Below are 72,089 nucleotides of genomic sequence, written 5' to 3'. Positions count from 1 at the left end.
CCTACGGACAACTGAGTTAATCATAACATGAGTTGGGTTGAATGTCTGAAGTTACGGGAAACTATTTCATGACGAAAAGACTCTGAAAATCCCCCATAAATTATACAATATGCAGGTTTAACAGCCACTATTACCATAAAACACAATAAAGAATATGATCATATTTTTAAAGTCATCATAAAGGCATCACCCAGTGTTATTATAATATCCATCATTTCCAAAGGGACTCGTGGGTCAAAGGCAGTGGAAGCCTAGACAAAGACTTTATCCTTACTTCACTTCACTTTACAAGGCTATTTAATCGCTTGTGAGTCTTTTCAATAAGATTTTCTAAGAATCTGGACCAATGATAGCTGTTCTTAAAAAGCCCTACTTAAAATAAATGAAACTATGATGCATTATTTAGGAACATCTATTCAATGAAATCTTGACAGCTGATTTATGTGTCCCTCTCTCAAACATTCAACAGGTGAAGCCACCAAAACAGAGCGTCACATAGTTATAGTAGCCCCTGAGGAATTATACTTGCGTGTGGAAAAACTCCAATAAATCCACTTAAAACTTCAAAACGGGAAATTTAGAGCTGCGTATAATTGGCCTATTCAGGAATGCACTGATATTACTGCAACACCAGAAAAAAAGGATCTGTGGTCTATTGCATAATGACACGACATGTGTAATGTTAAAAACTTGAATCTTATCAATGATAGGCTATTGCTAAAAGTGAGACCTGTCATGTTTTGACAACAGAAGTTTCATGTTGTAGCCTGTCTATTGATCTTGTAGCCCATTTGTTTATTTTAGTCCCCCCCCCCCCCTGTCATTTCATACAAACTCCCCATCAGCATAGAAAATAGCGGGGGCCTATGTTAATCTCCGTAGCTGCTCCTGAACAATTACAATGGTGCAACAACGCAGCAAGTTAAAGGAAAGAGAGATTGAGTGAGAAGAAAATAGAGTAGAAATAGTTGATACTTACACGTGGGACCTGTGTGCTCTGTGCGTGTCCTGCTGTCTGCTTGCCTCTGCCCGCTGTGTGCGTAAAGGGACAGGGAGGATGTTATTGGCGTCTGTCACAGGAGAGAGAGAGAGAGAGATAGAGAGAAAGAGAGAGGAGTGCTGTAAGGTTTGGAGGCTCATTGTGGAGGTTTGGCTTATATATTGAGCTGGGTGAGTACACGCCTTTCCCCAGTCCGGGTCATGAGACCGCTGCTGCCTGTGTAAAGCTAATGTTTAGCTTGTTTGTTGGCATGGGGAGAATAATTACAGGTTTCTCTGATTACGCTGCTTTGCTGCTATGGCAAAGTTGTGAACCCGAAATCCCCAAATTGTGTTTTTTTTTTCCGTCCCACAAACCCCCCACGGAAATGCACAAACGTGTTTTTGTTTTGTCCTAAATATATAGGCCTATATTTTTTTGTTTCCCTGAGGGATAATGACAAAGATATTTCAGGCTGCAGCATGTTTATAGAAATCTAGGGTTCAAGTGTTATATTCCCATAATACTCTTGGATACTTTGTATAGTTTAACTTTGTTGTGTCATTGCAAATAAGGAAGGCAATGTAGCCTACTTGTGCAAACATGAATAATAGATCTATCAATGGGTAGAGGTAGGCTACTAGCCTACTACACTGACCACAGGTGAGGAACAGCATGTCCTACACTATGGTGCCACCTACAGGCCAAACTAAATATTAATGCACAATAAAGTTTTAGAAATAGGACAGGCTTTGGTCTCTTTCTCCTTGTACATCTCTTTGTGGATGTAGAGATATCCGACCATAAACTGAAATTTAGACATGTCTTGAGTAAAGCTTGTTCAACACGTGCAGCTAAGCAGAACACGAAGCAACAGTCACAAACCATGTTACTGATCAACCTGTTCATTTGCCACTTTACTGAGAAATTCCACCAGACTGTCCCTTTAACGTCAGCAAAAAATGACTCTGTTCTGAACTGCTACACTGCTTCCAAATCTGCTGATGAGTTCCTCTTCATTACTCATTTATTTGGTGGCCGTTGGATGGTGAGGTAGCTTTGGATCCGTGGCCATCTGAAAAGTCCACCCGTACGCACACAAATGCCACCTGTGTGGAATATTCTGACCTTTCCGAAGCAAGTGACAAGTGAAAAATGGAACTCTACCGAAAATAAATGTGGAGGCGGTGGAAACATTTAGCACACTTTGAACCTGCATCGCATCATATACAGTCATATGAAAAAGTTTGGGAACCCCTCTCAGCCGGCATTATAATTGACTCTGCTTTCACAAAAACAATATAAAAGTGGTATGTCTTTAATTTACTAGGAACAGCTAAGTACTGGGATGTTTTCCAAACAAAGATTTTTTGAAAAGCAGTATTTGGTTGTATGAAATAAAATAAAATGTGAAAAACTGGCTGTGCAAAAATATAGGAACCCTTGTGGTTTTGTTGATTTTAATGCCTGTAACAGCATGTAAAACTGATGACTTTAAACACAAAGTTGGTTGGATTATGTTGTTAAGCCTTGAACCTCATAGAAATGTCTGTTTAAGCATGAGAAAATGTATTTTAGGTGCCTAAATGCAAGTTGCACTTCTCTTTGACTCTCTGCTGAAGTGAGACAGAATGGGATCATCAAAACAGCTCCCAAAAGATCTGAAAAACAAAGATTGTTCATTGTCATGGTTTAGGGGAAGGATACAAGAAGCTTTCCCAAAGGTTTCAATTGTCAATTTCGACTGTAGGGAACGTTGTCAGGAAATGGAAGGACACAGGCATAGTGGCAGTTAAACCCAGGCATGGCAGACCAAGAAAAAAACAGAAGCGGCATAGGTGGAGGATTGTGAGAATGGTTGCACACAACCCACAGATCACCTCCAAAGACCAGCAAGAACATCTGGCTGCAGATTGTGTATCTGTACATCGTTCAACAATTCAGCGCAATTTGCACCAAAACATCTGCTTTTTATAAAGACCAAATAACTTAATTTTTGTCTCATCAGTCCAAAGCATTTTCTTCCAATATGAAGCTGGCATGTCTAAATGAGCTTTTGCATACTCCATGCAACTGTATCTGTGACGTGGGCGCAGAAAGGGCTTCCTTCTCATCACCTGGCCATACAGATGTTTTGGTGCAAATTGCACTGAATTGTAGAACCATGTACAGATACACAATCTGCAGCCAGATGTTCTTGCAGGTCTTTGGAGGTGATCTTTGGGTTGTGTGCAACCATTCTCACAATCCGCCGCATATGCCGCTCTTGTACTTTTCTTGGTCTGCTAGACCTGGGTTTAACTACAACTGTGCCTGTGTCCTTCCATTCCCTGACAACGTTCCTTACAGTAGAAATTGACAATTGAAACCTTTGGGAAAGCTTCTTGTAGCCTTCCCCTAAACCATGACAATGAATAATCTTTGTTTTTAAGATTTTTTGGGAGCTGTTTTGATGATCACATTCTGTCTCACTTCTGCAGAGAGTCAAAGAGAAGTGGAACTTGCATTTAGGCACCTAAAATACCTTTTATCATGATTAAACAGACCTTTATATGAGGTTCAAGGCTTAACAACATAATCCAACCAATTTTGTGTTTAAAGTCCTCAGTTTTACATGCTGTTACATGCATTAAAATCAGCAAGACCACAAGGGTTCCCATATTTTTGCACAGCCAGTTTTTCACATTTTATTTAATTTCATAAAACTAAATACTGCTTTTCAAAAAATCTTTGTTTGGAAAACATCCCAGTACTTAGCTGTTCCTGGTAAATTAAAGACATACCACTTTTATCTTTTTTGTGTGAAAGCAGAGTCAATTATAATGCCGGCTGAGAGGGGTTCCCAAACTTTTTCATATGACTGTATTTAAATGTGCTGCATATAAGGAAAAAAAGGGAAAGTGAACACTTCCTGTGTTGAAAACAAGTTATCTTGTTGGTGAACTCATGTTGGAAATTACTTTATATATATTTTTATTTATTTTGCAATTAGTCTATTAACACTGTTACAGGCCTAAAGAATGTCAATAGATATAATAGTTCTCTATTTACTGTTTTTTTCAGCATAAACATATATAATACCTCTCAACCTCCCATTGCCAGCGTCATATATATATGACATTCTTCATAAAAGAGGGAAATGCACAAACACATGCAAATAATGAATTGTACATTGTATACCATGTACTGTATGTGCCACATCCATACATAAGAAGTTGATCAGTCCGTACAGTCAGCATTATTACCATTTTTAAAATACCTCAACCAAGTTTCCACACTGCTGCTAACTACGGTATAATCTGCATTGAATGTATGACACAAGACTTAGCCCCACATGGAGCTCAATTTCACCCTGTTGTATTGCTGCTTTGACTAAAGTAAAAGGTCCCCTCTTCTTCCACCAATGGAGCAGAGCCATTTGCAGTGTTGTAATGTCACCTTACAGAAGGCTAATATTTGTAATGGTTTTGTAGCGTTGTTTGCAGTTGTGTTTACATGAGCTTCAACTGCATTAACAGCGATTCCACCCATGTGTAAAAGGCAGGAGTGATCATAATGCTCTATTACATCGGATTTGTTTAATATCACATGCACTTGCTCCTGTTGGTAAAAAAAGGTAGCTGCCAGTGGGGCCTAGGGGAACACCCAGCAGCCTAACACTCATTCTTTAAACAAAGATCACAGATAGCTATCTTTGATCATTTAAATACAACGTGTTCAAATGAATTGTATGCTGCTCCACAACAGTCATTCCAAGCAATCATGTTGTCATGAGATTAGAGCTGCCATTTGAATTATTCTCCAAATGCTTTATGTTTTGTTGACAGTGAACTAACTTTCGACAGGCTTGACAAAGTACGAGAATATTTCCCAGAGGCCTCGGACAATCTTGTGTACTTTGGTGCATACTTAATTACCACTGCCACATTCGAAATGCCTTAAATGTTGTTTTCTGTCAAGTTTGAGGTTTTCAACATGGCAATTATCCCCTTATTGTTGCCTCAAATAACAATGCCCATTAGCCATGCAGCGGCTTGAGAAATGTTGTCTCTTAACATTCTCATAGGCAGTAGATCTGTATCATTTGAAATACAACCTTCTTGCCAAATATCTGAATATAATTCATTAATGCACGTTTTATTGCATATGACGACAGTTCAGTTGATCAAATACAGCATATCTTCAAATGTATTAAATTATTTAGAATACATCCTGCAATTGAAGTAAAGTCCCTTCAAACCTGAAATGGATAACAAAAACTAATACAGACTCAGCCCTCACATGAATATATCATTTATTATTTTGTTAATTAGTGCCAGAGACATAAGATTGACATTATGAAGCAGAAACACAATCCATGTTGGAATCAAATCAGATGTGAGGTGGGGTCAGAGCTTCTGAATGAAGAGTGATGTGTGACAGAGTTGCCTCCTAGTGGTCAAATGAGCAAAGCAATTTTTCTCCCTTTCTTTTTCTGTTAAGTTTCTAAAGGTCACTCTGTCTCTCTCTCTCTCTCTCTCTCTCTCTCTCTCTCTCTCTCTTTCTCTCTCTTTTCGTCACAGCACGTCTACCCGCAGTGCTGTGTTCTTAGCTGTTTGTGTTGTTCATCAATGCAACACGAGACCGTTTGTCATTGTCAATGATGGCTTGTTTTGGTTTACCTAAGGGCCTCTAGGTGGCATCAATGCCCCTGTTCAGGTTACACTCGCTAATGAATGTACAGCATGTGGAAATACCAGTTCCAACACTTAATGAAGAAAAACTAATAACCCGCCGTTTGGTCACTATTTGCTCCTGTGTGTGGACTTGCTGCAACGTCTGTTGGATGTCATCTTTACGGATCTGCACATTGGATTTAAAGAAGGTTTTGTGCAAGTTTCTTAACCCAAACCACCCAAAGACATGAGCTTATGGGATTTTAATGGTTTACCTTGAAGTCAACTTTACCTTTATGTTAAAAACACATTCACTTCACAAACACATTTCCCCCTCATTATCCTCCCTGCTTTGATTTATAACTTTATTACCATGACTTTCAACTTGTCAGAACACCTACGTTATTTCCCACTTTTAAAAAAAACCAGCTCTGTCATCTCAAAGAAACAAAAGCAGTGGATTTTTTTTAGTAGGCTGTTTATCATATTTAAAGTTAGACAAGATAGGACATGCAAATAAGAAACTGAAGAGCTCGACAGGTTCTCATGCTCAGGCTTATATTAGCCCAACCCTTGCTTCCCCTCTTCCCTCCCTCCTATCCCTTGCCAAACAGGATCTGTAGGATCTTTACAGAGTCATTTTCTCAGGAGACAGGAATGTCAGAACACAAGGGCCTGCTGCCTGCTGGGACATGCACCCTACATTCCCTTAAACTTACAGGGAAAAATCCCAAACGTGTAGCTCATGCTCTTCCACTTCATTCCCCCCTCACTGTATGTGGCAACAATTTGCGAGTGTAAAAATGCAGTGTGTGTGCAGTGCACCGGACGTGCTGTAGACTAACACTGACTCACTGCTGAAATTAAGTTGTCTGGTACACCACCCTGCCCAGTCTTTACCAAGTGGATGTGAACTCAACACCTTTGAGTTTAAATTAAAATGTGTTGAGTTTACTTTTTTACTAATTTTGTGATACTTTCTGTTATCTTTCTGAAAAAGTTCCCACAAGTGATATAGTTTACATTTTAAGTCCATTGTCGTTGTTTTTCTTCCACTTCGTTTTCCCCCCTAATTTGTCAGATGGCACTATACAAAACATGCTTACAAAATGGACACACACATGACATGATTGGTCGATTTTTAAGGTTTTTATTTTTAAAAATTCTTTTTTAAAAGTCTTTGTACAGCTCATAAGCACAATATACAGCAGATAGACAAGTCACTCAGACTACAAAGGAACCCAGGTGTATCCGAAATATAAATATAATACAAATGAAATTGTGGCGTTACGACTTTGTCAACAGAACGACACAAAATCCTAGAAATGTAAAGGATTATTTGACAGAGTTGTTTTCTCTCAATCGCCCCACATCATCACCATCTCTACGGTATCTCAGGTACTCAGATGCTATCGACAAGCAGAGAAGGGAGTTGAAATGTAACAAATGAAGGGCACCCCCAATTCACGCTACATTCGTCTGTTTCAGTGCTTGCGTGCAAAATTGACGGCAATCCTGCATCTTTTAGCTCGCCCTCTCAAACACTAGCGCCGGCATTTTTTCCATTGCTTGACAAAGCAGGGGCTGCACGTAGTGAAATGTTTAAAAAAGTCTCAAAAAGTCCAGTTTTCTTTGTTTCACATCAAAGGTCATTTTTCTGCTTTTAGTTGATACACCAGGGGCCGGAAGTTGTTGGCGATATGCTGCTTGTGGACTCTTTTCGGGACTGATTGGGGCTGTGGCTGTAGGTGGGCGAGTGGGTGACGCTAGGGCTGCTGGGAGGTGTGGAAGAGCAGGAGGAAGACTTGGACTTGATCTGGAGCCATTTGTCTCCCAGAGCCTTGGCGAAGTGGTCGTCGACAGATACGCTGATGGAGAGCTGCTGGGAGCGAGCCCTCTGGTAGTTCATGCCCAAGCTCCTCTGGAAATGCTCCTCCACCACGTGGTCATAGGTGCGTTTGGAAATCACTGGAGAAAAAGGGGAAAGGAGAATGGACAAAAAAGTGAAACACACACCTCGAGTGAGTCAGTAAAAAGTGAGTGGATGTCTACACATTGTGATGAGGTGGGTGACGGTGAGGGAGTGACCGTCTGCATTACACAGGGGATCAACTCATTCACCAAGAGTGTTCAAGAGACTGACCTGATGAGTGGCTCCTGTGCACCTCAGATCTGCAGGGGGCGGTTCTCGATGAGGGGACGCGAGTGATCACAGAGGGACGCATCTGAAAAAAAAGACAAAAAAGGCTCTTTAATTACGACAAACATTACTTTTGATCATTCTTTATGTATAACACAGCCTCCCTGCTTCGTGACTTCTCTTCATCCCTCCAAATCCTTTCATATCACGTTAACCTGTCCAGTGTATTTGAAAAGGGAAATTATTTTTTTCCCCAACCGATTAAACAGGTTGGGTTTGCCAGTGGAAATAAAAGATCCCTCCCATGTGTGGCATATACAGGTCAAAAAGAGAGCAGTCTGTTTGGTCTTGTTGATGGCATTCCTTCCCTTCCATTGCTCACATTTTCTTTTCCCGAATGTGGCTGGATTGCATAGCACCCGACAAGTTTAGGCCTGCACACACGCTCCGATTGTCTGACTACAGGTGGGAGATGCTGCGGGTAGCCCGGGGCTAGGCTGAGACACTACAAAGGGGACATACAGTACTGACACCTTCCATAGGTTAAGAGAGCCCAACGTGGCGGAAAATACCATTGAACAGATTAAAGTCACATTTCTTCAGTACTAGTTCATTTGTGTGCGAATTACCTGGATTGGAGTGGTAGCAGAACTTTGAGTCTTTTCCCCTGTGCTTTCGGGGTCTTTTCTTGGTTTCTTGATGAGGGCCAGTGGTTCATCCATGATTGGTGTGTAGTAGACAGGTGTGGGCAGAGAGCTGGTGGGGCTGGGTGTTGGACTCCAGGTGGATGTAGATGTGGGGCTCTGTGGCGTGTTGAACAGGGCCGGTGCTGGGGCTGCTCTCTGGGCAGCTCTAACACTGCTTCTGCTCAATGCCTGCTCTCGCCTGAAAACAATTATTCATTTGGTAAATATCACAATTTGCATTGAATGAGTGACATTTTGGATTTTGAATCGTGATAGTGAACACGAATAGAATGGCTTCACCAACCTCTCTTCCAATGTCAGGCCTCGCTCATGGCTGCGCTTGCGTTTGACAGGATACACTGTTGGGTTTCTGGCCCGGTCATTTGTCATGTGTCTGAATCTGTCTTCACTTCTGAGGTGGGGCTGGCCTGAAAAACAAAAATTGCATAGGCTTCGATTGAGTAAAACAAATTACAATCATTTCACAAGTTTTCTGACTATGGCTCATTTTTGCTGGGAAATATTGTCCAGCAAGTCAAGTGACTGTTTACTGGCAATGATGGTTTTACTACACTGGCAATAGTGTGTGTAACCCAGTGATGAGTAAAGACTTGTTTTGATCAATGACAACCTGCATGACGACTATTCGTGGGAAAATGTTTTTTTTTCTTTGTCGTCCGTTAATTGTAAACTCCGTTAACTTGTAGAACTCGATCTACCTGATCAGTGAGCGTTACACACACATACATAGCTGATTCAATGCTAACGGTAAATGTTGTTTTTCTGTATTATGTTGGCATACGGCCCTATCAAACAGTCAAGAGGGCACAATCAACAGGCTTTGTTATTGCTGGGTGCCACTCATCCAACTGCTTTCTAACCTTTGAGGACCCTGATTTGGGCGGCACCAACTTCTGAAGAGGGCCATTAGGTAGAGCACATGTGAACACACTGTGGATGTTTGCCACCACACAAGTTGAAACACATCAACAAGGAGTGGATGATGTCACTGGTGTTGAAAAGGAGAAATCCACACAATGATTTTTGGCTGTTTTTGTAATGCCAGGTACATAACTACATATGAATGATATGTTTTTGAATACAGTTACTCTTGGAGCTCTTGTCTCACATCAGTATGCTTACATGTTCAAATAAATCATGCATACAGTAAGATCTACAAACTATTGTTTGAGAATGTAATGGCAGCACAATTAGACTGTGGCCCCTATTGTTTGACTGTATGCTTAGTTAACAATTGATGAAATTCCATATTGATGGGGCAATTGGAGTCCTTCAAAAGCTCCTTCAACTGTATTCAAATACGTCATTCAGGGCTATGAGGGAAGACACATTAACATCTATAGTGCCTCACTGAGATCAAAACACATGGTAATTGTAACTCTAATACATTGACAGTTCTTCACAAAGTGTCTTCACAAAGTGTCTTCACACGCTAATTGCTCGCCTCAATCCACAGTTCCTACTGGACAAAACACTCAAACAGCCTGTGAGCTGCTCCTTCATACACAGTGCCATTGTGGAGGGGAGGGGGGGAGCAGCTATAACCACACCTATGCTGATTTTCTAATGCCTCGGGCATGGGTATTTCTTCCTTATTCGCAGAGGGAATAGGCTGCCTGCCCTTCTGTTTTGCTGTGTTTAATCAAGTGTTATGCAAGTCCAACAGAAACACGGCGTAGTTGTGAGTGACAATACAAATTTACAGAATCTTAGTTCAGTGTCAAGGACATGGAAAGCCAATAAGTATTCAAAGCGATTTCCTCATTCTAAGTAGATTTCCTGTATTAAATCTGTGTATCTGTATGTGTATTTTAAATGAAAATTAGCTACACATATTTCACAAAGTACATTTTCAAAGTCAAACTGTCTTGTCTGTGTATATATTGTTGTATAAATACATGTGGCTGACATTTCATCTGGTTCTTTCCATTGGATAGTGTCTTTATGTAAATATCGTGCAAATAACCAATACACATGCCACTGTAATGAACTCTCTAATTGTGTAAAAATTGTGACATGACAAAAGTATACATATATCAAAGGTTATTGCAAAACAAAAGAAGACACTTAATTCCACTGTATAATATAAGCTGTTCACTTAACGTAAAAGTCATAATCAAGCTTACCTTCTAAAATGTAGACCTTGAAGCCACTGCTCATACGAGTAATGTACTGGAAATTTGCCACAGCCATGTCACCTTTTTTCTTTCTTCTGAGTGAAGCCAAATACAGTGGAACACCTTGACTGCTGGAGCTTACAGGACACAATGAGCCTCAGTTATAGATTGTATTGGAAAGGTAATGAGATGCTCCGTCTGAACTCAGCCAGGTAAAGTATCAGGTGAGTGCAGATAGGTGCAGTGGCTTCCCTGTGACTCATTCCTTGCATTCCGATTGGCTGCTGCCGGGGCCAATCAAAAGCCCTAGTTCAGTAATCGTTGTTATTGTCCTAGAGGCGGAATGAGCTCACAGGCAGGCCTGTCTCAAAGGTAGAAAGTGGAGTTGCTAAATGTCACAGTAGCACACAATCCACCATGACTGGAGAAGCATTTTTTTTCCATCCACAGCTTTATTCAACATTTGATATACCTGCACCAAAAAACCCACATTTTCTTGCTTTTTTCCACACAACTTTTTCCTTTAGATTCCTCCCTGAGCCAAGTTGTGCCCTTTGTTTTCCTCCATGTAGTCAGCACCTGTCCCACTCCCCCCTCTACCTCCCTCCCCCCGCCCACCTAATCTGCAATCTCACCAAACTGCATTTTTTCGAGCCCACCGAAGCTCCAGTCATTCCACTGACCTGCCCGTACACGCACGCAGCTGTACTGTGAGCCTGCCTTCGCCACTAATCCAAAGGCTTTGTTGATGGCCAGACAAAGACTCCTAAGTCCGGGAAATGTAGCTGCCATGAGAACAATCTTGCCTGAGAGCATACTGAGGAGTTTGGCCTCACGTTAGAAGAAGGCCTGTGGTGGCATCTTGCTCAGATATTGTGTGATGGCACTGCTAAAGAAATAATAGCCAAAAGGGTCAGCAATAGGGGATACAATATGTGCAAAGACATCAAGCATATGGATATGATTGATATGTTTGACATTAGTACATTGTGAATCAATAAAAACAATCCCCTATGGTGCCCAAGTATTGGTGTACATATTCAGTTAGATACTGCTGCTGATTATTGGTTATCGGTTATTAAGGTTAATAGCAGCTATACTGAATAAAACTGGTTCAAACACGAGAGAGAGAGAGCCGCATGAAGGTCCCTCTGAGAATACATGCATGTAAAGTGTTATGTTGAGCTCAATCTAAGCTCAACAGTGCCCCCCCAAGTCGTACACTGCAGTAGCATTCCACCAAAACCTATTGTAGCCTAATAAACATTTTAAAGAATGCAGTTCACCGTTACTAACCGTGAGAAACAAGTTTGCTCACAGACAGATACCATGCATTGTAGACATTGTATAACATAGAGTAGGGAATGTGGATTGAAAATGCACAGAATCTGCACAACCTAGTTTTTCTTGTTTTGTAGCATTCATTGTCCTTGTGTCTGAACCTCAGACAGCAAAGAATGTTACAAAATATTCATTGCTAATCGTAAAAAAAAAAAAGAAGAAAACTCAGGGCAGTGCATCAAAAAGGAACCGTAGTTTTAATATAGCCTAGCCACCATTTAATTTTATGGAATTCAATTTGATTTTTGAAAATATTTGTGTATTGTGTATTGTTGTTTCAATACACAGGACATAGCACTCCACTCTGTGTAAACCAGCAGTTAAGACAACGCCTGTGTGAGAAGTTTCAAATGCTTGAGTCTTTACAATACAACATTCGTATCCAGCTAATAATTATTGTGATAAATGGATTCCTGAAAAAAAAAATTAGTTGTTACCCTGATTTAAAAAGCCTATATTTTGTAAACAAAGTACCGAAACTACCATGCTTTTACACGAAGAACTGAAATTGATATTGCGTAACATATAGATTACAGTGGTTTACTATATGATAATATGATGATATATATATAGTGAAATGTCTCTTTCAATGAGGGTATCTGTAACAGTGAGTACAATGAATAAACCCCTGGATAAAATGTTGGTCTGAATTTGTATTTAACATTCAATCAATACATCAGTGGACAACTAATTGTATGCTTGAATATCATACACAAATGGGAAGATTTCTTCCAGAACTGTTTCATCAAACTGTATTAGCAGCAGCACAAATGTATGCATTTTATTTATTTCTCATTATTTTCTCTACATAAAACAGGCTATTTATTGGTAAATGGAGAGACAGTTGTAATTTCTACCAGGAATTGTTCTTCTGATTCACATAAGAAATTAATTCCGCAATGTGTAGCCTATCAGTGTCCATTGTGAACATGGCTCGTTCACCACCAAATATTGCACTCTCCATAGTAGAGGCCCGGGCTACTCCCTGGGGTTCTGTGTTGATGACTTACTCTAGTGTTCACCAACAGATGGCGCATCGCTGACAGAGCAGTATTCCTGAAGATCAAAAGTAGCCTTTAACACTCTATGTCAGCGGCATGAAAGCCAAAGGGTGCCACCGCTGATTTATTGAACACACCAGGATGGTACAATGTCCCATCAACACCAATATGCACCATGTTGAGTCAACAGCACGCTCGTGTCTGACGGGGAGCGACGCCCCTGTGTCAGCCTGCCTGCTCTCATCAGCACCACCATCGCATCCCAGCGCAGAGACGCGTCAAGGCAGACACAACACAGGCTGAACCACACCGGAAGTGTCATATCTATTGCATAGTCTAAAAGACTACACACGTTATTTGAGTACAATCTAAACATTTTAATTTGGGGCTGACAAATAATTATTTTCACGTGACTAAAGTATTTGTTTGTTTTAGTTTTTTCTAATCGTTTGGTCTGCCAAATCTGGTAAAACTAATGTTTTGACGACTATAACCTAAGAAGACATATTCAAATGTCTTGTTATCTCAAACCAAAATGCCCCAAACCTAAATATTAAATGTTTCCTCACATTACAGGAGCTGGATCCAGGAAATGTTTAGTATTTTGATTTTATATGACACAAACATTATCCAAAACATTTGCCAGTTCCCTGCTGACAGAATGAAGTGGTTATGGTATAAATACATACTTTGATTCCCAAAAGACAATTCAGTTTCTTTATTCAAATTAAATAAAATGTGTTAGCCTACTGCTGATTACTTGTTAAACTTCAGTTATAATGTTTTGTATCAAGCTGCTCTGTCTTCTTAGAATTCACGTTGTAAAATCCCATAAGATACATTGTTTTACATGTGTTTACTTTGTAAGAACCATCCGGAAGTTCTCTTCCGCACACCGCCTAGCTTGACTGTCGTCCATCCTTGCAGACTTTTTTTCCTCCTTTTTAAGGCTACCTCAGGACAACTGGGAGTGACGCAGGGAAGACGGGGAAAAAAGCCTGTGCTTGAGGGTAAGAACGCCGGTGATGCAGGCAGGACTGTAGCTTTAATTCCACAGGTTCAAGCCCGATGAACGGCCTGCACAGAGGACATGACAGTCACCTATAGGCTTTCAGAGAGGTAACAATAAGGCATCTTCACTTCATCCTTGGGACATATCACTTTTGGACACACTCCCAGGTAGGCTTTATCATGCCTTGTTATGACTGTTACTACGGACAGTGGTTGTTCTGGTAGATGGGGGTTTATTAGCCGTAATACAATCCATCGGGTGTAAATGTAAAAATATTTAATTTCATCAAAGTAAGTCGTGTGAACCCTTATGTATTTTCCCTGTTGTATCAGGAGGATGTGCGATGGTTTGATTTACCTATAGGCTAATCCCTCAAGCTACTCAGTCACGATTCATTACCACTGTCAGCAAATATTCCAAATCTGCACCTCATTGGTAACACAAGGCTTGTTTCTCTTTAGGTAACACTGCTTACCCCTTTTGTGCACGTGGGAAAGTAGCCTAGTCATTGCTTTTTCCTCACCGAACACCACCACCAAGTTGTGAGTCGCATCCAGTTGGGAGGAGATTTTGGACACTTCTTTGCGTCATTTTTTTTGTTGCTAAGACTCCACCATGAACTACCTTCGTCGACGTCTCTCGGACAGCAATTTCATGTCCAACCTACCCAATGGCTACATGACCGACCTCCAACGGCCCGATCAGCCACCGCCGCCGCAGCAGCAGGAGACAAGCCCCACAGTGTCGCCAGGGCCGCCGGAGAGGCGCCAGTCCACCAGCCAGCCGCAGCAGCAGCCGCAGCCTGCTGCAGGTGGTGGTGGAGGAGGATCTGGCTTCTTCTCGTCCCTATCCAACGCTGTCAAACAGACCACAGCTGCTGCAGCGGCCACTCTGTCCGAGGCAGCGGACCGGGCGGGGGTCTCCAGCAGTGCCAAGATCCTCCTGGTAATCGATGACCAGCAGACCGACTGGTAAGAAGAGCAGTTGCGCAATGCCCCCAGAACACCTCGATGCCTCGTCTAGACAGAAATGTGTGCCGTGCAGGGGTGAAGTAGTGGCTTAACATATAGAAGGTCATATGATTCATGCATACTTTGAGATATATCACGTGTAGCACATCCTCTTTGCCATCTCGCTCAAACCAGAAACACCTTGCAGATGTGTTTCTGCGCTGAAGAAGGTGCCATGGTGAAAGTGCAACAGACTGGAGTCGGAGAAGCCATTTTTAATTTTAAGATAAGCTGTTGCTTGTGTCGAAGTGTTTTGACATTCTATAAAACATGCATGATTGCCACTGCACCAGGTATTGGCACCATGATGATGCAGATATGTTCAGATGAGTGGATATAAGGTGGTGTGGAGAACAATGCGTACACCAGCTTTAGTCAAGCCTCTTCACCAGAGCACATTATGCATGCTCTAGAGCTTTGTGCACAGGGCGGAAGTGTCTCAGAATGACACCCTAGGTGATAATAAACCAAGAAGATCTGTGCATCATTATTACATCAAAACCCATCTACCCCACATTATAGGCCAAATTCTCCCACTCAGCCACAACAGGCAGGATATATGCATATTAATACTTCATAGAGTTGAGGTAGGGGGGGGGGCTTTTTTATTTATGTTGTGGGGTGCTTTCAAAATAGCTTCCTTATCATGATTCATTGCAGCAGTATTATTTAAATACAATAATATTATTTAAGTCATAACATTATGCTTCCTACTGCCACTAATAGATTTCTGTTTAAAAAAAGAAGTGGCATTTGTTTCAATTGATGTCCACTCATTTGATCTTTTTGGGATCACATTACCTTCGGTCAGGGATATTTTCATGGAGGTTTTTTGAAGTGCTCTGCAATATATGCCATAGAGAATGTCAGCCGTCAATTATAGGGGAGATATTTGCAAAATGAAATGTGTGTTTCGTGCTATGATACGAACAACAATCGGATGTCATCATGTCCCTATTTCACATGCAGGGTGAAGATCTTCAGAGGAAAAAAGGTTCACGGTGAATTTGACATCAAGGTAGAACAGGTAGGTGTGTTCACGCAGACAGAACTATTTTGCTTTTATTCTGTGCTAGTGATCATCTTTACTCCCCCCCCCCCACCAGAAGGACAGGAAGCCTCCGCAATAAAGAGCATACATGACTGGATGTTACATCAGTCTTTCATAAGACATTAGTATTTTCTGTTTTGTTTGATGCGTGACACAGTCTCCAGTGATCTAATTATGTCAAGACCTGGAAAGTGACATGGAATGATGATTTATTTCCCCCCTGTAAATTGGCATTGGCATTACTATAGGATGAGTAGATTGCATATATACCCTGTGAGCACAAGCAGCTTTACCCCTGCCTACTGTCATGCGTCTTTCCTCTTCACTTTGATCCCATTTTGATTTTGTATCTTTATTTTTGGAGGGAGTGGCCATCTGTAAGTGTTTGGTGAGAGATATTTTGTTGAGTAAATCTAACTAATGTGTCCACTATGCACTGATCAGCAACAGGCGTGATAGTAACGTAACAATGATTTGTGGGTTTTTAAATAAATGATAGATGACTCATCCAATACAGTGGGAGCTATAACTGTATTCATAGAGAGCCCTTAGAATGATACATGTTCCAGGGTCCAGTTCACTAATGAGTGAGTATTGATAGATAGAGGTGAATGCAGCACTCGTTCATTCTCCAGAAACCTATTTTGTTTTGGCAGATGCCTCCGCAAAGCCATTTAGACTGATTAAAAACGTTTGATTGTAATCTCTCACGGAGATGTATCATTTGTTTATGTAGCCAAACAACTTGACCAAGAATAATTTCGGTAAATGTGTGAAAATGTATTTGTAGCCCTTGGAAAATACTTATATTGATGCAGTACGTGTCACCAGAATCCGCCCCCAACAGCGCTTTAAAAAAGAGCCTGAAAGTTTTCACATCTTTTTCTCTGCGTGAGGCATTCTCCTCCCTTCCTATTTTTGTCCCTCATGCTGTGTTCCCATTATCCCTCCCCCCTTCAGATAAAGTCTGCCTTCTTATAAATGTACACTGTTCAACCTTGCTCATATAGTATAATTCACTGCTCTTCTTGGTCAGTGTTTTTGTTGTGGATTGACCTTGACATGTCCTTTTAGGCCGACTTCTCTGAAATCAACCTGGTGGCCAATTCCACCGGCAGTTTCAACGTGGACATTGATGCAATCAGGAACGGGCACAAGGTTACTAAGTAAGTAATGTATTCTGCATAATATCTCTCGTTAAGAAAGTTTGAAATTCAATGCTTCAAAATTTCAAATTCCACTGAACCCTGAATAGAAGCGCCTTGTAACTGCTCAGTTTGCTTTGCAATGCAGTTTAATATTTTGCTAATGTCCTATGTCCCAGGTCTTTGAAGCCAGACTTTGTGCTGATCAGACAACATGCCTTCAGCATGGACAAGAATGGAGACCACCGGAACATGGTGATCGGACTGCAGTATGCTGGCCTGCCCAGTGTTAACTCTTTGCACTCTGTCTACAATTTCTGTGACAAACCATGGGTGGTAAGTATCTATTTAATGCATTATGTTTGTTCATTTGAAATCATATTGCACATTGAATAGAACTTCATGTACTGTACATATAAAACAAGAAATCTGTGATACTAAATGTTACATCTTAAACATTTGTGTGATTTTCAGTTTGCACAGATGACTAGACTCCACAAGCAACTGGGCCCAGGGGAGTTCCCACTGATTGAACAGGTTTACTATCCAAACCACAAGGAGATGGTGAGTTAGTTGCCATCTGCTCTCCTTCTCTCTCTCTCTCCCTCCCCCTTTCCACTTGTGCTGATGGGCTGGTGTACTGATGCTAAGCAACAGTACCCTTAAATACAAACAAACAAACGAACACACACACACACACACACACACACACACACACACACACACACACACACACACACACACACACACACACACACACACACACACACACACACACACACACACACACACACACAGGTCATCCCACATTTCAGGGGGGTAATTCACTTCCATGCCAATATTTCATCTCAATATTTCATCTCATTCAGCAGCTGAGGCTTATCGGTTTACTATGTCCTGTTTTTTTGGAATGGGGCTTGAGTTTTCTATTATTTCTGTGCCAAGTCAGTGTCAGTACAGTTAAAGTGAGAGTGTGCCCGTAGAGCAGTGATCTGCACCTCTGCGGTCACAGGCTGACAGTACTGGGCTGGCTTTCAAAGGCATTAATATGAATCAGAATCTCCCACAGAAATGGAAGAGGGCTGCTTTGTGTCCCCTCTGGTTGATTGAAATTGGTGTTTTAATCATTACAGTACCTGATGATGACTTTATGAGAAATGTGAGTGTGTGATAATGTTCTTGCTGCAGATCACCGCCCCTCGGTTCCCTGTCGTGGTGAAGATGGGCCATGCTCACTCAGGAATGGGAAAGGTAGTCAGCAATGTCAACACAGTTTTTCTAGGGCAGATGTATGTAAGCCGGTGTATTAATATTTTGACCTTTGCTACCCCCAGGTAAAAGTCGACAATCAATATGATTTTCAAGATATTGCCAGTGTTGTGGCAATAACCAAGACCTATGCCACGTCGGAGCCATTCATTGATGCAAAGTATGACGTCCGCATCCAGAAGATTGGCGACAATTACAAAGCTTACATGTGAGTGGAATTAGTATTCTACTGTATTCAGTTTCAGACTACTGTAGCCCTGAGAGCTCAACGCACTGCAACTTAAAGTTGGAGTCCTGGAGGACAAAATCACTTGTCAAAATCACTTGTTGTCAAAATCACTTGTTGTCAAAAAAATGTTTTATGTAGTTTATCTGGACAATTACAGTAAATATGTTGTATTATAATTAACAGGAGAACATCTGTTTCTGGCAACTGGAAAACCAACACCGGCTCTTCTATGCTTGAGCAGGTGGCCATGTCAGACAAGTAAGAGCTCATGAAGGTAGATAAAATGTGATCGAATATCCTATAATGTCTCTCACAGTATCATAATAGCTCTGTTTAAACACACTGTCACAGGTACAGGTTGTGGGTGGACTCTTGTGCAGACATCTTTGGAGGGCTGGATATCTGCGCTGTGGAAGCTCTGCATGGTAAAGATGGCAAGGACTACATTATAGAGGTAATAACAGGCGATAGAATGATAAAAACGGAACAATTGTCTGTGATCATAAGAGAAATCCATTAGATCCATCATTTATTTTGTTAATTTTCAGGTTGACGACTGTTCAATGCCACTGATTGGGGACCAGCAGGATGAGGATCGCCTTCAGATTGCAGAGCTGGTGGTTTCTAAAATTAACCAGAATGTTCCACACACTGCAAGTCCTGTAACAGTCCGTTCCCCGTCAACTCAGCCTGTACAGGTGCTCAAACCACAGATACTTGCTCCAGTAATCTCGCACCTTTCTTAATTTTTTTCCCTCTTTTGTTAGTAATGTAGGTCAAGTCTGGTCTTTTTCTGTCTAGGGAGCACACTTACACTCCAGGTTTCTTAGAATATCTTACTTTAGAAGAGAACATGCAAACAAAGCAACACAAAGAAGTCGGTAGATAGATAGGCATAACACTTACATAATAACAATACAATGGCGACAGATATCAGATGTAAAATGCACACAGATACAGACTTTATCAGTTTAAACTTAGTGAATACATAGCAAAGACATACCAGTTATGTGTGTGATTTATCCACACAAGATCATCAACTAGATTGATACTATATGGATATTATCAATAAGAATATGTGTTTTGTGGTTGACCTAGAATTAACACTTTGGCAAAACTCAAGAAAGTCGGAGGGCGCATTGCACATGACAGCATGGTAAAGATTCTGGAATGCGGTTTTTAAATTATCATTGATACGAATGATAGAAACATGTCTAACACCATCATTTTCTTTTGTCTGAGTCGGGGCCAGAAGTAGACATACTGTACATAGAATATATTTTTTATGGATAGGTTTATTAGATGTCTAACATCTTATGGCAAAATGTAAATACATTTTTTTTAAATACAATTATCAAAACTGAATTTGTTTTTCTCATGAATTTTGTTTTTGTATTTCCATGGCTTTTATTTTTCTGTAGGTTTTCAGTTGTTTGTATTACAAGTATTTACTTTTTTTTGGGGCGGCAGTGGCGAAGTGGGTAGGGAGTTCGCCTCTGGTGTGCAGGGTCGGAGGTTCGATCCCCCGTCTCCCCGCCACATTGAACCCCTGCAAGACACTGAACCCCGAATTGCTCCCGATAGTTAGCTTAGCACCCTAGTGCTAAGCCTACCCTGCGTGGTAGCTGCTACTATCGGTGTATGAATGTGTGTGTGACTGGGTGAATGTGTACAAAAACAATGTAAAGCGCTTTGGATCTGTGATAAACGGAGATATAGCGCTATATAAGTCCATTTACTCATCACCCTTTTAACTGTGTGTTTTGCAGAAAGCAGTGTCTCCTCAGTCTGCCTCACAGCCCGGAGTACAGCGGCCCTCACCTCAGGGTAAGAACATGACATTTTACAATAACGAAAAACATTAAAGTTAGGTTAAAATCAAAACATACCATCTGTTTTCATTTAGAAATGATTTTTTATTAATTCTAGGCAAGGGTAATGGGAACATATCTGAAAATGATTACTATTTTTGTTTTTTTCCTCTTCTGTAGGTGGTCCTCAGCAAAGTCCACCATCTCAGCAGCGTCCACAGCCTCAAGGCCAACTTCCAGCACAGGGCCAGCAGCAGTCTGCTAGCGGGGATCTCAGTGCTACGGCTAAGGCTAACCAGGGCCCTGCAGCCCAGCCCCGGGCCCCGGGTCAGGGAGCCCCTCAGGGCCAGAGACCTGCCTCTGGTCAGGGCTCTTCTCCTCAGCGAAGCCAGGGAGGCTCACCTCAAGCTCAGAGGCAACAGTCTGTCACCAAGCCATCTCCAGGGGGCCCCGGCCAGAAAGCTCCAGCAGGCCAACCCCGGCCCGCGCAGCCCCCCAGGCAGCAGTCCCAGGGGGGGACACAGCAGCAGAGGGCCCCCGGACAGCAAGGTCGTCCTGGAGCTCCCACCACCCAGCAGCCCAGATCTGCTGCTCAGGGGGGGCCAGGAGGAAGACCCCCGCTGCAGCAGAAGCCTCAGCCCCCACAAAAGCCCAGCCAAGACAACTCGGCTATGGGCGGCTCCCCACAACTGAAGTAAGATAAATCATAACATCACTTGGGATCAGTTGTTCTTTAAATTTTTTAATTAAGTCAAGCATACAAACAAAATATCCTTTCTTTACGTTTTTGCCTGCATTGAGAAATGCATGCCACACGGGAAATGTTTTCAGTGAGCCACCTGGATGTGCATGATGGTGATGATCCATTCTTAAATTGTTCAGTTCTTCAGAGGCAGTTTCACAAAACATAACATTTCAGATGGTGATACATGAAAACAAACACAAGCTACAATATGAAATGTTATTGTTATCTAATGTAAAGTAAATTCAAATTATTTTCTTTCACATTCATTCACAAATGTGTATGTGGGACAACTTTAGAAATTTAGATTTCCTATCAATTTTGACAGCATTTCCTTATCAAATGGGCTGTTAAATTAAAATGATTTCAGAATGTAGAGATTTTCATTGTTTTGCTGCCTAAAGAAAAACGAAAAGTTAAAATGAAAAACAGACCATATACTTCTACTGACATAACTCATTTGGATTTGGACGCCATCAAAGCTGTTTAAGGCATTTATATTTCATCTGTACTTGTTTAACGCTTTAGTCAGAGGCTACAATACAATTATGTTTGATTGATTTTACACTAGTGGTCAATACATTTGCCAGCTGATGGTTTTCATGGACACATGATCCCCATAATCCTGAGTCTGGATTATACTAATTAGAGTGCATTATGCTCTTTTGAAAGAGAGACATAAAACACCTGTCATCAATCCCAGATGAAATACATGCATCTCTCTACATGCTGAAAAGTCATTCCCTGTTCATATCATATCAAAGCAAACTTGAAATGATATGGCAATACTGAATGGCCATATAATCAAAGGAATGCGCTTTATCTTTTATTGGGCTTTCTCTCTGCAGTCTCTCTCTCTCTCTCGCTCTCTCTCTCTCGCTCTCTCTCTCTGTCCTGCCGTGCTTGAGCCTGTTCATCCCATGGTTTGCTGCATGACTTTAATAGCCTCTTCCTCTCCTCTATTGCCGTTTTCCTCTCTTTATAGCAAGTCCCAGTCTCTTACCAATACCTTCAACATTCCAGAAACCCCAGCGCCACCAGCCAGCCTTAACCAGGACGAGGTGAAGGCTGAAACCATACGCAATCTACGCAAATCTTTTGCCAGTCTCTTCTCAGACTGAGACGGCATTAGCCCCCTCCCCCTCTCCCCCTCTCCCCCTCTCTCCTCCCCCTCCTCCTACTGAGAGAAAGATGGACAGGCAAACTGATGGACAGACCCCCCCTCCCCACCAATGAACAAGGACCAACAGGATGCCGTCTGCAAATCATGTACAGTGATCCCAAAGTGAAAAATGTACACACTTGACACCCACTGCCTAAGTAGTTAAAATGTTTTAAGATGAACAAAAAGTAGAACACACAGTAAATTTAGGCACCGATGTCGGAAACATTCCTTGCCTGGCGTCCCCGCTAAAGTAAGTCATGTACTCATTGTGTCACACAAAACAAACCCTGCACAAAAGCCTGTATTTGCATGAACGCGCGCACACACACACACACACACACACACACACATACACACACACACACACACACACACACACATACACACACACACAATTAAGACACCAAACAACACAACGCTGCTCCCACTTGTTTTTTGGTGCCGTAAAGTCATTGTGATCTCTTTATGTTCGAAAATTGTGGTTGATTTGCCGACCGACCAAATGAATTAAGGGACTGTATGACAATTATTAGGGCGGGGAGGAGTGCTGAATCTGATGAAGAGAGCCCTTACGCGAATTATACATTTTCAACTTAATAAACATCACTATAGCCACCAAGTCGAAAAATAGACCAAGCTGTGTCACAGGGGTTTGTGTGCTGCAATATTATCACTCCATTCCATATGGATGTAGCAAAAAAAGCACATCCATGACACACACAAAATAACATCTTTCGATTTAACTGTTTGTTGGTGGTGTTGATAGAATATGGAGTAAGAATAAAATAAGGGTAAAAGTAAAAATTGCACAACTTTTTTCATGCCCTCCGCTCCTAATCATTTTTCTACAGTCCCTAACGAAGCACAGCTGCGCACATTGGATGTCCAGTGTTTAGATAATGCTAGGTCTGTTTCGAGCTGTTGACCATGATGTCTTTGCTGCATGTCAACAGGAGGCAATGGTTGCATTTTCCAACCCCCTGACATTGGCGCTTGTAACTGTGTTGTCACATGCAGTTGAATTAGTTAGTGAAGTAACCTGGTAGGTGTTGTGTGTATGTTGTCACTGCCACTTTATTTTTTTTACCATTTTCCTTTTTTTCGCACAAGAACAAAAGCCCTGAAAGCTCTCCACCTTGAAAGCATGCCTTACACAGACAAGAGCGGTCAGATCAAATGGAGCTGCCTCAGGGATGTCCAATTGATTGTGACACTTGTGTGTGGGTGAGGGTCTTCCAGTTCAGTTCAATAATGAAGAGAAAGCATGCACGTTAATGAGGTAGAATGTTTTGATTATTTCCTGAATGAATTTGCACACAGAATATATATCGCAAAATGAATACTTGAATACAGAGATACTGAGTAGTGGTGTATGAAGTCTATATTTTATAGGTTTACTCATCTGCCACTTGACAAAGCAACAACTTGGTGTGTACCCACCCGGGTTGCTGCTGTGTCTGCGACAGGTGCGGTCCAGTCGGACATGGAATAGGCAGGGTCGGCAACTGTGCGGGTACAGTTTGCGAAATAAATTGATTATTTACAGATAGTTTAATTATATATTCCCTTTATTTCAAAGCAATGTAATGTAAAAAAAAAAAAAAACTTTGACTGCAAACCAGCTACGAATTCATTGGATGTACAGTAGGATAGTGGATTATGTCAGGTTGATTTTAGAGTTTAGCAGTTGGTTGGTGCTGTGTGATTTTGCACTGAAGTAACTCTATGCCTCTCGGTTTTCAACGGGTTCATAGTCTGTAAGAAGAGGCTAAAACATAACAAAACTAAATAATGTAAACAGCTAAAGGAATGTCAACTGTGGGATGCACCCCTGCGGTAGATTTAGCATTTCCTGTCTAACCCCTACTTCGCAATGACAACCCTTTTCTTTAATCACTACTCAATAACCTATTCTGTTTCCGGGCACTAAGAATGTCTTCCAGAAGGAGTTCTTTCTATTCAAATGTCGACACAGTATGGCAATATCACGGTTTTAAGAGAAGAAGACCTAATAGCCAAGTATAGAGTATAAAAGTCCCGATTCCCTTGCAGATTATGCGTGCTGCCTGTGTTTTATCAGTCTATTGTAGCCACAGTGACCCCTTGTGCTCGATGGTGCGTAGATGGTGTGAATGTCGTCCTGTAACTGGTCAAACCAAATAGATGTGTTGTACAGAGCTCTCTGAGTGATTGTCACCTTTATCTCCTGCTGCTATTTGTGCTTATTGTTGATATGATGTGCGTCTCTAAACTTTTTATTTATTTTTTTATTCAATAATTTTGTACATGTATGCTTTATTTGTTTTGCCCCCGTACAATGCAGCACTATCTGGGGCTTTCAAGATTATGCAGTAGTGACGTCAGGGCTTCATTTTTACATTTTACAGTGACTCAGTGTCAGATATTTTCGCGGTACAGCCGCCTGCCAAGAGAATCAGTGAGAGCCGCCTTGTGTAATTATTGCACTGAGTGTGTAAATTATGAAAATGTGCCATCACAATTAGCATGGATGGTTAACTTTGAAAAATGTCATTCTGTCACTCAGAGGCCTCTTGGCCATACTGAGACATAACATTCGCACATGGCACCTCCTGAGACTGACAAGGTGAGCTGTGACAGCAGAGCAAAGAAGTAGTTTGATCCATTTTGTTTTTAATATTCGCAGATTTTTATTTTCCTTTTCAAAGTGTACATTATTTATAGTGGAAATGTTTGACAGTGAATGTACAATTATTGTTTTTATTACAACTTGTTTTATTGTTTTTTTTAAGTGCATTGTATAATCATCGTGAAAAGATGAAATCCTAACAAATCAGAGTAGAACTGATTGTCAGCCAGATCATCATACATGTAAGTGCAAGAGCTGAAATGTTCTGTTAATCAAAATATAAGATACTGCATAATGATAATCGTGGTGGATTATTGAATTTAATGTAAAGAATAAAATCATAATAATAATAATTTGATGTTATATGCAATGTAGCTATATTATGTGAAAATTAGTATGTTATTAAACATGCACATGTGTAATAAAGTCTATGACCAACAGTGATTGTTTCAATTGTTATTGTCTGAATATAGAACACTAAGCACTGAGTCCAAGTTGGTTTCTTTTTCTCAGTTTTTCATTTACCATTTGCATCTAAAATAGAAATAAACTCTATAAAGTGATAGTATAAAGTATACTTTGAAAGCACAACAACTGTAGAATGGATGAAATGCATATTGCAAACAATAATTTGAGCCCACTTTGTGTTTTTGCACAGTATTTGGAATAGCAGTCATACCAATGTGACCACAAGGTGGTGTAGGCCAGCAGCCTGACTACCATAGTCCTTTAATTCTGCACACGCTTAATCAGGTTATATAATTCATTATACTCATACTACGTCTCCATCTGTTTGATCACAGCTACATTAAATTACATTACATTAAATTCAATTTATTTGGCTAATTCTTTTGTCCAAAGTAATTTACAATATGTACATTCATATCAGCAAAAACAAATAAAAAAGCATCGCTCTCGAAATGTGTTCATTGTTACAGGTCAATTTTTTTATTATTTTTTTTTATTTTATTTTTATGCAGATTATGAAACCCCTTTGTCTTCTACTGTGTTAAAAACTCCAATGAGGCATCATTATCACTGTGTCTCCAGCAATACATACATTTTAATCACACCATTCTGAGTCATAATCACATGGACAACACAATAACCAATGTGTGTAAAATCCTATTAAACCACAATACTCTCGCACATGTGAACAAATGGCTCCCAGAGTACCACTCATCATAGTTTAGCCTTTCTTTTCTTCTTAGAATAAAGGCCTAATTCATGGTGTGAAAAACACATATATTATGTCCCAGAATCTTTTGGACCTTCATTAGGGTTGCACATCTGAATGCAGCAGCTGCAGCTGAGAGGGGCCGTTAGTAGGGGAGAACAGGGTAATATGTCACACGGGTTGGTTGTCACAATCGTTATATCTCGGAACCAGAAGGCGCCGTCTGTGAAATTTTGGTATGTAAATAGCCAGAATTGGGATCAGAGGTCACCTACATAGTCTTCCTTGGAGTTAGACTGCTGAATTTGAGGTGAGAGGACTGTTTGTGTTTTTCATGTCAAATTGAAAATATTTAGCTCCTCAGTATTTTTCTTCTTGGCTTTTACACAATGGGTTTATAACAAAACACTTGTTACCCATAAAAAGTGTGAAAGGTAAACTATCGAAAGCTAATTAGTTGTCAGGTGGTCGTTGGCCTTGATGCTAGCAAGAAATTCAAGTTGGGGTTGGTTGTCACATTTTTTATCCAAAGGCTGCAGCCAGAAAAGGAACCCAATAACAAAATAAATTGTCAAGCTGTATCCTCACTGACACCCCAGAGAAGGAGAGAATAGAGCAGGAAAAGGCAGCTAACATGCAAATGAAAAAAGGGCAACAAAATCAAAACAACCCAGTGCATCCCAAACTAGACCAGCTGCCATGGCTACAGTAAGTTATGTAGGCCTATTTGTCAACTTGACAATGCAATTCAACTTTCAAATGTAGTTCTGCTTTCTTGCCTTCTTTTTAAGATTATTCCCATTAAGATAACATTGTGACAAACAACCCCATAGCGTGTGACAACCAACCCCTTGATGGGGTTGGTTGTCACAATGTGTAAGGGTGTCTTTGATGATTAATTATTTTTTTATTACAATAAGTACACATTTTAAGCCAACACATGAAGCTTCAATTTAATGTGGGAATGACTATTGAAAGATGCTTAGGTGATGAGCAATTCTCACTGGAGTAAAAAGTGTGCCCACTTACCCCGTTCTTCCCTATTATTCAGCCCCACTGTCTAAAGAATGAATGTGTTTCATTGCTTAGTTTTAAACAAATCAATGTGTGCATCTACTGCTGAAACAAACACACTGAAATTGAAATGTCGTTTACTTTCCCTCACCCAACTGTAAAATGTCTTGCCCTGTCCAAATATTTTGGATGGCAGGTTTCATGCAGCGAGGCAATGGGAGCTCAATTTTAATCACCAAATGGATCAATGTCTTTTATTCCTTGAAGGGTTTCATTGCACACAAAAGTGTCTGGAGTGCAAAATCCAATTTGCAGGCAGTGTCATAAAGCAACTAGCTCACGAAAGGTCAGAGTGTTTTTTTAAAGCTCTGTCTTCCTGCTTATATCCCTTATCTAGCTGCCCAGCGGGCCATACCATTCTCTACACACAGTTTGGTTAACCATGCTTGGTTAGGTGTTCACCTTATCAGTAGACATCATTTCACATTGAATTCTGGCAGATCATTTCATTCTACTTTTTTTTTTTGAGGCAGTCAATATTTGTAAGAAACCATCATTCACACATAATGTGGCACTTCACATTTTGAGCCTTAAAGGTCCCATATTATGCTAAATGCACTTTTTAAATGTGTTCCAACATATCCATGCGTCCACGGTGTGCCTAGAGACTGCCAAAATATCAAAAAAAATAACAATCTCTCCTTTTCTCACTCTCCCCTTTTCTGAAACCCCCACCCCTCCCCCCAAAAACACTCCAGTCAGAATTATCCCCTTTTCTGACCTCACAAACCGTAAAGCCAGAAGCTTCCACTGTGCAGCCCACACCCCTATTTCTTATTGGTCCACGGCCCTGACAGACAGAGGGCGAGGCGTATCTGGCTTCGCTTCCGGACAGGGGGCGGGGGGAGCTCAAAGATTGTATATTTACGAGGGGACCTGCAACTCTTTTTTAAAAAATAGGCCATTGTGAGATTAGCTGAACATCAGCATAGTACAATAAATTATCTGAAAGTTTTTTTCAGCAAACAATTAAAGAAAAACGTATTAGGGACCACTAAGACCATATAATATGGTGTATAATAGAACCGAAAAGTGTATAATATGGGAGCTTTAACTAGAAAAGCAATAACTTTTGTATCCAGATAAAGAAATACGGCTGCTAGACAGAGTTTAATGTCATCCATTCACCATAGAAATTGTGATTCCCCCCACTACGTACACACATACACACACACACGCACGCACACACGCACACACACACACACACACACACACACACACACACACACACACACACACACACACACACACACACAAACACACACACACACACACACACACACACACACACACACACACACACGTGAGACGTTGTGTAATCATCCTGATACAACTTCTCTGACTATGCAGGTCACAGCTAAAGGATTCGCCGGTCTCGCCGGAAATAGTTTTGTTCAGTTACGGAGGACGGAGGAGAGACACAAAAGGAGGAGGGGCACTCACGACTTCTTATCTGAGCCAGGATATTTCTAGAGCTGACCCATTTAAACACAGACCAGAGAAGCTGCCAGCACAGGTGCATCTGGAGCTTCTGCAGCAGCCAACTGGAATGCGTAATTACATACATTAGGTGTCAAATCTAATCAGCAAATCTATTCTGATGGGTGTATGTGTAAACTACGCAGCAGGATTGAATGGGACCACCCAGGCACGTTTGTTTCACTCATTTCAAATACATCAACAGAATTGACACAACGTTTTCAGGAAAAAAAGAAACGCTAATGTCAGTCCACAATTTGACCGTATTATTCAGCAGTCACATGGTATAGTCTTCTGAATGGGAAATGGTGGCTGTTACAGCTATTACAGTAACCATGGCCTACACAGACTTGCACAATTAGTGCAACTCGGTATCTGCGTTGCATTGTGCTGCTGTGGGATGGAGGGTGAGCGATATCCATATTTAGAAGGGACCTCATTGATTCTTCCCCGACCAGTGCACAATAGACGGGTTGTGTGTCCAGACTTGAATAGCGGGACCCTTAATGACAGCCCTGCTTTATAAAAAGAAACTGTTTGAAAGTCTGACAAAACTCAGAGCGGGGAGAGAGAGAGAGAGAGAGATACATCTACTCCAACATTGGTACTGAATTCTCTTCCTGTGTCGTTACATAACAATTTCACGATGACAACGTACCGCCACAAATAATTCACACCGTTGCAAAGAGAAAAAGGCACGCAGCAAGAGGCCTGTCTCCTCAGTTTGCGTTTCCCCTTTAATAAACTTGCACACATGACAGAGTGATTCCTCAGCCAAAATGGCAGATGATGAGGGATGAGAGAGAGAGAGGGGTGTGTGTGTGTGTGTGTGTGTGTGGTTCAAGATTTAATTAAAACTCACCATGGGACATCTTACTGTGACTCCAGAGACTATGGACAGAGGAGTTGGTGTTTGCCCACTGCAGCTGTGAATAATATCTACACTATTCGTACTTTGACCTACATGTACTCAGAGGACTAGGATCTGACAATATGCCCTAGATGAGCACATGCAGGCCTTTCTTACCGTCTTATTTTCTCCTAAGAGGCTGCCAGAGGGGGGGTCTCCTTATGGCAAACCTTATGTTAACTCTCAATTGTAAACCTCTGTTGGAGATAATCTGGGACATGATGAGAAACGTCCACACTGCATGTTTTTCAACTTAACGTACAGTCGATGAGGCTGCACACTGCTCAATCCACTACCCGCACGCCACGGTGCATTTGCAGATTGCTGAAGAGTTTACAAGCAATTTTCACCTCTCCTCCGTTTTATCTCTGACATGACGTAGATTTTTTTTATGGTCTCCATGGAAGACTCCCATCAGCACTTTACTTCATTCCCTCTGAAATCAGTTCAGTCTCTTTTGCTCCTGCTCAGTGCGAGTTACCATGGATACCTCTCCCAAATGGTTTGGCTTCGCACATGAATTTGTTTATGAGTGTTGCTTGGCTTGGATTGGAATGTTCTTTTTGTGTGTGTCTGTGTGTGTGTTTGCAGCCAAAGTAAACACAGTTTGCTCATCCAAAACACAAGAAAGATAAACTCAAATGGTTCAGATTCTAGTGTATTCTTTGTTTCAAGCATCACGAAGCAGAGCACCCCATAGGGTCAAGGTTTCTTCAGGGTGTGATCACAAAATCACTTTTTCTTCTGCAAAAAAACATTTGCCTCCCTTTACAACACACATGCATCCAATGCCGAATGTAATCTTGTCTTATCCACCAGGAATGAAAGCTAATGCCAACATGGCAAAAAAAGCATCTAAATCTTCCTAAAATGACACAGTCTGAGCGCTGTGCACCCTCTATGGACTGCCACAACTGTAATTTATATCTGGGGCAGGAAAAAGTTGTAATGAGAGGATTCAGTGGTTTAATTTGATGAGGATTTATGGAGTTACGGACCGGGGGCTCAATTGGGAATTAAGGGAAGACTGGGTGCATCTCCCACAAGAGTCTTCAGATTCGCCATTGCTGCTGCATTTCACTCCCCTCCACTGAATCCAAATATATACACATTTCATACAGATCATTAAAGTGTGCTCTAGGAACCACCCACGTCCAAGCATATGTCTACCTAAAAGGTCTTATCTGGCTGTGTGAAATATTCACCACTACTGGGACCGTAGACAGCATCCCTCCAGGGAAAATGTGTTTGCCCCAATGTCTCCGTCTAATGTGTTTCCCTTGTTTCCTCTGACATATCATTACCGTCCAACTGAAGAAGCCCGAGCGCTGCTTCGTATTAGCCTTTCCACACTGCACTGCCTATTTTGGGGAATGGACTTTGGAAGCAAACTGGGCCTGGCTGGCATGTGTGTTTGCATCTCTTATGTAATTCCCCTCCAAATGAGAACACAGGAATCCGAAAGCAAGTTCAAAGGCAGTCGCTTTATCTTACATGGAGTTAATTGGCAGACAGCTGGAGAACTGAAGGTTGTTTAATGTGCCAGGCAGGGTGAGCGGGGGAAAGAGTGTAGCAACGAAGCAGAATGTTCAGATTCTTCCTTATGGCTTATTATGGCAGATAGGCCATGTCAGAGCAGCACACATGGAGGCTTGTTTGAGCAAGGCAGCGTCCATGCTTTAGTGTTCTTACTTTTGGTATAAGTCTGATTGATCGCCTTCAGAGGGGGCTCTCTGATCAACAGATATCCATTGATTTCCTCTCCACAGAGCCTATACAAGTTGCCTAAGACACCTGTGAGCAGGCAGCTGACAGACACTTATGCCTGCTAACCAACAGCTGACACGAGCTGATGCCAGTGCGCTGTGCTGGAGAGAGGGTGAGTCACACGTGCCCAGATAGAACCCACTCTCTCAGGGATGCTGGAGGCCGCACAATGTGAGCTCCACAGTGCTTGTCATTCTGAATCATATCTCATACACGTGCTATGTCACAGATGGAGTCTCTCGGTTAGCTATATGGCGTTTTGAAACCAGGATGCAGGCAGGGAAAAGTATAAAGAGGGTGGTGATTATCTGCTGTGCACACATGCGAGCACAACGCCGCCTCCCCTGTAACAAACTGAGCTCTGTCAAAGCTAAGTATCATTGCGATCTTCAGCCCCATCAGCACACTTGGCCTGGAGTGATTTCTATCTGCGGTGAGAGTGCTTCAGTAAGCGATTTTTGCAGCAGCAGTCACATGCTGCGGGGCTAGGGCTCACAACCAGCTGTCCCCATCATCAATTCAGACAATGCAGAAAGGAGGTGGCGAGGTGAGACTCAGGGGGCAGATGTGGGTGGCACGACGCAGGCTATAGGCAACGCAGAATGCAACAGATTTTCTAAGACGACTTGGAAGCAAGCGAGCAAGAATATTTTGTTGTTGAGTCACAAGCATTTGTCGTTTCAAGGAGGATTTCCATGGGGTATATTTATTCAGGTGACTGCAGCAGTCCATCATGCCATAGAGCTAAAATGATTAGTCGATTAATCGGTCAATGGACATTCGATCATGAGTAGTTATTCTTCAGGCAAAATTATGCAAGATTAAGCTTTAACTGTAACAATTTGATGTTGTGGTTTGACAGACATGCCATATGAATGTCCTAGAGTTTTTTGGGCCCCTGGAAGAATAAAACATGGCATTTAAAGATATCTCCTTCGACTATAGGAAACTATATCAGGCATTTTCTTTACTTTTGTTGTTGTTGCAATTTTCAGACATTTAAAAAAAAAAGCTATTAATCAAGCAATACAAACAATCCTTGGTTGCAGCCATTCATCTTCTTTTATCACAATAAAGAATCAATGTCTACTTTATGTAGGCTATCATGTGTGTGCAGATGGAAGACCGGGAAGTGACAAGTCGAGTTTAGGAGAGGCCCAATTGTGCAGGCAGTTTGTAGTCTGTCTGCAAAGTTTCTAAAAATGTACATGTCAGAATGGCTTTGCCTCGTGATGAAGAAATCTGATTACAAAGCACCTTCCACTGTTGGCTGAGCAAACAAGCAGCAGTTCCCCCGGAAATGCCCATGCAGTAGGCTACCGGTATCTGTTTTCAGGACTCCGTATTCAGAGATAAACGGAGAGACCGCATTGCTGCTCCGAGATTGAACACCCACCCCCTCCTCATCAAAACACGCACAACCACGCCCCCGGAGGCACGCGCACAAGCGCAGGCTCTCAGACACACCTCCTCCTTGCTCTCCATCACACACAAACACACTCACAGTCAAAGACATACGCGAGTGTGAGAGCATCGCGGGGGGAAAGCAGACAACATGTAAGGTAGCAAGAAGGACGGATGTGCTCCGGGAGGCTCTCGGCAGGTGCGGAAGGAATGAAGCTGCCCCCTCAAGGAGAACTGGCTGTCGCTTCACCATGTCCACCGCATCCGATCAACTCACTAGTGGCGAGACGGTAAGGCCCCGCATTCACTCTCCGAAATCCCACATCACCAACTTAGCCCAACTCATTCTCCCGTTCTGATCTGTCCTAGTTTGAACCCGCTGCATTTTTTTCTTTCGATCTCCACACATGATGTTATTCCGAGCTCAAAGGCATTAGGTCAGCCCCTACGGGTGGAGGGCCGTCCGTGCCGCAGCACCAAAATAAATGGGGTGCCCAAGTGCGTAACAGGCAGCAAGTATTTGGTAACGCTTCAAGGCTGAATGCGACTCGGTGTGGCCCCATGGGAGGGTTTCGGGCTAATCTGCATCACCTTTGTTATTGTCTGGAAAACCTTACAATATAGCCTAGAATAGCCTATAGCCTTCAAACAACTGGATATGAGCCCAATTAATATTAGGCCGCATACAGAACCAGAACCTAATGCTACAACACAAATAGTGTAGTCTATTCACAAGCCTTTCCCCTATGAATATGTTCTTATAATTTGATAATGTCAATAGAGTCACACTGTAATTCACTGGTGTGGTTTGCCCACCCAGGGAACATTAAAATAAACCCACATTGAGTAGGCCTATGAGTCCAGGGAAATTGTGCCCTCAGTGTGCAACTCCAGGAGTGTTTCATGGTTCCTTGGCTGTGTGCTGTAGCCATGGAGACAGTACATGGCATGTGGTTTTATACTTGTGCTAGAAAGTGTAGTCTCTCTCTATTGAAGAACATTCTCAGACCATGAAGACGAGAAGAGGAGGGAATGCAGCCTCCTGTCCTCTCATTTAAATAACACATCTGCTAATTTTGTATTATCCTTAACCCTAGAAAGTGCAATTAAACCCTTCTGCAGGAAGAGACTTGTAATGTTGGACTTCAAGGTGTATCTGTGGGGTCAGTAGAGATGTCAATAGTGACCTGTTGTAGACCTGCATAATTCATTCGGATGTTTTATTAATCTATTGTGGCATTTATATACTGCGGCATTCCTATTGGGACTTGTTTAGTAGCTTTGCAGGGCAATTCTTTACAGTATCCTAGCAAACCCATAAATAATGGGAGCTATAGGCTATTAATGTATTAAAGCTGGGTAGCTGTTTGAGATATTGTAGTGCTATACTCACCATTTACATTCTACACCTTAACAGTGCTATTTTTATACTATATAATAAAGTGAAGCTTTATCAAGGGCCATGTAATCTTGCTGACCATTATTAATCTAAACCTGGGAGAACAAGATTAAAACTTAGATTGCTTTAGGTGACTTTTTTCCTATTTAGTGTCGTATAGCGTGAAAATCAGAGACACAGAATTTGACTCAGATTGTATTTGTTTTATAATGACATTTTGCCATCAATAAGATACTAGTGTAGCAGCGTTAATAGTAAGCTATATTTTTAAGAACAGCAGACTTTTGGAAAAAGTTACATTTCCGAAGGATTTGAAAAAATTGTCAAAATTGCTCCTCAATACAATCGAATCCCTCACTACACTGTTATACGAGTGTGCATAGCACATCAAACGTGTGCCTTGAAGTAAGCCTATTCATTCAACCTTAACACATTCTGTTACCAGGAAAATTCTAAATTTAGGTTATCCATCTTCTTGCTAAAAACGAAGTCATCTGATCTGTTATTCACATGTTTTTTTTCCACACAGATAGCCATTCATGCCAAACCAAATTTTTTTTAAATGAAATAAATAATCATTGTTTGTGTCCAACTGCAGTTGCACTGTATTTTTTTTAATAAATCAGCTAAATATGCATATGAACATACAATTCAAAGGAGTCAAGCAAAGCAGTGAAAAACAGTATTGGTTGGTCTGTCGAGGTTTGATTGTGTGTGCACAGACGTGATATTTAGGTGTGCTGTGGAGACATGACAGGGAGATGGTTGGTCAGTCCTCTCTCTCCACGAAGAACAGATGGTAACTCAGGGTTAGCTCGTGAGTGGGTGCCAACAAGAAAGCCCATGTGTGTGTGACACATAAATCCATTGTTGAAATGAAAGCGTTTTGTCCATGATAATATTTGAAGGCCTTAAAAAGTCACTGGATGTTCTTCAATCAGAGATTTATAGCAGTTGTCTGTATATTGTTTATTTACAAGATGTGACAAATTCAAATGATTGAATCCTTAACAGCACAGATTTTTCAAATTTAGATAACAGTACAATTCAAATTAATTGTGGTAGAATGTCACACACACGTTTTTTTTTTAAATTCTCCTTTAACAATAACCCTAATAGTTAGCAGTGCAGGACAAAGTCAAAGACTTATTTAAGCATGAGTTTCTCTATTTAAAGATCAGTTTTAGTGGTTTGATTAGAAACTACCTCTTAAATTATGATACAGTAACTCAATAGCTCAGTTTTATAATAATGACTGGTTGTCATGTTGCTGAGACAGAGCATTGTATTGTGTCTCTCGCCATAAAATGAACTTCTTTGGTAAATGAATAACTATGGCTCATCAGATATAAAGTGAAACTACCCTTGTTATCTGCCTCTTTTTAGTAGCACATTTACCTCACATCTTTACATTTAAATGGAATGGAAGTGTTTTTGTTTTCATGTATCTCTTTCTTCCCACAGGCTGTGTTGATCTTGAATCACACTGATTGGAGAGCATTGCAGTTCCTTTAAGATGACACGTACGCATCCCCCTGATATACTGGCATCAACTCTATATCGGGACTTTACTCTAAATCCCCTTGCTGACCGCTCTGTTTCTCTCCACTCCTCCCGGCAATGTGACTTGAAAATGATTGACAAACCAGAAATCATCAACAAAAGACACTGCCGTAGCTTTGACTTCATTGAGTCACTGGATAACCCACAGTCCTTCTCTTCCTCAATGCAGTACCCTAACAAGAGAACTGATCTTCAGACATTAAACAAAGATCTAATGTGGAATGGACTAGACCAAACGGGGCACCTTCGCTTTTCCTCTCCTGATCTGTTCAACACCAGGCAGTACCAGCAGCATACCGCCCATGAAAAAAACAGCCATTTTACATGGGCAGATTCTAAAAAGAGGACAAGATCTAAAAGCGCTCCAAGAGTTAAGGCCACTCTCACGCCTGTGCCCATCTCAGTGTCACCTCCAGGAGCCAGGAAGGGGAGGGATGCTGTGTCAGACACTCTGAGGACTTCTGAAACGTATCGAGAATCCTACCCCTCAAACAAGGCTTTTTTAAATGATGTGCATCCCATCAAATTGCAGCCTCACACCCCACTCTATGTCTCAGACTGTTTTGACGAGGATAAACGGAATAAACCAGCCGTAACCCCTCATGTCAGGTGCCGTGTGGACATTAAGCCAGATGCTGCTGTACTGCAGCACACATCTAGGCAGGTACCCAATGTACGGCCTGATCATCTTTGGCAGAGATACTCCCAGGCCAGTAGCAGTAGAGGTTTGTATGTACCAAGACAGACTGTCTCCTCACCAACGCCCACTCCGAGCGAATGCTACAGTGGAGACTTTAGACAAGGGTACCACTATACCACCAGCGTGTCTCCAATCTCTTACCAGCATCTAGACATGCACAGAATGCAGTCACCAACAACACCATATCTAAGTCAGGAACAAAGAGCTTACTCAAATCCTAACATACCCACCAAGTTTTTCTATACGGAGGACCCTGTTCGGTATCCAGTCCATCCCTATTCTAGAGCATACTATCAGGGCGATCGCTCCAGTCTAACCAGCCACGGTAGTACAATAACTAGTCAGTACGATCCAAGGACTCGATGGGTGCACACCCTTCCTGTCAGATCTTACTACACTGACAACCTTTCCAACAGAGATCCGGCTCACTCTGTGTACAGTAGGCCTTACTCCACAAGTGAGGCTGGGTCATACTTTTCTCAGACTCCACTGTCCAGACCTTTCTACGGAGACGAAAACCGTTTCAATCCATACCAAACAAGTGGCTCAAGGTTTGTTTATTCCAAACCATACATTTCTCCTGAGGAGCAGTACATTCAATCAAGGCCATATCATACAGAGGGTCGTCGACCCCCTCGTATGTCCCAGGCCTTTTCAGATGACTGGTATCGCTCAAGTATATCTGGTTACTCTAACCAGTCCTCTCAGCACACACCACCAAGAGTAAGGCAAGACCCTTGTGTACCCCCGTGGTTTCCTAACAGCTGTGGGGAAACAAGCAGACTAGGAGCCGAGGTCAAAAACCACTCCAAGTCTTGGGACAATATTCTGTATGCACAGCAGGACAGAGAGCAATCAGTGCCTCGTGGACGGAGTTATGAGAACTTGTTTAACCAAGCAAGGCATGGAGCATCCTCTGATGTTACGTCTCAACCTGTTATACTTAACCTTTCAAGTTCACCAAGGCGCTATGCTGCCCTTTCGCTCTCTGAAACCTCTTTAGAGAGGGGATCAAGCAATCCGTGGAGAAATACCAGGAGTGGGAACTGGTATGTTACTCCAGAGATCACCATAACAGACAATGACATAAATGCAGGCAACAGCAAGCGGCGCGATGTGCACTCTGTCAGTTGGGATATCATGGACGGTGACAAGACACCATCTCCCAGAGGAATGCCTCAGAAGCAGCCAGCAGACACAGTGGACATCACCAAAGACAGGAAACACAACAACTTCTCCCTTCAGCAGAGTCTAGAGCAACTGGACCAACTCCTGGCTGATTTGGTCGTTGATTACAAACCACCAACTAGCAGAAAGTCTAGTGTAGACCTCATAGACCAGCTAAAACAACTAATAACTGAAGACAATGACAAAGACAGAGGATCTTTGGGACTTGAAAACTTAGGTTGTTTGAGCACACAGCTCCAGTCCTCAAAATCTAGCCCTGACACAATCAAAGACCCTGATAGCGGATGTGATGCTTTACAAAGGAGTGCCGAAGAATGTTCTCCAGACCACAGCACAGATGAAGATGACACTATGACGTGTGCTAACAAGAAGTGCAACCGGATTGAGAGTATGTTCAACGCCTGCTTGTATTTCAAATCATGTCACAGTTGCTACACCTTTTACTGCTCACGAAATTGTCGGAGGGATGCCTGGGAGACCCATAAGGAGACCTGTCTGTACGGTCGTGTCAGCAGTGTGTGTCGACATAGCCTGAAGTTCTGCAGAGAGAATTCAGAGATCCACAAAGCATTCTCTCGCATTGCTAAAGCTGGATACCTCTCGAGAGGGAGAGGCATTCTCTTTCTGGGTTTTGCTAATCCAGAGACAGCTGACAACTTCCTGCAAGTTGGCCTCGAGAGCCTCCTCATGTCTCCCACATACTTATCGCTCAGAGAGCTAGATGGCTTCAAGGACAACCTGGGGGAATACTGCAGGGAACTGCAGCTGGCAGGTAATGAGTATGACCCCAATGAATGTTTCCTTCTGAATGTATCCGTTGCTGTTGGGGAACTAGTGCCTAACAGACCTTCACCGAGGGTCCCAGCGCCAACAGTTCGAAAATATGCAAAGGTGTCCTTGGCCTCTTCAAGCCCGGACAAAAAGGTGCTCAAGAAGGACAGTGAAATGGAAACTCTCATCCTCACTCCACCTCCCGGCACACCTGACATTGACAGGGAGGGGGAGGAGGGGAGGAAAGCCAGAGAGGTGTGCTTTGTCAATATCCAGCGTGAGCTCAGGACCAGGGGTGTCTTCCTCCGCCACGAGTACCCCAAAATCTATAACCAGCTGTGTGAGTTTGTGGAGAGCAACAAAAGGTTCACTCCAACGACAGTTTACCCAATAGACAAGAGAACAGGGAAACAGTTTATGTGCATGATCATGGCTGCATCTGAGCCAAGAACACTGGACTGGGTGGGTACCCCTCATCTCTTGGATGATATTATATAGTTTAGCACTAAATAGCAACGATAATGATGTCAGCTGCTCTAAATGTAAATATATTGTAAATACATGGTGTGGTACATACAATTGAACGTTGATATGGAAATATATGTATATGTGATCAATCTCTCTCAGTCTCTCTCTTTCTCTTATTTCTCTCTGTCGCCACACACTCACACACAAATAGAAGCAAACACAGATGGTACATATACAGACTTTTAAAGGTTGTCCATGTTGTTATTGGCTTGTTTTGATCCTGTTGCACTCAGAAGAGATAATGGCCTGCATGTAGACTAGGCACAAACCCAGTTATCAAGGTGTTTAAGATGTTAACGTGTGATCCGTGCAGGTTATGCCGACAATGTATGAAGCACATTATATGTATGAAGTACACATCTCATTGCCACAACATAATAGTTTGCTGAGCTAGGTCTCATATTTTAACGAAGAAATGTTATATCAGAAACTTATTTTATGACATGTTACCGTGGTTGTAATTTTATAACTGTTTATTAGTATTTAAGTATTATTTCTTCTGTAAATTGTAGTTGTGTGCGTGTTTTTTTTTATACATTTATCATGATTGCTATATTAGTTATTGTTTGATAGACAGAGAGGAACAATAAAACATTTTTTTTTAGTTTCCCCACTTCATTAGGAGTTTCACTTGGAAATCATTTCATATTGTGATGAGACTTGATGTCATTCTCGTTTACTGTAAATGGCTTTGTTTGAAAGTGGCCTTCAGTCGAAAAAAATTAAAAGCATTTGACACAAAGCAATGTATAGGCATAGTTTCTAAAGGCTTGCAGCTCTTGACGTAGTATGTCTGACTACCATTGTAAATGAATACTTATTTTGCTCAAAGCATGTTATTTATATTCAGGTATTTTAATATTGAAATAGCTTCTAATTCAATGTATTATGTTAATGAGAATCCATTTGATGCTTAGAAATGTAAGAGGTAAATAAATATATATTGAATATTAAATTATTTGAACATCATGACCTTGAGACCCATTGTAACAAATTACACAGTTTGTTCTGAAATAATATGCAATAAAAGAGCAACCTTAACATATATATTATAAAATCCTATTTTATTATTAACATTGAACAATCCCTTGGAGCCACAAGCTACAAAGACTTCGTTTGCACTAAAAAATAAATGAGAAAATGAGAATGTTCAAGCTGCGGCACAGAACCCATGTGATGATATGCCTGCTTTTATTGCAATTGTCGACTAATATAAGGTTGCTCTTTTACTTGATTATATTTATCTTTGTGCAAGACCTTCCCTGACTTTCTATTTTGTGATGTTTATAACCCATATACAAATATATAATAAATGGAATTTAACGAATGACCTTGTGGCTTTGCATTTCTCTTCCAGAATACTTCCTTATTAGGCATTTGATGTGAAAATGTGGAGAAAACAAGACAGTTCCCATAAATAGGACAGAAATATAGGTTTATTTAAACAAACACATAAAGACATAAGAATCAACAGCCTCTCTTAAAGGGTCCAAATGGAATATGCACAGTATATCAAAAATGAATTCAGATCATTCAAAACATGTGAGTTCAAATTTGGATGACAGGAGGCAGATGATGGTATAGCAATTAAAGAAGAAAAGGCATTGATGACATGCTTTGGTCACGCCTCTCCTGATCAACATCATGTCAATATATTGGCACCCTGAAAATACTTACATATATTATATTTATTTATTATTTACATATGATTTCTGTTAACAGTCATTATCTTTCACAGTAAAAAAAAAAAAGTTAAGACTAAGATGTAGCTATGTGGTAATGAGGTGTGGACCACCTCCAAGTTACTACTCCCAAGTTTTGGAAATAATTCTGCAAAAACATCGATAAACAACATGTCAATTTACATTGGTAAACTGATTTAGATTAAGATGTTTGTCTAACCATTAGTTGCTGCTTCACTTAAGCTTGAAATCTGAATGTGTGCTCAACACCTCTTCCATCCTTTTTATTTTCTGTTGAAGCACTCTTTTGAGGTTTGAATTGGCAGACATGTGGGGACTTTTCCTCTTTTCCTTTCCTTTTCACCAAGATTACTAAAATTATGCTGTTTATGCTAGACTTTGCTTACTCATGGATTGACATTTCCTTATATGTGTTTCTTCTATGTTATTAGATCACCACCTAGTGGAATAATGAATGAATTACATTTTTTATTTGTATATTTTTATATACTATATTTGGTATCTACCCACCTATTAAGAGCAGCTCTGTACCGACAATCATGTTCATAATTATCACACACACACACACACACACACACACACACACACACACACACACACACACACACACACACACACACACACACACACACACACACACACACACACACACACACACACACACACAGTTGTATGTGATTATATATATTATATAATGGGCACACACATCACAAAAACAAAACAGGAACAATTCTCAAATCATAAGGCATCATAACAAATTGCATTTCGGTTGGAGGGAGAAGGATGAGCTATTGTTATTCCCATGGTGAAACTGCAGGATGCGGCCCCGGCTCTGTTTAATTTCAAAAGCATTTATTTCATTAGATGTGTAAGCTCTGAGTGGCTCTGTCTCGGTTCTGAATATCAAGTAGCTACTTTTTACACTTTTATTTTCCAACCAAGACATACTGTTTTGGTCGGGATGGAGAGATAAGTGGTAGCCTATTAGCACACCAAATTTAGGTATTACAAAAGAAATATAAACTAACCTTCAGTTAGAAAAAGACATTATAAAATAACTTGCATGACACAACATTATGACAGAGTTACAGCATTTGGAGTCAAAAATCTCATAAAAAGGCTACGGACTGATATTTCAAAGAGAATATAAAGAACCCAACACTGTCAGCATGATGACAGAAATTACAACTTTCTATTTTGACAAGTGTGTGCACAAAATTCTACTTTAAACCCAAAGACAACAGTTGGCAAACAGACCTGAATTGAGGGGGTAACCATAGTTAAATATTTTAAAGTGGCAGATAATTTTCGACTGACAGTGGGTTCACATAGGCTATAATTTAGTATTAAGAAAACCAGTAGTCAGACAGGACATAGCCTATCTGTGGATCAGAAAACCACAACTATTTGGTAATAGTGTGCAGTTTTTCCACTTTAAACATCTGTATCATGTATTGCAATATTGTACCAAACCCTAACATTAAATCAATAAAGTAATGTAGTGTAGTGTAGAATGCCTGTTTCTAAATTGGTATATTATAATAGATAGCTCCCTTTAACAAGCTTGCGCGCATGCGTGCTGCGCATGTCTCCTCGTGATGACAGCGAATGACAGCACTGCTCGCTCCTGCTGAAGCTAGAGTGAGACGGCTAACCGCCAACAAACAACCCCCTTGACTCGGAAAATCTTCTGATAGTCTGTGTTTAGAGACACCGCAAACGACCAGTGAGCGTTTATCACGTTCGGTAAGTTGCTGAATGTCTGTTAACACGTTTTGTCGATCAAATTTGGTCTCTCAGGAGCTTGCAATCCAAGGCTAAGCTAACGCAGCTAACTAGCTTTATCGTTAGCTTACCCTGCCTGGCAAGCAATCGTCCGCCGAGTTTCACTTGGTTAACGTTAGCGGACCACCAGCTCACTGTCTGTTCACTCCTTCACCCAACAGGGCAAACAGCAGTCTGTGTTGACTTGTACCAGTGTAACGTTAACACCGGGCAGTCTACGGTTGTGTCAATTTCCTTCATAGCGCTTAGCTGACCTATGATAGTTCACGTTACGCCGTTTATTAAATATGATTCTAAGCTCGTCTGATCTGAGCCAAGTGGCGAGCGCTCAAAAAGCTAAATGCAACCTAACCAGTCTTGATTTGTTTTCTGCCTGTCTAAAGCTCGGTTGTCTATTATACAGTCTATGGTTAGTACGCCATCAAATAGAATAGAGGACAGCAGAAGACTTGCAACTTCACGTTAGCTGCACATTAAAATGTTTCAGATTTGTGTGTCAAATGTTCCAACACCATGCTTATGAGCCCATGAAGGAGATGTGTGAAGTTGCTGCTTAATAACATAACCATACAGACATAGCATTGTTGTAACGTTAAGGCGTGTACGGGCGTGGGATATAAAAGCATACTGTCATTTAATATCATAAATGTTTAAACGCTGGATATTACCGTTAGCTTTGTAGAAGTGAAGTGATGTAATGATCTCCCTATTTAGTCCATTATAACTGTAATAACTGGTTGTTGACAAAACATCAATCAATGTGGTTAGTTATTTTCTGAAGTTGCTTTAATGCTAAACATTTGCTGGTGGATACTCGTCAAATGTGAGCTTAAGCTGCTTTTCTCTGTTTTATATCAAATTGATAACTTTCAACTTTTTATTTATTAGTATTTTTTATTTTTTACGGTTTGCCAGATCACGTAACATTTCTTACAACATATTTTACGTGTTAAATACCACATCACATATAAAATCATGCCTTTTACATTATGGCTTCATCATACTCTTATACTTAATCAGATTGAGTGAGTCAACTGGACTTCCTTTTCCTCTGTTGTGATGACAACACATTGCCTGGAAATGGGCTCAGTGTGCTTCATGGTTTTAGAGTGGAATGACCAAGAGATCCCACACTGTTGGCATTGGAAGAAGTGGCTTTCTAATATCCACTCGGCTCATTTATTTCTCATACATAGTTTCATCTTATTTATTTATTTTTGGCTGGACAACGGTCATTTCAGTTGATACAGATTACTACATTAATAATCTTCTTTATTGCTACCGTGCACCATCTGCCTCCTTTCATCTGTTGGTCTTTACATGATGCTTTTGATGATTTTGGGTAAAATGTATTGGTCTTCAAGTTTCACTCTTTCATTATTTCCTTGAAGCCATTTCATTCAACACTGTAGTAGAGCTGCAACAATTAATCGAATAATCGATTATTAAAATAATCATCAACTATATTGATAATCGATTAATCGTTTCAAGTAATTTTTTTTATAAAAAATGTCCAAATTCTCTGATTTCAGCTTCTCAAATGTGAATATTTTCTGGTTTCTTTAATCCTATTATGACAGTAAACTGAAATATCTTTGTGTTTTGGACATAAAAATACATTTGAGGAAGTCAACATGGGCTTTGGAAAATGTATCAAAATTTTTCACCATTTTCTGACATTTTACGGGCCAAAACACTAATCGATTAATCGAGGAAATAATCAACAGATTAATCGATTATCAAAATAATCGTTAGTTGTAGCACTACGTGACTGTAGCTTGAATGTCTTGGGGGGAGGGGGGGGGGGGGGGGGGGAGGAGAAGGTTCGACCGACCCACCTTCACGGGTCCTTCACAGAGCCTGCTAGACTAAGGCTCAATGTTTACTTCTCCCCCAGTTGACAAGTCCCATGATCTTAGTTGGATAGGAATTTGCCCTCAAGGCAGCGGATGAAGTGACAGCACCTGTGGGAAACGTGGCTAAGTTCCATGACACTTGAGTTTACCCTACAACTCCTAACCTTTTAATTTACAATTTTGATGGACAACTGTAAACACATGTAATGTTAAATGCTGTAAATCCACCAGACGTTTTACGTCTATACACCCTGGGATTAACTACATATCCGAGCTGATAACAAAAACAAACAGTGGAGTTCATTCAGGCATTCCAGCCTAAACACTGTTTTCTCAAGGGAATATGGAAGAACTTTATGATCCGGTCTTTTATCATACCGTGTTTAGTGTAGAAACATGGACTTAGGAAAAGTGTATTGTGCAAATTGTCTGTAGCCTGGCACCGCCCGCCTACTACTTTTGCTCAATTTTAATTTCCCTTCAGTAGTCAGTCTGGGTGTGCGGTATATTCTTAGGTTTTCTCCGGACAGATTTCTGCCGGTCCAATCAGCGAACAGAAGGAGTGGCTCAGAAGCCGGCGCATGACATGGTTGGTTGGCAGGTCCAGAGTGGCACTGGGCAGATCCAATAGTTTTAAACTTCAACAGACACCACCTTCAAGTGAGTTAACGTTTGTCAATTGAGCGATTCCAGACCTTCTGTACAAATGAAATGAAGTACGATGGTCTGGTAGAACCAGGCTATATTGTCATTGTCTGTATTGTGCGGCTCACCAACCCTGAGAATCTGACCAAATACTCAAAGCCAGCGTTCGTTTCTGTACAATTTTCAATAATCGGTGCTAATAGAAACATTTCAGTCAGTGTACACATGGGGTTCTATCAGTACCCAGCCTTAAATGTGGGAAAGCCAAACCCATGTACTACTCAGTATTACAGTTATAGCTTGCTGAGCAGTGTGAACAAATGATCTCACAGGGAAGTGTGAAGAGGATGTTTGCTCAGAACCAGGAATACGTTTTGTAGAAAGTGAAATCCTTTGAATGTTTAAAAAAAGCTATTTGTTCCATCGGTGTGTGTGTGTGTGTGTGAATGTTAGAACATGTAGTGGGAGGAGAGGGCTGTGTGTACCCAACTCCTCTGCTCTGGTCATATTGTGATATTTACTTACATTTTCTTAATATCCAAAGTAGTCTGTTTGGGTTTTGTGCTTGGTGTTTCAAAAAACAATTTTTGACCATTTTAAAACATTTTATTAGATACTTAAGTCCCCTGTTTTGTCCCTGCACTGCCTATTGTCTCTAATGCTATCTTGTTTTAATTACTGCTCACATAGATTTGATTTGAGGGATCAGTCTTGTCGTCACTCACTCATGTTACCTGTACTCACTGGCTGTCCTGCCGCAACCACAACAATCTCACATGCAGCTCAGAAGGCTGCAGCGTGTGCCGTCCCTCACACACTGTCTGTAGTTTGGTTTCTCTTCTGCTTTAGAGTTCCTCAGTGCTCTACGACTGACTCACCAGGTAGCTTGGCGCAGTGCATTCATTGTGTTGGAGCTGACGGGCACAGGGGGGCCATGACAAATGGCAGTTAACCTCTGTGCTCGCCACTTAATGGCCTAGTTGCTTTTTCACTTCCTTCCTAATATGTGAGGAATGTGGAATGTGCTCATCCAAGAAGATGAGTGTATACGTGAAAGTGCAACACGAGCGTACTCGTCAGCAAAATACCAAACAAAAATTTACGTTTTCCTCTCTGCCCTTTATCTACATCTGTTCATATAGAAAAAGCCTGTAGATCACTTGACAACAACTTAAAGCCCCCACCAAGTGGTTGGTTTGAATGCAGCCTCCCTTCTGTACATTTGAAATGAATATACATTACCTGAGTCAAATGGTATTATATTTGTGGTGCGATCTTGGCGTATAATGAAGGATTAAATAGATATGTACATGGATTGATTAGTTGATCAACATGAACATGTAGAATAATCTTTCTTTGAGAATTAGGTGCTACATTGAGAGATTAATCTGGGCTTTATTTGAAACTAAAATAGTCCTCATTTCACCGCCGCTCACTTGATGTCACGATTATAACGCACTATAATATAGTTATTCTCAGCAATTATATCTTCTGCTACTGTGTCATTTATTTCTCTGTTTATACACCACCTGTCACTTCTGTGCGGCCCGCCCACAGGAGGACTTGTAGTTGTTGACACACCCATTCATCATAAGCGCATATCTGCTTACAGCTACATTATAGTGAGTTAGAAACATGTATTACCGTAATTATGTTTTATGCTTTTAGAAATGTTCATGAGCAGACTATGTAAATTGTTGCTTTTATTTTCACAAATCAGCTATTGATTTTCTCTTCCTGTAAAAGGTCAAAAATAATAAAAAATATCAAGTGCCGTCGCAAGTACTGTATTGATGTGAGTGAGACTTTGAAACCAACACATTTAAAAAACTGCAACTGCAAAATGGCAAGTGTTTGAAATGTTTACTGAAGTGACTGAATGATTAATTGATAATTAAAAGCATTTTATGTTAGCCTGGAAATCCAGACCCTGATATCTTGAACGATAGAGGGTCTGGCCACGATCAATAGTCATTTCCAACTCAAGGGGCGGCTCCTACTCGTGCATTTCAAATGCCACTGCACGCAGTTGGATAGCACTACAACCAATCAGAGCGATGCACAAGGTGACGTAAGCCCCGTTCGTTTAGCGAACAGCTGTTAAACTGTTAAATTAAACGTTTGCCGTTGTCGGTCGGCAAAACAGAACATTCCACATACTTGCTAATGAAATATTTGAGTGCCGTCTTCCAAATCGTTAAGGGTCGAGGCCAAAGCCGTCTCAAACTCACACAACATATCCGCAGCCATCTTTGATGTTTACTATCACGGCTTCGACGTCGCATGCACGTCACGTCACTCGTCATCCGGTTACGTCCTCCCCAGAGTACCATATAAAGGGCTCTGGCGCGCCCATATTAGATAGAACCAATTGAAACGTGAGCCCAGATTTCTGGTCTTCTTGATAAAGCTTCAACGGAGCGTGTCCAGACCAACAGGCGCAGCAAATTTAATTTGCCAGCGCCTAGTGGCAGGTCTGGGAATGCCAGGCTAATTTTATGTATCTGTTGAATCGAATGCAGCACTACCCCAAGGCGGCTATAAGCAATTGTGCCTTATGAAGAAATCCTTGATAAACACTATACATTTGCAAACCATCAATTCAAAATTGAGTCGGTATGGTCTTTAAACCGGACCTGTTTTACAAACAAACAAACAATATTTCACAATAATCGTAGATCACTAATCATAATTTATTCTTGGTTTGTCACGGCAACTCAACGTTAAGCCTGTCATAATGGTTTACAGCTGCATAACCAATTTGATTTGTTGGGCATATCAACTCTAACGTTGTGGTTGTCTGTTAGCCGTGCAATTATTCCCACTCTTAGGCCGATTTCTCCAGTCTAGTCTCATTCTCCTCTGAGCCATAACTCCTGATGATGATGATGCTGCTCTATGTTAGCAATAGCAACAACCAGCCACAAAGAGGCTTTTGTGCAAAGGATTCACCAAGAAATCATTCAAATTTCATGCTCTCAGCTTGGTTTGTATGTCTTGGCTGTGGGTTTATGAAAAAGAGAGAGTGATTTGCATATTCTCCTACATAGCGTCTCCTAAAGCCTAAAAAGCATGGCTCTGCTGTTGTCATTGGACCAGTGTGTGAAGCACATGGAATGCAAATGACTTCCCATGCGTGGCATGAGCGTCATGGGTGAGTTAGTGTTCAGAACGACCTTCTATAAAACAGAGAACCATTTCCTGATTCTCCTCTAAATACCATTTTACTTTGAACTGCTAGATAACTCAAATAAGGAATTAGCCGTCTATTAAAATAGATACAAATTGGGATACACATTTGTGTTGACATTGCTCCATAGCAGCCATACTGAAGATGCTGCAGACTCGGCCTCGAGAGCGCAGGTATCAGCCAATGCGGATTATCTCAAAATGCCATTTATCGGCCTGATTTATCAGCCTCTATTAATACGGTATTTTCAAAACCAAAAAAGAAACTACTGCATGAATGTCAACCATTCTTCTTCATCGGAGAGTCTGTTTGGTCTGAGAGTCCCACAGAATTGTTTCAATCCAATGAACAATGAAACCTCCTGAAAAACTGTCAGAAATGTTTCCTCGAGGCTTTGATTGATGTGCCTGCAAAATAGATTCCTCACAGTTCATTGCTTTGAAGCTGAAAGAGGAACTTCAGCAATGAAATAGTTCACTTTCCTAAAGCTTTAGTGGAGACTGAAAAAAGGGATGGTAAAGTTTTGAGCCTGTGATATCGTAACTTTTTGCCCCCTGGCATGGGTCACGTTTCAAGAATGCTAAATACTGCATTAATTATCAATGATGTTCCCCTTTAACGCACTTTTATTCTTGCTTATGTGATTTTGGTCAAACACAATTGACAAAAAAAATTGCCGTTCCACATACCCACCTAATTGACCTGTTGTCATTCCTGTGCCCCAGTCATCTAGCTGTGTGCCCGTGTGAGCCGGTGAAGATGGTGAAGCCAGACCTCCACACTCTGGCCCACCACCTGAAGCAGGAGCGGCTGTACGTGGCCTCGGAGAAGCAGCTCATCCAGAGGCTCAACAGTGATGTGCTGAAGACGGCCGAGAGGCTGTACCGCGCCGCCTGGATCGCCAAGCAGCAGAGGATCAACCTCGATCGGCTCATTCTCACCAGGTCAGACCCAGCATCGTCATCCACTCTGGCTTTTATAAATGGGATCATCCCACCTGTTGAAAGTGAGATAAGAAGGTGGATTCTAATCTCATTGTCTGTGCAGTTACTACAGAGCTGGAGCTAGGGCTTAGCCTCGCTTAGGATAAAGACTCGGGGCTAACGCCTACTCAGGCTCACTGCCAGCATCAGCATCAAAACTCACTCACACAAAAGTAGTTTGTTTGTTGGCAGGACATTATTAAAGTATTGGTAAATGCAAATCTTGATGTGGTAAGCATTTTCCTAATTTAAAATGTTGATATCTAAGAAAGCAACCCAAATACAAGGTCAGGTTTGATTGTGTCCGGTGATCTTGTACACGCTTGGCCTTTTTAAATACAGTTTAGGTTAGTTGACTGTAGAACCAGCATATGAACTAATATACCTTATAGAAAAAGCTAGGACATACTCTTTTGGACTCAATGTGTTTGTGGTTGAGGCGAGATTCAGTAGTCATACTTGTGCGTTGGTGGTTGAAGCAAGGTTTGGTACTCATAGTGAGTTTTAGTTAGAAGGAAGTACATTATATATTATTAGTAATTGTTGATACTGGGGATTTTGTATGATGGATTGAAGTATAATGAAACAACTGTTTTCCACAGTGCGGAGGCTTCTCCTGCTGAATGCTGCCAACATGCCAAAATGCTGGAGGACACACAGTTTGTGGATGGCTACAAGACTTTGGGCTTCCAGGAGACCATCTACGGCGAGTTCTTGGCCAGGATGAGGGAGAACCCCAGACTGGTGGCCTCCTGTCTGGTGGCAGGAGAGAGGCTGAACCAGGAGCACACTCAGGCCGTCATCTACACAGTCTTCACCTCACTTTATGGCAACTGTATCATGCAGGAGGACGAGAGCTACCTGCTTCAGGTCAGGGGCCACAACTAGTCTGTGGAGTTACGCATTTTGCAAAGGTTTATATAATATCCTCTTAGAAAGACAATATGTTTAATGGTCCAACTTTCTTTCTTGTCATCTCCCAGGTGTTGCGATACCTGGTAGAGTTTGAGCTGAAGGAGAGCGACAACCCTCGCCGTCTCCTGCGACGGGGAACGTGTGCCTTCAGCATCCTCTTCAAGCTCTTCTCAGAGGGCCTGTACTCAGCCAAGCTCTTCCTCACCGCCACCCTCCACGAACCCATCATGCAGCTGCTGGTGGAAGATGAAGACCACCTGGAGATCGACCCCTCCAAAGTGACAGAGCGCCTGACTCCGGCCCAGCAGGAACGCTTCGGGGAGAAGGGCTCCGAGGACTACAAACAGAGGGTTCAGGCTGCCGTGGAGGCCAACGAAGCCAAGCTGGTAGCTCTGGTCAACAAGTTCATCGGTTACCTGAAGCAGAACACCTTCTGCTTCCCCCACAGCCTGCGCTGGATTGTGTCACAGATGTACAAGACTTTGTCGTGTGTGCAGCGTCTGGAGGTGGGCGAGGTGAGAACCATGTGTACGGACCTGCTGCTGACCTGCTTCATCTGCCCGGCTATAGTCAACCCAGAGCAGTATGGCATCATCTCAGACGCCCCCATCAACGAAGTGGCCCGCTTCAATCTAATGCAGGTCAGTTGTGCGCCGTGTGTTCTGTAAACACATCTCACTTGCGGGAATGCCTGTACAGTTGAGACTGATGTTGCGTACTCTTTTGCCGTACAGGTGGGGCAGCTTTTGCAGCAGCTGGCTATGGCCGATGACGACTCAGACCCAAGGCGGAAAAGTAGTTTGTCCAAATTTGACAAGGTTTGTGATTGAACCATTGGGATGTTTTATTATTTTCCAAATAATCACTTCTCCTTGTACTAACTTCCCTGTCCTCTTCCCTGGCTGCAGAGTTGTGTTGCTGCCTTTCTGGATGTGGTTATTGGAGGAAGAGCAGTCGAGACTCCACCCATGTCCTCAATGAACCTTCTGGAAGGCCTCAGTCGGACTGCCGTCTATATTTCACATCATCAGCTGTTCGTGCTGGTAGGATCTTTTGCCAATAATATCTAGATGTAACACTAGCATCCACCTTGAACGTTTGAGCTATTATGTGCTCATAACAGGGCAGATCTCAAGAACAATATATTCTAAAACTGCCACGCCTGGATCTTAGGTAAGCCCCGCACCCAAGGGGATATGTTAAGATTTTGCAGCACCTCTGCTGCATACATTTGCATATATTTCCTTGAAAATTGGTGCAGTAATCATCCTTTTGGAAATACTCAGTAAGTTTAGTTATTTTGTTGAATCGACGGGTATAATTCAAATTGATAGTACATTTTACAGGCATAGTTCATAGTCAAGCAAATGTCTTGGCACTGCATGTGTCCTCCAGTCTGTGCTTTTTATAGTTTCCTTGTGATCAGCTATCATTGCAATGTTTCTATGTTTGGCATCTGTCTCATCTGTATTAACCATCACCCCATTTCAAATTACATCATTTTGTGTTTACAAGTACAGTACCAGTGCTTCAGATATGGCTATGTGGGTCACATTTTGAAAGGGGAACTAAACAAGTGAGACTTGCACTTGAATGCCAAAAACTGTATTTGCAATCTATATTAGACGTGCAACAAAACACTGTTCTTTTAAGTCACTAGTGTAGGCAACCTTCATATAGGGGGAATACATAGATATTCTCTAAAATGCAGATAAATCCAATGCAAATACATTTTACCTAGGATTTAGTGTTACCTCAGCATACACTACATGTATCAATAGATGATCTTTTATGACAGTCAAGTTCCTTTTGGCTTGTTTGTGTCTGTAAGTGTGTCTGTGTGTGGCTTTTGTGTTCATGTTCTCCTCCCATTCATTGCGAAATACCTTTTGTCTGTGAAGTCCAACAACAACAACATGTGTAATCCCACATTTTGTGCCAGCAACAGGTTTAGACTCGCATAGAGCATGATTTTGGCAAACTCAATCATGTCCTCTCACGCCCTTTTGTCAGAATAACCATTTACTTCCCAAAGGTTGATTTTATTGTGAACTTGTTAAGAATACTAAGTCCCCACTTGCTGTGTAGGTGGACTATGTGCGGAGTGTGATGGCAGGGGACCACCTTCGTGAGGAGGAGCACATGGCCCTGGAGACTCTGCTGGCCAACGTGCCCCAGTCCAGAACCGTGAAGAGCAACAGTCTGGAGCTCACTCCCTCCAACACGCCCCAGCTCTCTCCAGCTACCACTCCTGCCAACAAAAAGAACAGGCTCCCCATAGGTACCTACCTCCATAGTCTCTCAGCCAGCAACTGTTATTTATTTAGTTTGTATTGAAGAAAAGATGCATTGATGTGCTCCTTATGATGCAACCTGGTGTCATTCAAGGATTCTCTTCTATTTTGCTCTACAGCAGAATCCAAATTTGAAATTTCAAACAAGAACTCCAAGATGGAAGTGAAATATTTTTGTCTAATGAGAAGCAAAATAAACAAGTTGAGCGGTGTCGGCTGTGGCGAGATGCCCGTGTTTTGATAGGAGGCTAATGAGCTTCTTCTCGGCTTGTTATGAAGATAATTAGCATGGCCTGGATTGAGGCTCAATTACAGAAATGACAACCAATTAAATTACCAAATATAAATGAACTCATTTTAATTGGAATGGATGGAAAAAGATGCATAGACTACCCTTCATTAGCATTCTCCAGACAAATGATGCCGCAGCAACACCCCCTTAATTAGAAAACGAACCACTTGTGCTTGCATCTTTTGAAATATGACGTTTTTACACACGCACAGTCTTGACTTGATGCTTGAAAGACTTTGAAATACTCTGAGATGTGCTCTGTATTCTTTCTCAACCTCCCTACCTTTTTGTCCTTCTCCTTTCCTCCCGTGCTGCCATTGAATGACCAGGACAACACTTAGCCGCTATAACGTCCTGGGACTCCACAAGCACGGCTCTGTCTGCTCACATTCCATTAGTAACCCCTTTTGGTGGGTAGCCCTGTCGGCGGTGTTCGAGCTGCAGAGAACCTAACCCCAGTGTTAATCTGTTGTTTCACCCAGTCGCGTGTTAGATAGCGCTCATCTAGTCCACGCTCTTAGCCGCGCCATAACCATAACCCTAACCCATGCCCACCTACTTCACTTAGCACTGCTGTCGCCCATGTGCTCTGACCACGCTTGCTTTGCCTTCAATCGCAGTGCTTTGACTCATAATCAAATCTAATGATGATTTTTCACTCATTTTGTGTTTTCTACATTTATTTCCCTCGGTGTGCTTGCTCGTTCAGCGGATTATGGCTTTTCAGTTTCATTACCAGGTATAAAACAAATCCATCTTCGTCTTTTCCTACATCCGGTCTGTGCCTGATCAGTGGTCAAAACCAAAAGGAGACGCCAGTGAAATGACTTTCCACAGTAATGGTGGCTCTGCAATGATGTGGTTGTGTTCTTAATGGCACATCATGGCATCCCCTCATCTCTAAGGGAGCATGGGCTAAAACGATTTAGTCTGACAATATCAAGAATTTTGGCTTATAATATTGGCCCTTTTTGTTTGTCAATGAATTGCAGGATGTATAGGCTTTTAGTTTCAGAACTCCTAAAAATTATTAAATGAGATAATGTGTCCTTATTGGACATGATCTGATATTACCATCCACACACAACTTGTATTATGCAGCAAACACAACCCATTAAGAGTATTACTTGGATGAATGTCTTAAGATGATATGGGAAGTGAGCACCAAGCACAGTACCTAAACTTAGTTCTTTCACATTTTAACCAACTGTATCTAGTGAATGTCAAGTGCTGCTTAAGGTCTTCATTATGTCAGGTCGGTCATTTAAATCCCAGCAACATTGAGGACACAGGTCAATGTTGATAATTCAACTTGAACAGAAAACCAGGTTTCAGCACAGGTCATACCAAAACACATCGATCATTAACGTGAGTCTGGGTTTTGTGATCATTTTTATGTTCTGAATAATAACTCTGCTCAAATAATTCTGTCCTAATATTGTGGCAATTATAGTTTATTTTCGTGAGCAATGCTTGTCCATGCATTTTTCTGTGTGTGTGCATCTGTATACATCTTAACCAGTGAACCGTACACAAAGGAAATACCATTTTCTGTTCTCATAAACATTATTTTCATTCTAAAAGAAAGGTCAGCCTGTATTATTAACATCATTTACTAACTTCTGTGAAACCAGAGATGAACTCATCTTTAATGTCACACCAGTGTATGGTTACATAAGGAAATCATTTGAACACATTCTGAAGGTAATTTTGACATTTTCTTTGTGAAACAGATAAAGCCACTGTGTTTAGCTCATTTGGAAAAGAAAATGTTATTAGCCACTAAAATCATTCTCATTGCTTATGAAAAGCAATTAATGAAAAAAACATTGGTGTGGCATACCAGATGGGAGTCTTGGTTGTCCAGTCTTTTAAGAGATGCTCAATTTCACGAATGCTGTTTGGTTGTTTGCTGAAACATGAATCCCTCTATGTAAATCAAACGGTTTTGGGTTAAACACTCTGTCAACTTGTACTGTATTAGTCTATGATGTTACACTCATAATAACAACAGTTCCCTATTAATTCCCCCCAACTGACCTACAAGCAGCTGCCCGAAGCCGCAGCCGTACCAACATAGCCCAGGAGGGGGAGGCAGAGGCCAGCGCCCAAGAATGCCAAGAGGAGCTGCTGCCGGAGGAGGTGCTGGTGATTTCTCTAGGAACTGGTCCTCAGAGTGTCCCAGGGATGATGTCAGAGAATGAGGTAATGTGACTTCAATGGATGCACTCATTTGCAGGAGAGATGCTGATGTTATAAATTCAGTGTCATATATTTTTCCTGTCACCGATTGAGAGAGGTTAGGGTCCTTTAGAGTCTGTGTAATGCTTTTTGTAGTGCTTTGTTTGTGCTTGCGGTGTTACGCAATTAATAGGAAAGCTTGTAAAACTAACTCCTGATCCATATTTTGTCTTTGAATGAGGTAATGTGTCATGGTAAAGCAAGTTTTTATTTTTTTTTCATGTGTGCACTTCTTGTCTCTTGTCCAGGTTTTGAACCTGCAGATGGCCAATGGGGCCCAGGGGGACGGGCATGCTGATGATACCAAGCAGCATGGTAAACCAGACAAAACCCTGCGCTTCTCCCTCTGCAGTGACAACTTGGAAGGCATCTCAGAGGGTCAGTCTGCAGTATCATGACACACAAACACCTAAAACATAAAAAAGAGAGACTAAAATGAAGTTTCTGCTATGCTTTTATGGTGTATTTTCAAATTAAAATGAGAAAAAAAATCGTTTGCTTAGGTTGCATATGTTTTTTTGTCTTGTCACACAGCGATTTTGACAACAAAGAGCATGTTGCAATTCACTTTTACACTCTTAATTTCTAGATCTCTCGTTTTGTAAGGTAACGAGGTAATTACTGATCAGTTAATGTATTTATTTTTGCTCAGGTCCGTCCAATCGTTCTAACTCTGTGTCATCTCTGGACCTGGAGGGAGAGTCTGTTTCTGAGCTGGGAGCGGGACCATCAGGGAGCAATGGGGTGGAGGCTCTACAGCTCTTGGAGCACGAACAAGGTGTGTGTGTATTTCTGATTGTTGCTCAAAACAAGATCTGGAAGCCTTAATATACATTTCATGCTTATATACAGCAATTTCTCAAGACAGATTTAAAGAAAAAGATCACACATGAGGGATATTCATGAGCTGACCGATCCTAACTTGTACTGTGTGTCTCCTTCAGCCACCACTCAAGACAACCTTGATGACAAACTGCGCAAGTTTGAGATCAGAGACATGATGGGCCTGACTGACGATCGGGACATCTCTGAGACGGTCAGTGAAACCTGGAGCACCGATGTGCTGGGCAGCGACTTTGACCCCAACATGGATGAAGATCGGCTGCAGGAAATAGCAGGTGGGGCATGGCTGCGTTACCTGTATTTCTAAACGTTCACCTCCCTGAGTCAGTAATCAAATTGACTGATCTACACAGCATGTGCGATCATTGCCCTCATAAAATACAAGATGAATTTGCCCCATGCAGAGGGGACCTTTTCTGAACGTTGATTGAGCAGAGCGAGGGAAATGTCATCACCTTGTGGTTTGTGGGTGAAATGGCATCGAAAGGCAGGTCTGCATTTCACCTCAGGTTCTTTGTAAAGGATTACACGTCATATAGCGCTGCTTATTATAATACACATGCATGGACCTTGGTTAGAACATTTCTCCTGATGGTTTTTTTTGTCAGTTAAAAACCAAATTGAATTGCCTTTCAGCATTTAAATACTGCACATCATCCTTAATTGAGCTGAAAGTAATAATATAGGCCAGTGTTTCTAGTCATTTCTGTCAACAAGATTAAGTACAGTGTTATGTATTTTGCATTTAGGCAGATTTATGAAATGTGCCCTTTTGTGGTTTAAATTAATTTTAATTCTTGTCTCACGCTAAACGATCCGAGTATTTATGAATTTACAGTTTAGGAAAAAAAAACCTGCATAACAGTTTGCGATATTGATATTTAGATTCTAAAGTTCTGAAGCTAGATATTTTCTGAATATGTAGTCATCTTCCAATTGATAAAATGTAATAGTGAAGTGGACACAAGTCGAGAATAGACTCCAGAAGCCCAGCAAGTCACTTTTTAATAGGTCTCTGGAAGCTTAACCTGCAGTATCAGCCTGCATTATCATAGTGGCAGCAGTTAATAAATCCATGCCTTATCATAATATGCTGATACATAAGTTAATCTTCATTAGTTATGTGAAGGTGCCTCTGCACTCTGTTGAGACAGAACAATGGCCATGCGAACCAGGTTGTAAAGAGAACCTGTTTAATCAAATATGAAATCGGCTGTAGACACACTATTTGAGTCTTACCCAGACCTCCATCTTCCTGTCTCCTCTGCCTCAGTCTTTTTCGTCACAGCCTTCCCCCTGCCCATCTCTCTGTCTCTATCTCTCTCTCTCTCTCTCTCTCTCTCTCTCTCTCTCTCTCTCTCTCTCTCTCCTCTCTCTCTCTCTCTCTGACATTCACTCAGTCCCCGCAGTCTTATTGACCTTGGTTCCTTCTCATTTGCATCCACCATTTTTCATTCTTCGGAATATGGCGTTGGGGGACTTTTCCATCATTAAGTGAATTTACAGCGATTTCCTTATGTGTTTTCTCCAAGGGATTGGGTTATGAGATGCACATTAAATATCCATTAATACCTCATTATCCCACTGATAAGATTACCATGATAATGAGGCAGAAATTCTAATTGTTTCACTTCTTGTTGTGCCACTCATTTAATCATCCACCTGAAAGACAAGTACTCTGCGCCCCTACCTTGAAGACTGTAAACACGGACAGCGGGATAGAGCTCTCCCGCCGCCAGCGAGGGCCCTGCCCCCGCCAACATCTCTGCACACTGTTGCCCGGGTGCTGGCAGGCTGCGTGCTCATGGCGTGTGTGTGTGCCGTGAAGTGGAAGCAGGGCATACCAGGGTGCGCGGCTACCACGGGTCGACTTTTTTTTGGGCCTTAGCCACCGGCTCCCACTCACACCTGCTAGCTCTTTTCCTCGCGTCGCCACATTCTTCCGCCTTGTTAAGCCCCGGCTTCCCGAAAGGAGATGGGGGGGACTCCGTGCTGAGGACTTTGCAGGAGGGGGGGGTTGGTAATTTGGTTGTGAGTAATGCTAGGCTTAATCAACGGCTCAAAGTCGTGGCCCCAGAGGCCAGGGCGGGGTGAGATATTACCATTAACCCCTGACCTCTCTGGCACAGTGGTATATGTGCCTGTGGGTCCCAGCATGCAATGCATGTGACCTCCAACTCTCTCTGTGTGCAAAGCTCACTGTCTCTGAAGCCCAATCCACACAACATTCACACAGGGTTGATGGTGTATTTGTGCTCATCTCTGGCCACTTCACTATGTGGTTTGAAAGTTGATAACATATAGTTATAGTTTTTTTTCACTGTTTTCATATAATTGTGAATTGAATATCCGACTAAATAATTAATTTCTGAATTGAACTATCGGCAAATTAGTTGATAATGCAAAGATTCAGTAGCTGCAGCCCTAGTAACATAAATACAGTTTATTCTGTTTTGGAATGGAACATCCATATAACTGAAGCATTTTTCCCCAAGTTAACATGTTGCTCATATTACTAATCTGAATAATTGATGAGAGTTAATTACAGAATATGAATCAACGCCAGTGTCTTAACAAACACACATATGCACATGTTTGGCAAAAGAACAACAAGATGCCTTCAGGATGACTTTGCCTCCATAAAGGTGACCTTTTACTGATCCAAAACTTTTCCAGAAAAAAAAAATTAGGTGTTTCATGCTGTGGAAGGTTAACTCTTTGCACCCCCCCCCCTCTTCTCTGTGCTCTCAGGGGCAGCAGCAGAGAGCATGCTGGGTAGCCTGCTGTGCCTCCCTGGCTCAGGTTCAGTACTGCTGGACCCCTATGGCTCCACCATCTCAGAGACCACGAGCGAGGCCTGGAGCGTGGAGGTCCTTCCAAGTGACTCAGGTGGGGAGCCAAATTAATTTCATTCTGCTGTTGTTGACACATCCTTTGCCTGTTTTTGTTGCTTTTGTTATTGTCTTCATTCTGGCACTTCATCTCTGTGGCAGCCTCACACATGTGAACACATGCATATTGATGTTGGTTGGATGTGGTGGGGGGTTGGGAGACCAGGTGTGGCTGCCTGGCATTCCAAACCCCAAAAAATGTGCGTGTGCATCTGTCATCAGATGTGTGTGCTCTTGCCTGTCTTTCAGGGCGGATCTGCGTGTGCCAGTAAAAGGCAGCTCATGGTTTTCCTTAGAGGGGACCACCAGGTGTGTTTGCACCTGTGGTGGAGCAGTGTTGTTGAGGGGGAAGCACGAGTACAGCAGCTGTCCTCACTCAGTGTTTTATGTGGCTAGATTTAACATTGCATTACTCTGAGACTAGTGTTTATACCTTGCATTGTTATGAGAATAATCACCCAGAGAATCCGTTTACATCAGTTGTGCTATTGTGCCAATCCAAATCTGAACACAGTCTTATTAATCATAGATTATACAGTCTTTGTCTGTTTTTTTTAATTGCACATACAGACCAAACCTTTTATTAATGAGATGATGTGCTTAACTCCCTTTTTGAAAACCAGCGTTTTGTGAAAATCAGTAGAGTGTTTTATTAACAGCGTTAAGTGTTTCTTTGAAAAGCCTGGGCCTTATGTTAATTGAAGTAGTACACCACTTCAATATGTGCAGTGCAGAAATGACATGCATGAGTGTCTTGATTGCTTTTTGTTCCGTTTGCTGCCCGTGTTTCTGCTCGGTAATAGCACGATCGGAGGCTTGCTCGGAGTGCAGCGCTTGTTTCATGGCTAGGCGGCAGAAAACTACACTCTGAAGAGCACTTCACCAACACATTATTACTAACGAGCATGCAAATGAGTACCGCTGTTAGTATGGAGCCTCTGGGTTCGACCCAACAGCTCCGTCGGGTAGCCGAAGAATTGGCCGTACTAGCTTTATGGTTTGGTTTGGCAGTTACAAGATGTGATAATGTATGCTTTGTTTGATTTCATGCATATGTGCGCACTTGGTTTCCCAATAGTCATAACAGGAGGGAGGGGTGTTAAAGAGAAAGAATGACCATCATCTGTAGCAAACTGCCACTAGCACAGAAGATTATGAGTGTCTTTTACAGGCTGCTTTATCCGCACTTCCAGTGAGAAAATGACACATTCTTGTCTCAAAAGTCTTGTTTTCTGTTTTTTATCATTTTTTCAAATATAATTTTTCTCCATTTGGGTCCATTCTCAGAAGCCCCGGACCTGAAACAGGAGGAGCGTCTGCAGGAGCTGGAGAGCTGCTCAGGGGTTGGCAGCACTTCGGATGATACTGAGGTCAGAGAGGTCAGCTCCAGACCCAGCACACCAGGCCTCAGTGTTGTCTCAGGTATAACACCTAACCCACTATCTCTCCCTTACATCTACTTTATCTCTATGAAACAAGCTGTTCTATTTCTGTTATTATTCCACTAGTCCTTTTTGTCTTGAGTTGATTGGAGTGGGTTGCAAAGGGGTTGGTGTGAATCTTTCTGTAGGACACAGGTTATTGCCGATTGTGGTTTGCGTGGGCTCAGGTGGACTTGCCGTGTTGACATGCATGAAGTAGTATCCTAGATTAAGAAGCCAACGGTGACGTTCCCGGCTCAGCTCGCAGGAAAACGTCCCGCGGGATCGGCCCGATGGATAGTCCGCATCTGATGATCACTCTTATCTGTGTCTCTCCCACAACCCATGGGAGCATACGCAACCAATTCACAGTTCCCAGTTGGTTCCCATCTAAAAAAGACCATACAATATAGTCTAAAGGGGCAAAATATCCTCTTTGTTTGAGAGACATTGAACAAGCATGTTCTTTATATACACACTCGTATATATGTATCATTTTCCTTCTGCAGGTATCAGTGCAACCTCAGAGGACATCCCCAACAAGATTGAGGACCTGCGGTCAGAGTGCAGCTCAGACTTCGGAGGGAAGGACTCTGTGACCAGTCCAGATGGGGAGGAGTCAGGCCACGGTAGGAGAGTGTCACATCCCCGCCGGGCTAGCTAAGCCATCAGTCCAGTGTTTAGATGCTGCTCTAAACAGCATCAGCCTGTGCCATCAATCCATGTCACTTACACAGCTGCCACCAAGCTAAATCACAATTGATACTGTTAAGTAAAGTTATGCTGGACTGTAGTAGACTAACATACACTTTGTTAGCCTGGTTATGGAAATCACATTTAGAGGCGAGGCCAATTATCTTTTTCAATTATATTAAAAAGTATTTTTTTTTTTAATGACCCAAATGTGCATTTGCATATCATTTGTTCATTGAGTAAATTATCTTTAATTGTCTCGTATCCTCTTGTGTTTTTACAGGAGCACACCATCCAACATCTCCACCCTCCCAGGCCGACTCCTTACTGGCAATGTTCGATCCCCTCTCCATCGCTGAAGGTAATTTGCGTTCCCAGAATGCCCTACAGCCAATCAGCTATAGAAATGAGTGTCATTAAATTTCAGCCCTAATGTCGCGAGCTCACAGAACAGCTTGAGCTCTGGTTGAAATTAACCAAAAGAGCTGCGCCTGCGCCCCTCAGACGGGCCTTACCCCAATTACCGGACATATTTCAAGTTAAATGTCATTTCACATGGCCCATTTAGTATCCCAGATTATTCTTAGCTGCCTTTTGTTCCTGTGCATTTTATTTGTAGTGCAGGTGGAATGTGTGTGTGTGTGTGTGAGAGAGGAACGGTCGTGGCTGTGTGTCTGTGGCAAGGTGAAGGGATGACAGGTTGAGAGACCTCACCCCGGGCTCTTTGGCACCGTCCCCTTGTCCCACTGCGCTCATGGCACGAGGCTGCCATTGGAAGCTTTTCAGGAGAGAGAGTGTACCCTTGGAACAGGTGGCCTACCTATACCTAGGGCTCATCTCCCACTAACATCTCTCTTTAACACTCCCCCCACTTTTAAAGGTTTTTTTTGTTGGTTAAATTGTTAAGCAACTACTCTTTAGAGAACAAGTGATATTTTGTGGTGCAGCACAACACTACCTCTTAGAAACCCCTATTGGAGAATTTCATTAGTATATTTAAGGCTGAAAACAGTTAAACACAAATGTCTACTTAGCGGAATGGTCTTTGTGAAGCCTGTACAAAGAGCTCCTAAGTAAGTAAGTAAGTAAGTTAAAGATTAGGGAGAGTCATAAAAGGAGAACAGAGATGCTGAACATTTTCCCATTTCATCTGGAAAAATCCCATCACCTCGACAGTCTTTTTATTTTCTCTTTCTCTCATTACCTAAGGCTCCTCCACTGGAACGATTGTGAGGCCTAAAGTTCACTACGCCAGGCCTGCTCACCCTCCCCCCGACCCTCCCATCCCCGAGGCCAGTGCCCTGGGCCCGGACACGCGCCACTCGCTCTTCATGCCCCACAGCCTGGCGCAGGCCGAGCTGGAGCACACCAAGCAGCGCCACTCCTTCCCCGACAGGCTGGTCCGCAGCCGCAGCTCTGACATCGTGTGTCCCGGCCGCCGGCCCACCAGTGACCCCGGACTGAACCGGAGGATGGTGGTGGAAGAGAGAGACTCCGCCGGGGCCTTTGCCTTAGGACCGTCCTCTTCCCCCAGCAAGGACTCCCTGAAAGGAGAGGTAACCATGCTCATTATCGCCATGTATGGATGCTGTATTTTCTTACTAGTACTGCTGAGGAACAGCTCAAAAATAAATGAATAATAAGCGACTTCAAGTTGTCTTGCGTAGTCATTTGCCTGCTAGTGTCTAAGTGTGTTTTTGTCATTTCTACTCAAAAGGCTGAGGACAGGAAAGACAGCGACGATGAGAAGTCTGATCGTAACAGACCATGGTGGAAGAAACGCTTTGTGTCAGCCATTCCCAAAGGTAAGGAAACAAAACATTGGTCATTTTAAGCATGTCCTCCTTTCCAAGCTGAAAAATGAACTTTATTACATTTATAAAATGATCTGTTTGATTGCAGTGCTCCTTTATTTTTGGTCGAGGGAGAAATAGAAATTCTCTTAATCCCAACCGAGGGAAAATATCACACTTTAAAGAGCAGAGGGAAAAGTAAAAAAAAACAATTTATTATGTGAGAAAGAGAATGATGATCCATGTTGTCCACTCCATCGCTGACACACCATTTGGAAAGATTCTGTTTCTTGTCGTTTGAAGTTACTCCAGAGACGTGTCCAGGTCCTTTTTCTCTCACGTCTCACTAGCTGCAGATTTATATAGACTTTTCAAAGCTAATCCGTCATCAGAGGAGCATTAGCTGCGTAGATGCTATGGCTGTAGCCCTCCCAGCAGTGCTGTCAGCCAGCGGCTAATGGTCATTAGATAGACCTTTCTGTCATCAGCGCTGATAGATGACACATCTCGTGTTGCAGTTCTACACTACAACCATCTCTCACACATCCGTCTGGGAAATAATGAGCTGTGCCCACACACAATGACTGCTTATTACTTTTTGAGATAACGACGTTTCTTAAGTAAACATTAAATTGATATTCATAAGATAGAGGAGTGATATGGAGAAGTAGAGAGCTGTGAATCCCGAACGACCACCACCACCACCAGTCTCTGACTAAAGCTCCATTGAGCGATCCCATTGTATATGTCCTGTCCTGGGCAGTCAGTTGTCCGGCAGAGCAGCAGCCTGTGTGTGAAAGGCCAAACCCTGTCTGTTGTGTTCCTCACAGTGCTGTATTGGACGGCTGAGAGTGATGTCCCAGGTAACGCTTCCATGCTGTCGTCATTGAGCTAGCTTAACTGCTGGAGCCAGCGGCTGCGTTCCCATCCTGCTTTTGTAGATGTGGCCCTTAGAGCCGTAGAGCTGTGATGTGACATGGTGTAGTCCCCCCACACTCCTCATCCATGCATCCGTTCGACCCACCATTTTTGTAATTCTTTGTTTTTTTGCAACAGTGTGTCACCATTTAAAGGTGAAGTCAGCGATTCTGGAGAACGCTGGTTGTCAATATCACTTATTGCTCAAAATCAGTGTATATCTCTTCACGATCCGATATGGAAAAAAAAAATCCAGTGTTAATACACAGCATAGGCTCTGTATACGGGTATGTAATAAAGGGTCTTGGACCAACCCACTGTAGCTTGCAACAATGCTATCTTTTTTTTCCAGTGCACACACAGTACATACAGGTAGCACATTGTGAGGAGACATTCACTGATTCTGACAAAAAAATATTTTGACACCAAGCGTCCTCCAGAATCTTTGACTCCATCTTTTAACTGTATGGAGAATACAGAATATCAATGTAGATCATCCACCCAGTGTTTCGTGTGTGTCATCAAATTGTAGACGTTGTGTCTCTTTGTTTGTCCTGTTATCACTGTTGTGTTAATAGGATAAGCATCAGTAGGCGTACTTACATCTATGTCGATGAAGGGGCTTTTTATAATCACAGTGGACCTTTGAGATATTCTGCTATGAACCAATGGTTTCAGTCACCATTTCAATATTCTTTTGCATTTCTATTAGTAAAGTTTGACACTGGACTATTTTTTGGTTCAGTATAATTCCATACATCCTACATTGAGAAATAAAGTCTCAATCATTCCATGAAAAAAATACCAAGGTGGCTAACAACAGGTGACCCAGCGATAATAAAAGTAGTGTAACTCCACCAATGGCATGTCTTTCTCCCCTTCAGCTCCGATAGCAGCGTTTCGGAAAAGGGACAAGCCGGAGAAGGACGAGGTTGTCCAGGAGCGCGTCCCACAAGGTTAGTCCTGCTGCCTTTTGGTTTAATTACACCTTCTAATCATCTCCTTATCTATTATGGATGCTATTATCATTTCATTTCATTTGAATGCATCTTGTGTGTTGCTAGGTTTATCAGATGACCCATTGCCCAGACAGAGCTCTCAAGCGCAGGCAGCTGAAGACATCCTGGACAAGTACAGGAACATCAAGAGGATCAGCCCCAGTGATGGAGCCACGGGTGGAGCTTCCTACGATGGTGCAGGAGGTGAGGAAAACAAACATTCTCTTGTATATACAGTATGGCTTGGTTTGCATGCACTGAACAAATTGAATGATTGAACTGCTTTTCCGTACGTCTCCAGATCTTTGTGTGGAGGAAAGCGTGCACGACTCTCACAGAGAAGACACTCTGCAGAACATGTCCACAGACGACCTCCCGGACTCAGCCAGCCAGACGGCACAGCAGCACGACTCCAAGTTCTCTTTCAGGTCAGAAAATTCAATCAATCAATAATAGTTCACCCACTTATTAGTTTTTCCCTCGCAGATATTCTTGGAGTATTGACGTTAATTCGATTTCTTTGTTTGTTTGCTTGTCCTCCAGTGACGCAAAGAAGAAGTTGAGGTTGGCGTTGTGCTCTGCAGACTCGGTGGCTATGCCCATCATGGCTCCTGCAACCACACGCAACGGGCTGCCTGACCACATGGACCCAGAGGGTAGGCACTGGGCAGTCCTTCTGCATCTATGTTAAAGCTATCTGTCATCTGCTCTTTCACTTGAAGTATTACAGCTCCCTTTCTCTTCTCTTTTGTGAAGAGGGGAACATTTTATATCGTAGCATTTTTCTTTGAAGGAGCAAAATAAATGGTTCAGCATTAATGCATGCAGTACTGATCATGAACCCGACATCCTTTGAATGCCCAGAGTTAGAAATGTTATTCATTCTGAGCTTTTGACAAACTTTGCACTACTTTATAACTAGGCTTTTGGTATCTTTGTCACAGCTCTCCACAGGGAGCAGGGGTACAAGCCCTTAATGTTGGCAAGCATCCAACCTGCACAAAGTGTCCTTAAGCAAGACACCAAATCTGTAGCACCTTCACCTTCTGACTCGCCTCCCAAGGTTTGGGGCAAGGTTAGAAGAGTGGGGGATGTTATTAGAGAATTCCCATACGGTCTCAGTAGAATATAACATTGTCAAGCTATTGTACATATTTAAAATCCCCATGAAAGTACAAGGAGGAATATTGGTCCAGGATTTCCTCACAGCAACTCCTTCGGGTGCTGATTTTACATGCTGAAGGCAGGATAATAGCAGGCAGAATCAAGTGACATCCAACAGTTAAAACCATAAGACTCTATGTTTTGCGGCAATCAGTCACATTGTCATGTGGAGGCAGCAGGTTGATCAGATTACAGCAACCAGCCTGTCGTCTTATGCCGTCTCCCTGTCGTCCTCTCTCTCTCTCTCTCTCTCTCTCTCTCTCTCTCAGACAATGAGATCATCTGCTTCCTGAAGGTCCAGCTAGCGGAGGCCATCAACCTGCAGGACAAGAACCAGATGGCCCAGATCCAGGAGACCACGCGCTGTGTCACCCGCTTCGACTCACGCACCTGCAGGAAGCTGCTGGCTGCCATCGCCGAGGATTACAGGTAACCGTGAAGGCCTGGAGAGTTACTTAGTGCTCCCCCTGGGACTTTCATTTTGCTGTTATCTTTTCTTTGTTCAGTACATAATGTTGTTTAAGGCAGGTTTAAGGATGTAGCCGGAAACAATAATCAAATGTATGTATGTGTGTGTGTGTGTTTCCTTATAGAAAGCGGGCACCGTACATAGCTTATCTGACCAGGTGTCGTCAGGGCCTGCAGACCTCCCAGGCCCATCTGGAGAGGATCGTCATGAGGGTGCTGAGAGACAAGGAAGTGGCTAACCGCTACTTCACCACTGTCTGTGTCCGGCTCCTCCTTGAACACATGGAGTCCAATATGCTTGACTTCATTAAAGGTTTTTTTTTTTTTTTTCATTTTCACACTCAGTGCAACTAAACCCCTAGCAAAGAATATTGTTTGCTCTTTAGCTGGCCTTTAGTTCAGCACAAGATATGATGTAAGGTTGGTTGTCTACTTTTTAAAGTTTGACAATTGAATGTTGGCTAATTATTTAAAAAAAATACGAGACATTTTGTATAAATTAAATATCTGAATTTATTTCCAGGTTTTTGAAATGCCTGCAGGTCTTTACACAACATAATTTCTTCAAAGCTCAACGGGACTCAACAGTCCAATTGTTGCACAGTCCAGGTTTTTTTTAGCCACAGTATGTGTCACATCTGTGGTTCCTCTGCTCCCCTCCAGCGTTCCAGGCTTGCACAGCATCAGATGACAAGACGGCAGCAGTGGAGGATTTCCTGCGCGACCTGTACGGTGCCATGGCCCGCGATGCCATTTGGCAGTATGCTAGTGAGGACCAGCTGCAGGATGCCCAGATGGCTATCGAGCGCAGCGTTATGAACCGCATCTTCAAACTGGCCTTCAACCCCAACCAAGATGGAGATGTTCTCAGAGACCAGTGAGTAGCTGCAACGACGCCACTAGCCGTGCAATGTTCCATTACTCTTTTGGTTACTATTATTATTAGTGCAATGCCATCATGTTTAAGCAAACATTATTTCTGTCAGGTCTATTTTAATTGAACATACATATGTAAATATATTAAAGTGAGAGTTGAAAATGTCACCCTATAAATGTCTTTATATGCAAATAACGACACAGCTTTTTATGACTGGAAAAATTGTTTTGAAAAGAAATGAAATTTTTTCACCAAAGCCTATTAATAAAAAAGATATGATGCTTCAAACCATGAAAGCTTCATTAGCTGCTGACATTATGTAGCTTCATTTGCAACTTTTCTGAAGTCACAGAATGTGTTCTTACTGTTGTTTTTTCTGTCACAGGCTTTTCCATGAACACATCCAGCGGCTCTCAAAGGTCATGACGCCCAATCATAAAGCTCTTCAAGTCCCAGAGGTATCTTCTCCTCGACGTTTTTTCTTCATCACGACCATGCATTTTTTTGGAGGACAAGACTTGTCGGCACATGCAGCTTCAAAAACGTGTTTGTCATTATGTTGACTCTTTCGACCTTTCTTGTGGTTGCAGGTTTACCTGAGGGAGGCCCCCTGGCCCTCTGCACAGTCTGAGATCAGGTCCATCAATGCCTATAAGACGCCACGAGACAAAGTCCAGTGTATACTGCGCATGTGCTCCACCATCATGAACCTCCTCAGTCTGGCCAATGAAGACTCCGTCCCAGGAGCGGATGACTTCGTTCCTGTCCTTGTCTTTGTCCTCATAAGGGTAAGTCTGTCTGAACTTCTGTACTATGGTATATTTTTAAACAAACTCTTTAATTTGAATTACCAAGGTTTGTTAGCTTCAGTATTGATACTTTATTTCTTTTTTTTATCAATGAAGACTAAGAATAATACAACAAATGATTTCCTAAATGGACTGTATTGTATCTGCGAGGCGCCACAAAGACTGCTAATCTGCATAGATATATTTTCCACATTTCCATATTTATGATTATAATCTGCACGGCGTTGCGTGAGGTTCTCTCAGCGGCTAATGTGGGCCCATCCCTACATCTCCTCCCCTCCAGGCAAACCCGCCCTGCCTGCTGTCCACCGTTCAGTACATCAATAATTTCTATGCCAGCCGGCTGAGTGGGGAGGAGTGCTATTGGTGGATGCAGTTCACCGCGGCGCTGGAATTCATTAAGACCATCGACGATCGCAAGTGAAGCAGAACAGCCACCTGTATGGGCAGACTGCGGGGGAAGGAGCCGGGAGACTGGGAGACTTCCCAACCAACTGCTCCCTCTGCACAGCTTAGAAAACCTGGCTCTCCGCCGGCTCTTTATTTGTATAGCTTGTACATAGCCAGAGACGTTGAAAGATTACAAAATATATATTACTGTACGTATGTGAACAAATCCAGGTTTAAGCCGTGGTGGGGAAAAAAAAAGAGGCTTTGGGGTAAAAATTGGCAACTTTGAACCTGATTTGGATATTTCCTTATCTTTTTTGTCTTTTCAATCATGTCTCACTTTTGGGGTCTGTATTAGAAATTGTATATATATACACAATTATCAACATGACATTAAATCAACCTAAAAGATAATCCTATATAAAGGGACCAGACTTCCTTGATGTGATCACTGATCTTTATTTCCCCCCCCAAGTGAGAGGGATGGGCTTCCAATTAAATTACAATATAATGTTCATTAAATGCATTGTAACGTGGGGGATTTACAGTGCGTGATAGTTACTGATGGGATTAAGTGACTCATAAACACTGACATCCATTCAAAATAACCATACAACTCATACAAGTTAGTGTGTCAAACAGTAGGGCAGCTTATTCCGTGAACTGTTTACTTCATCCAATTCCCAAAAAACAAGTGTGTCGGTGAGAATTTGGACACGAGGGCCCAACTATTTATATGAAATAAAATGTATTTATTTCTTTAATTATATTTAATTCTTTGTTTATCTCATTTATACAAAAAATGCATACAATGCCCATTCAAGATGTCCAAAGCAAGTAGTGTTGTTATATTAAACTTGCTAGAAAAGCTTGAGTTAGGAAAGGCACCTTAGCGATGAGTAACCCTAGAAGGGGACGCTGGGAGATTATGATACAGGGTCGACTCGTGCACCGAGTAGTGGTGGCATTTATGGAAATATTGAAAATAGTGCCTTTGATGTGGGGCGCTGTGTACAGGTAGTTATTTCTAACACTTTTTATTTTCTTCTCTCTCCCAGCATAGGCATTATCCCCAGCCTAACCCCACACCCACAAACACATACACACACACACTCCAATGGGCCAACCACGCTTCAACACATCACTGATTGTCAAGGCTCAGTCCCTTTTAATGCACTTAAGTTTGAACAAATCTCCCCTTTGGTATCTAGATCCTACCTCAGAGTTAAAACCGATGAGCCTAATGTCAGTCCGTACACAGTAACTGTCCTGCATTGGTTGACAACAGAGTACTGGAACATTTTTGCACTGGTTAGAAAAAAAAGGAGTAAAAGCATTAAGAAGGGGATGGGAGGAGAAGATGGATACTGAGCTGCTGTGATGCTTGTGTTGCTCACGTCACCCCTTAATAAAGACATATAAGTTTCTAATCTTATACCTGAGATATGCCACATTGGGTCCGCATTGGCAGACCAGTGAACTATTGGATATTAGCTCTCTACCTCCTCATAAGTTAAAGAAAGGGACTCGTGTTTATGTGCACTTATATTTCTTTTCCTTTTTTTTTTCTTCCCAATTTGGCGTGCTGTGATATCCCAGTGTCATTGTAACTTAACGATTATAGTACAAGCATGTCTTTACTCATCCCGAAACGACTAAAACTCCTCTAGATATCCTCTGCTTCATTTTTGTGCACGGACGTGCCACATGTATTATAGTTTTCATTAACCCATTACGTTTGGCCGTAAACGACCTGACAGCACAATACACAGTAGTATAGAAAGAGCAAATAATCAACACTATTGACTTGTTACTGACTTGCAGTTAATGCTAAAGTGGTTGGTGTAGTACGTGATGCAAGTGGTTTTTATCTATGTGTGTGAGTGTGTGTGTGTGTGTGAGATGATGAGTGTGATTGCTTGACCCTCTGCCTCCTCTTGCATGAAATCATTGGCTTGTCTGAACGTTCTCAATCATGATGAACATTAGAATAGGATTAGTGTCTGCCACAGACTAGCAAATGAACCTGCAAGAGGATGCAAAGCGTCTGTCTGTGTCCGTGATATCTGCATATCAGAACTCGATGATTTATTTTGCACAAAACAGATGTGTTTTCCTGAACAAATTGACAGGGAGCAGTGCATTTCTAAAATACCATCACTTATGGCCTTCTACAGTGATCTAACGTACACATATTGTGATATAAAATATATTTTTGAGTAGCTAAGTTAAGCACCTGACTGTTACTCTTTCAAGCTGATGCGCACCCACATTTACAGGCAATATCACAAATGCATTTTTATATCCGTCAACAGCTGCACATGCACAATTTGTGTGTGTGTGCAGTAGGCTACACTTCCCTGCAGAGTCTGTTTGTAATCACTTTGATGAGAAAACCATGCGCTGGAAATTCAAGTTGGAGGTTGCATCTATACTAATTGGGTTTATGTGATGTCACTTTAATTGGAAATAGATACTCCACAAATCAGATGAAATTATTCGGACCTGGCTTATGTTTCAGCATCTCCTCTGATAGCCGGTCGCAGCAGACACAGACGACCACAGCCAATAGATACACAACACGTTATTTTACACAATAGTGCACACGGTCGTGATAGCAAGTGTAACTTCAGCTCTGATTGTATGCAAACCGCTGGACAGTGGTGTCACATAAACAGACCAGAGAGTGGGTCTGTTAGTTTGAAGCTTTACTGCTCTGCTCCCTGTACAATTGAGTTGAAATGCCGAGCTGAGGGAAAAATAAAAAAACAAACGAGTTTTACATCTTACGTCTAATTTTACATTTAATTGTAAGCTTGCACAATTATGACATGCGGGGTAAGCCGGTTTGTCTTTACTGTGATTAATGCATTATGTAATTCTTTAAAAACAATAAAAGAAGCAGAAGTTTTTTTCCCCCTCTTGTCTCTCTTGAGAAGAACTTTGTACCTGCTGCTGCTGCTACTACTACTACTACTGTACACGCAACAACAGTCTTTCTTTATACTGTGCTGTCTTGGACAGTTGTAGGTATATCTGGCCTGACAGTTCACACACAATACAAAGGGGTGGCTGGGAAATTTATGCACAGAGTATAATTGTCAGTGGGGGCAGTGGAGCAGCATCATCCAATCTAGCAGCCACAAATAGCAACCTCTCAGCAAACATTTCATTACTGCTGACAAGTGTACGGTGGATTGTAATTGGAGATATCCCCTCATCTAAAAAGCCTTCCTTACTTCACCGATTGCCGTCTCTTAATACTAATCTCTTTTTTTTTTATTCATCATAAACTTCTTCGCAGGGTGCTTTGTGTCCCCTGATGATATCTCGCAATTGTTAATTTAAATTCAAATTTGGGTGTGTGAAGTTAATTAGTTGCATAAGCCAATGGGCTAGATAGGCCAGATTTGGGAGATTGGATCTTTTGACTGTGTGACACTTAGCTGATTTGAGATACAAGGGAAGCTTGGTTGTTATGTTTTTTTTTGTATGATGCAGCGCCACATACTGTATAGTATTAGAATAGGCTAAAACCCTCCTTTAGTGACGAACCATAGGCAGCATGGGGCAGTGCATACTTTACAGACTACAATAGGTGTATTATTTATTACATTCAATTTATAGATATTGGTGCAAGTTTGCTTAACAGGTGATGTCAGATGGATCAAGTTAAGAAGAAAAAAAGGGGGTTGTTAGATTCATATTGTACATATCTATGTCATTCATTTGCTTGAAGACATAAACAAGCCTGAGGAGATCTCACCCATATGGCTGTGGGATGACAGATGATCAGTCCAGCGGGGCTCATGCATGACTTCACACGTTGCTCTCTGGTAGGCGGCTACTTTCTGGTTGTGGTAGGAGGGGCAACAGTGGAATTGGGACCAGCCTGCTTAACTGTACACTTCTTGTACAGAAGTGCAGGATAAGACAAATTCATCTCAGCCTGACTTCCTGTAGACCTCATTATAAAGC

At 41.9% G+C, this 72,089-nt stretch overlaps 4 protein-coding genes across 7 annotated transcripts; 3 read left to right on the top strand and 1 right to left on the bottom strand.

Moving 5' to 3' along the window:
* Nucleotides 1-6,768: 6,768 nt before the first annotated feature.
* vgll4l (vestigial like 4 like) lies at nt 6,769-10,791 on the bottom strand. The gene is made up of 5 exons (XM_080037249.1): nt 10,608-10,791; nt 8,765-8,888; nt 8,404-8,659; nt 7,778-7,859; nt 6,769-7,602 (listed from the first exon to the last, which is right to left on the bottom strand). Exons 1-5 carry the CDS (start codon nt 10,672-10,674, stop codon nt 7,298-7,300), a joined length of 834 nt encoding a protein of 277 aa, XP_079893375.1. The 5' UTR covers nt 10,675-10,791; the 3' UTR covers nt 6,769-7,297.
* A 3,776-nt stretch (nt 10,792-14,567) lies between these two features.
* syn1 (synapsin I) lies at nt 14,568-22,330 on the top strand (the record flags this gene model as incomplete). The annotated part of the gene is made up of 13 exons (XM_080050839.1): nt 14,568-14,923; nt 15,932-15,989; nt 17,088-17,179; nt 17,338-17,494; nt 17,633-17,722; nt 18,347-18,409; nt 18,493-18,635; nt 18,840-18,914; nt 19,008-19,110; nt 19,205-19,354; nt 20,426-20,483; nt 20,648-21,161; nt 22,195-22,330. The coding sequence occupies 13 exons, from the start codon at nt 14,568-14,570 to the stop codon at nt 22,328-22,330; spliced, it is 1,995 nt and encodes a 664-aa protein (XP_079906965.1).
* A 10,628-nt stretch (nt 22,331-32,958) lies between these two features.
* On the top strand, nt 32,959-39,039 carry unm_hu7912 (un-named hu7912). Its single transcript, XM_080038732.1, has 2 exons — nt 32,959-33,083; nt 35,657-39,039. The coding sequence occupies exon 2, from the start codon at nt 35,709-35,711 to the stop codon at nt 38,910-38,912; it is 3,204 nt and encodes a 1,067-aa protein (XP_079894858.1). The 5' UTR covers nt 32,959-33,083; nt 35,657-35,708; the 3' UTR covers nt 38,913-39,039.
* Nucleotides 39,040-42,253: 3,214 nt separating this feature from the next.
* gapvd1 (GTPase activating protein and VPS9 domains 1) lies at nt 42,254-71,025 on the top strand. Of its 4 annotated transcripts, none has more exons than XM_080039383.1 (28): nt 42,254-42,391; nt 48,847-49,065; nt 49,707-49,974; nt 50,088-50,660; nt 50,754-50,837; nt 50,928-51,062; nt 52,108-52,300; nt 52,935-53,015; nt 54,656-54,810; nt 55,095-55,224; nt 55,499-55,624; nt 55,791-55,964; nt 58,441-58,578; nt 59,871-60,002; nt 60,511-60,630; nt 60,978-61,055; nt 61,904-62,250; nt 62,412-62,499; nt 64,290-64,361; nt 64,470-64,607; nt 64,705-64,831; nt 64,947-65,059; nt 65,837-65,996; nt 66,161-66,348; nt 66,699-66,912; nt 67,298-67,370; nt 67,503-67,700; nt 68,005-71,025. In XM_080039383.1, the coding sequence occupies exons 2-28, from the start codon at nt 48,881-48,883 to the stop codon at nt 68,143-68,145; spliced, it is 4,431 nt and encodes a 1,476-aa protein (XP_079895509.1). In that variant the 5' UTR covers nt 42,254-42,391; nt 48,847-48,880; the 3' UTR covers nt 68,146-71,025. The 4 variants fall into 4 exon arrangements, with proteins under 4 accessions (XP_079895509.1, XP_079895508.1, XP_079895511.1 ...); XM_080039382.1 differs by having other exon boundaries at nt 59,868-60,002; XM_080039385.1 differs by lacking the exon at nt 52,935-53,015 and having other exon boundaries at nt 59,868-60,002.
* Nucleotides 71,026-72,089: the final 1,064 nt, after the last annotated feature.

The sequence above is a fragment of the Ammodytes marinus genome (assembly GCF_949987685.1).
Source record: "Ammodytes marinus genome assembly, chromosome: 2".
NCBI classification, from domain to species: Eukaryota; Metazoa; Chordata; class Actinopteri; order Uranoscopiformes; family Ammodytidae; genus Ammodytes; species Ammodytes marinus.
The sequence above is the reverse complement of the archived record's forward strand: the minus strand, read 5'-3'. Positions and strand labels throughout refer to the sequence as shown.

Excerpts from the sequence above, each read along its gene's own strand:
- vgll4l (XM_080037249.1), bottom strand. The coding sequence starts at position 10,674 with ATGGCTGTGGCAAATTTCCAGTACATTACTCGTATGAGCAGTGGCTTC. Across the intron at positions 8,660-8,764 it reads GGCCTGACATTGGAAGAGAG|GCGAGAGCAGGCATTGAGCA; the intron begins GTTGGTGAAGCC and ends AATTGTTTTCAG. Across the intron at positions 7,860-8,403 it reads CTGCTACCACTCCAATCCAG|ATGCGTCCCTCTGTGATCAC; the intron begins GTAATTCGCACA and ends CTTTTTTTTCAG.
- unm_hu7912 (XM_080038732.1), top strand. The coding sequence starts at position 35,709 with ATGACACGTACGCATCCCCCTGATATACTGGCATCAACTCTATATCGG.
- gapvd1 (XM_080039382.1), top strand. The coding sequence starts at position 48,881 with ATGGTGAAGCCAGACCTCCACACTCTGGCCCACCACCTGAAGCAGGAG. Across the intron at positions 64,362-64,469 it reads CCAGGAGCGCGTCCCACAAG|GTTTATCAGATGACCCATTG; the intron begins GTTAGTCCTGCT and ends GTGTGTTGCTAG. Across the intron at positions 66,913-67,297 it reads GGAGATGTTCTCAGAGACCA|GCTTTTCCATGAACACATCC; the intron begins GTGAGTAGCTGC and ends TTTCTGTCACAG.